This window comes from Periplaneta americana, chromosome 8 (genome assembly GCF_040183065.1).
Source record: "Periplaneta americana isolate PAMFEO1 chromosome 8, P.americana_PAMFEO1_priV1, whole genome shotgun sequence".
Classification (NCBI taxonomy): Eukaryota; Metazoa; Arthropoda; class Insecta; order Blattodea; family Blattidae; genus Periplaneta; species Periplaneta americana.
Genome location: NC_091124.1, coordinates 173,507,265 through 173,579,353, shown reverse-complemented (window position 1 = coordinate 173,579,353; position 72,089 = coordinate 173,507,265). Strand labels below are relative to the sequence as shown.

At 36.1% G+C, this 72,089-nt stretch overlaps 1 protein-coding gene across 1 annotated transcript; it reads right to left on the bottom strand.

Moving 5' to 3' along the window:
- Positions 1 to 17,926: 17,926 nt before the first annotated feature.
- On the bottom strand, positions 17,927 to 53,459 carry LOC138705245 (serine-rich adhesin for platelets-like). The gene is made up of 5 exons (XM_069834065.1): positions 53,343 to 53,459; positions 45,239 to 45,279; positions 40,600 to 40,768; positions 36,808 to 37,002; positions 17,927 to 25,429 (listed from the first exon to the last, which is right to left on the bottom strand). Exons 1-5 carry the CDS (start codon positions 53,442 to 53,444, stop codon positions 22,991 to 22,993), a joined length of 2,946 nt encoding a protein of 981 aa, XP_069690166.1. The 5' UTR covers positions 53,445 to 53,459; the 3' UTR covers positions 17,927 to 22,990.
- Positions 53,460 to 72,089: the final 18,630 nt, after the last annotated feature.

Below are 72,089 nucleotides of genomic sequence, written 5' to 3'. Positions count from 1 at the left end.
TGGAACACTGTTTAATATAAACAGCAAATTAGTGGACATAGAGTCACTCGAGAACAAAGGACTGTCTCTTAGAGACTGCAATGATGTTAGGTTTTTTCGTTTTGCTCCTATCACGTCATGCGACATAGAGCGCAGTTTTTTACAGTACAAACTCTGTTTGGCAGATAAGCGAAAAATATTTACGTTTGAGACACTGAAAATGTATCTTGTAGAACATTGCAATTCGGTACTGTAACTGCACTTCCTAAAGACGACCAATAGGATAAATGAAAAAATTAAAATTGTTACATGCTTATTTCCACCATTAACACTGTATATAATTAAACACAAATGCTTATAAAAGACAGGAGAATAAATGCTTTTCACATTCTTTTGACATTGTCATTGTGTAATGTATATTTACTTTCAGAATGTACATATCCACTGTCTTTCCCTTCTCTTTCACATATTGCATTTCTCCACTCCTGTCTATCTTGCGTCTCGTTTTCAAAATTTATCCACCGATTATAACCTAGACACACGATCACAACACTCCTCAATATTATCCATTCCCTCCCGCCGAACATCCTCATATTCATCTTCTTTCACTGTGGCTGTTCCTCGACTTTGGAATTCCCTACCGAGTAATGTCAGGGACTGTCAGACATCAAATCAATTTAAGAATAGACTAACGAGATATTTTTCTAACAATTATTGTCAACAATAATAGCTGTTTCAGGTTTCTCAATGTTTAATGGTTATATATATATATATATATATATATATATATATATATATATATATATCACAGATAAATATCTAAATTATCTCATTATTATTATTATTATTATTACTATTATTATTATAACTATTTCTTACCAGTGTTTATTATTGTCACACTAACATTAGTTATCCAATTTTCATTATTTACTTTCATGTTGTTTTATGATCTAGATATTAATGTAATAACTATGTAAGTAATTGTATTCAATTAGAATTAGAGTCTGGCTGGGCGGAAGAGAAGGCCTACTGGCCTTAGCTCTGCCAGATTAAATAAATGAATATATTATTATTATTATTATTATTATTATTATTATTATTATTATTATTATTATTATATGTGTGTTTCCCCATACTACCGTACTCTATTCTAAATAGCAACGTTGCTACCTCAACACATCTCTACCTTTCACTACCTGCAGCGAGTCAACAACCTATAGTACATGCACAGTAAACTTATTGTATCGGGTCGCAAGTCTCGAAGCCTAGTGATTACTAATGGCAGGATTCGAGATTTTATAGCCACTGTTGTGAACCATTCTGGTTCTGTTCGAGTGCGTATTTGCGCTTTAAAAGTGCAGTAGTATTAACTTAGAATATTCTAGAATCACCTGGAATAGCAGTTCGAAATTAAAAAGTACGAAAGGAAGAATCGCGGATCGAATCGTCGCAGGCAGTCAGTCATACAACACAATCACTCTAGAAACTGCCTCTGAGAGATCCGCATATTAGAAATTAACTTCTTACTGTTTCGTTTTACTCAAACACATCGTATAAATCATTATGTCAATAAGTCCGCTCGTCTAAGTCTTTTTAATAGTTTAGCTCATACCTGCACAAACAGCGCTCAACGAGCGCGCGCGCTCCTTCGGAGCGGGAGAGCGGTGTTTACCGCTCGCCGAAACGGAGAGAAGATACGTCAGAATGACATAGACTTGCTGCAGGTAGAGGAGAGGGAAACGACCACTCAGTTATCTAGTGGAATGCAGTGTGTAGGCCTATTCTCAGTAACTGTTTCACGTTGCTTACCTACTGCTACAGTACAGTATGGAGGAATCTAAAAGACGGAACATAACATTTAACATTTAACGATTTACAGCTCGAACTTATTGATCTTCAATGTGACCTAAAGGCTAAAGATCGTTTGAGTAATACTACTAGCCTGGTTGATTTTTACAAGACTAAACATTAGCAATAATATCCACGACTACACAGGCTGGCTGTGAAAATGATTGCTATGTTTGGCTCAACATTTATATTTGTAAGCAATTGTTTTCTATAATCAACTTTAATAAAGGCAGACATCGAACATCTGTAACTGATGTTTCATTACGATCAGTAGGCTACTGTTCCTTTCAGCTGCAACAGCATAAAACCTCGTTTTGATGTACTGATAAATAAAAATATAACAAAATGATATTGTATATTTAAGTAGCTAGAATTTATATTATTTCTGTAAAATAAATATTTCTTTATTAATTAATAATAGTTCAAGATAGTTTTGCAAACACTGAACTGGAATTCATTTCATAAACACTCTTACTAGTACTTTATTTCCTTTTGTGTATATTTTGTACGAGATCACCCCTTCTTCCAGTCCACCCTTATACAGAGAGCAGCTAATATCTGCATTCCGCTCATGAGCTGTGAGCCGGCTCGGAGAGCGCAAACCATGTGCAGGCCTGGTTTAGCTGTTTTCAAACGTTATTAAAACTAAAATACGTGCGCTGCGAGTTAGAGAAATCCAAAGATTACAAGTATTATGTGCCTCATCTTAGTTGTGTTGTCATGCCTAAAACAATAAAATTTATGAAATGTTTGAATCTGACACCCTGTAGCCTATGTAGCCTACATTAAAGCACTGTATTCCCTGAACAGACTAATCCACTATGTTAATTTCCAAGCGAGTCACGTTACGTGATGTCTGTGGGGCGGAAACAACAATAAAGATCTGACATGTGGATGTATTTTAGTTTTAAATATTGAACTATATTATTAATTTTACTCAATAGTTGGTTGTGCGGCTCCAAATTGTACCATTTCCCTGACGACAAAGAAGTAAGTGGTTCATAAATTCGAGACGCAAGGATTGGACGCCAACAGTATATAATTACCTTTGTAATATTAATATAATTAAATATATTTTATGATCAAATATTGCAACAAATGAAATGTGATTTCAGTATTTGCATTCAGTAGTCATGGGGAGATTCTAATCGCATTCATTGAAACATTTATGCAGGTTATAGCCTACTACTTCATATAGAGAGTTTAACTCATTGTTATCACTAAAGGGCGGAAAAATGTGCGTTAAGACTTAAGTTCAGTGTCAACGGACTATGCAGTTGTCATTCACTCACGTAAACAACGACAAGAGAATACAGTCTGGTAATGAGAACTTCATCACTCCATTCATTCGGTCTGTAAATACTGGAATGAAGTTGTAATATATGATGATTTAAAAACATACCTCAAATGTTACCTGCCACCGCCTGGATGATTAAAGATGCATTACACTAAACCACAATATACATCCGTAAATTATCGAAAGAGAAAGTTCGTCGTCCATCATTCAAACAGTTTTTCAACATCGAAAAGCTTCTTTCCGTGTCACAAGATGTTAGAGATGCAAATGAAAAAAGCGCCGTAATATCGTCGTTTTTTCTCCACTCAAAATGTTACACATAACTGTATAACCGGTATTTTTTTTGCAGAATTTGTGGAATTTTCCTTTCACCTCTAAAATTTGGATTATCAAGTTTCTTGAACGGGATATTTGCAGAAATCATTATATTACATAAATCCACATTAAATTCAGATCGTGTATGTTTTTCATTATTTGCTGTCGAAGACCTTTGTACATAAGTAATTGATTAACTAGCGGACTTACTCGTGTTAATTATGTAAGTCTGTGCGGCTTACAGCTGTTTCGGTGCTTCATCACACCATCCTCAGAGCCTACTAGATCTCGGCGTCATCTCGAACTTCTCTGCCTGCTGTGATGGGTGCGTTTGATTGTTGTCACACACAACAACAAATACTACACCCAAACACAAGGATTGCCAATGGGATCACCCATATCTAGCATACTAGCAGAGATATTTTTACACAACACAGAACAAACATACATAATCAACAATGAACACAACAAATATGCAGACAACATAATATACTGGCACAGATACGTAGACGACATACTCATACTATACAAAGGAAACAAAAGACATATACACAAACTACACTATACAAAGAAACAAAAGACAAATACACAAACTACATCAATACAAACAAATTACACCCAAAACTTCAATACACACTGGAACTTGAAAACGATAACTCCATAAATTTCCTAGACATCACCATAACAAAACTTGACAACAAACACACCTTCAAAATATACAGAAAACCAACCACCACCACCACACACATACACAACACATCTAACCACCCTACACAACACAAACATGCTGCATTCAGGACAATGGTACACAGATTACTCAACATACCCATGAGCCAACAACACTACAATGAAGAAGTGAACACAATCAAATACATAGCACAAGAAAATGGTTACAACCCAAACATAATAGACAACATCATAAGGAAGACAAAACAAAAACTCAACAAACACAAAAACACACAAAACACAACACAAACACAAGAACACAAGAAATACATCACACTAACATATGAAAACAAAAGCACACAAAAGATCGCATCTTCATTCAGAAAGCAGATATACAACATAGCATACAGAACAGAAAACACACTACAAAGACATCTCAACACACAAAAAACACAAATAAATAAATACGACCACACAGGTGTATACAAACTCACATGTTATAGTTGCAACAGTTTCTACATTGGACAGACAGGCAGATCATTCCAAACACGCTACAACGAACACATTAAAGCAATAACCAGAGGACACAATACATCTACATATGCCGGTCACATAACCAATGCTAACCACACATACAATAACATAAATGCGGACATGGAAATCCTACAAATACAACCCAAGAACCAAACCTCAACACAATAGAACAATATGAAATATACAGACACACTAAAACACATCCAGATCAAATTCTCAACACAGATCAATTTCAGTACACACACACTATTTGACTCCACTTTTCAACACCTTTCAACAATCAAAACGCACCCTCACAACAGGCAGCGAAGTTCGAGATGACGCCGAGATCTAGTAGGCTCGGAGGATGGTGTGATGAAGCACCGAAACAGCTGTAAGCCGCACAGACTTACATAATTAACACGAGTAAGTCCGCTAGTTAATCTATTACTTATATTCAAGTGTTAAAAGTAGTGTACGCAAGATTCAAAATGGAGCTTTGTACATTTTCGATATGTTTGTTGCTGTTACAATGCCACTCTATGTAATATTTCCTCGTATTTTAATTAACACTACCGCCTGCAACTACCGCCTGCCACACAAAGGAATAAACAATATTGTAAACACCTGGCTTTCTTTCCCATACGACTAGAAGTTGACACTGAAGGTCATTTGTTGGTCCTACTTGTACTGCCGCCCTCTCGTAGTGCATTTATTTTATTGCGTTTGTACATGTGACGTCATCCATACTTCAGACCAAGCTAACCTGTATCGCGTGGTAACGCACATTTTTCCGCCCTCTAGTTATCACTGATAACTAGACTTCGTGGAATTGCCACAAGAATCGCAAGGTTTACTGTGCACGCGGTATAGACTGTATGAGAAGGGGGCGTGGAACGAATTGAGTATGCCTCTGATGTAAACACTGAGCAGTATACTGTGGTTACAATAAAACCTGTATCCTGCATTGAAGAAATGTCATGAATGATCATTGAAGTAGGAAATGTCTAAACATGTAAATACACAATTATTTTATAGTGAGATATATTAATTCTTAAAATTTAATGTAAGATACTCACATCATCCTTGAATATGTGCATTGCAGTGAAGAGTTACGTACATTTTCAGCGATTGCAAAGTAACCTCCTCCGACGGTCACTTAAACAGTTTTTATTTTGGGAAAAATGTATGTTCAACATCACACAATGTAATGCGTACATATTTGAAGAACGGAAAGTCACTACTTCAGATGTCTTGTCGTGACCCGATAGTACATCATTTATAATACGAAGTTGTGAATAGGCACAATTTTTAGCAATAATGTTTCTCAACTTACATTTCATTTTTTCTGAAATTAGTGAATTGTTATTTTGGATAACGGTTTGTGATACTTCATCCACTATATTAAGGGCTTCTGAGAGTTGTAGTTTAGGCGATTCTAACAGGATGATGCTTTTGGACACGATTTTAAAATTAGAATCAATGAACAGAATATCTTCCAATAGCTGTTCAGAAGCCAATGATTTTACAGCAGCAACAGCGGAACTATCTGTGCTATCCAATTACCTCCATTATTTTGCCGTAATGTTCTGCATAATAATTAACAGTATCCAACCACGTTCCCCAACGTCAAGACTGGCTGCGGGGGTAAGGATATTCCAGGGGCAATTATTTGGAACAGCAACACTCTCGTTGTAGTATGTTTGATTGAATTCTTGTCTGCACTGAACATATATTAATCTTTGACTATTCCAACCACAGTAATGCAAAAACAAATGCTTACATAATTATACATTAGCTGTAGCTGCTCTATCTATTTGGACCGGTCACAACTCTTAACATGAACTGCTTATACTACGAGACCGGGCGGTCGCTCACCTCCTCTATACTACCGTACATCGGCAACCTGATTGCACGCTGCGCGTGGCAATTCAACGAAGTCTACTGATAACCTAGTGGTCAAAATGCTGGTGTTCAAGTCGAAAGTTCCAGGGTTTGAGTCTCCACGTGCAGATCATTTCTTTAACTGTAATTGCTTTCTACCTTTAAATTAATTGGTCAATTTTCATTGAAACATTAATTGACACAATATTTACTTTACTTAATAGCCTATTTTGTAATAAATTAATTTTTATGGAAACCTTAATTCACATACGGGTTACTTTACTTTATATTTTTAATTAGTTAAACATCCATGGCGCTACAACCCGTGAAGGGCCAAGACCGACCAGCCGGCTGGTGGCCTCACGTCCACATGCCGAAGCAGAGATGGACGTTCATCCAACCAGAATGGAGGTATCGTGTGGTTAGCACGATGATCCCCCCAGCCGTTATAGCGAAACCGGATTTTCGCTACCTATTGTAGCTCCCCAAGTGCATCACGATGCTGGGTGAGCACCGGTCCCATACACTGGTCGAAAATTCATGAGAAAATTTCTTCCCCCATGAGGATTCGAACCATCGCGCATTCCGTAACGCGAGTCCTAGGCAGGATGCCTTAGACCACGACGCTACGGCGCGGGACATTTTTAATTAGTTACTGAATTAATTAATTTTCGTCTAAATATTAACACACATAGGGTCTACTTTACTTTATATTTTAAAATTAATTACTTAATTAATTGTCACTGAAATTAATGCACATAGGATTTACTTTATTTTATAAGTACAGGGACATCATTTTATTTTTACTAAAATTTCTTACATTAATCTGACTATACCTTTGGATTAACGGTTGGGAAGCGGAAACACCGTTTGCTACCCCCTTCCACGACTGAAGTTCGATGATACTGACTTAAAATATAAACAAATCACTTTACTAGTTATAGGACAGAAGAAAAGTAGTTCATCCATTTACGTAAACTAGGAAATATAGCGATTTTGAGTTTGATAATTTTCATTAGGTCTTTGTTTAATCAAAATGCAGTAATGTATTTACTCACGAACTGAGCTATCCATTCGGACGTATTCATTATGCAGTGCATATTATACTGTCTACAGCACATTAGCGTACAATATAGATAATGAAGTTAAATTGAAAAATAACCATAATATGGATATTTAAACTTACTTACTTACTTACTTACTTACTTACTTACTTACTTACTTACTTACTTACTTACTGGCTTTTAAGGAACCCGGAGGTTCATTGCCGCCCTCACATAAGCCCACCATTGGTCCCTATCCTGAGCAAAATTAATCCATTCTCTATCATCATATCCCACCTCCCTTAAATCCATTTTAATATTATCTTCCCATCTACGTCTCGGCCTCCCTAAAGGTCTTTTTCCCTCCGGCCACCCAACTAACACTCTATATGCATTTCTGGATTCGCCCATACGTGCTACATGCCCTGCCCATCTCAAACGTCTGGATTTAATGTTCCTAATTATGTCAGGTGAAGAATACAATGCGTGCAGTTCTGTGTTGTGTAACTTTCTCCATTCTCCTGTAACTTCATCCCTCTTAGCCCCAAATATTTTCCTAAGCACCTTATTCTCAAACACCCTTAACCTATGTTCCTCTCTCAAAGTGAGAGTCCAAGTTTCACAACCATACAGAACAACCGGTAATATAACTGTTTTATAAATTCTAACTTTCAGATTTTTCGACAGCAGACTGGATGATAAAAGTTTCTCAACCGAATAATAACAGGCATTTCCCATATTTATTCTGTGTTTAATTCCCTCCCGAGTATCATTTATATTTGTTACTGTTGCTCCCAGATATTTGAACTTCTCCACCTCTTCAAAGGATAAATCTCCACTTTTTATATTTCCATTTCGTACAATATTCTGGTCACGAGACATAATCATATACTTTGTCTTTTCGGGATTTACTTCCAAACCTATCTCTTTACTTGCTTCTAGTAAAATTCTCGTGTTTTCCCTAATCGTTGGATATTTAAACACTTTTTTTTTTAAATGGTGGCCGTTCATTTCGATACAGGCTTCAGTTCTTATATATATATATATATATATATATATATATTATCGCACTATAGACTACTGTGCCAAATTCCAATTACCAGTTTAGTCCTTCGTACTAGTAATTCATGTTGAAATAATTCTGTACCTACTCTATAAAAGAGTACCTTATGTACTGTAAATTCAATCTTCACTTCTGCCCGATCCGAAAAGGTAAAATAAATTACTCAGACATGCTATCTACTCTCCGTCCAAGTGGGTTTGTAGCAGGGTCTTAGAAAGAGGGAAAATCACGTGACAGTTAATTACTTAACGAGACCCTTTTATTTAAGTTATTTTAAACAGTCGTATAATATTACGTAGATGTCCAATTCCTAACAGAAATTAATGTTTTCAGAAAAGACCTGAGACAGCCCAGCCACTAGTCTTTACAGAGAGGCGAGCAGAAGCGGGTGGGCGAAACCGTGATGCGACGTTGGCAAACGGACGACAGTACCTGTGCGAAAATATGATTAAATATTGAAAGCTCTTTCGTCACTGAAAAACACCAACATATTTCTGGAACGTACTATACTCACCAACTCAGTACTGTTTACTAGGCGACTTTGACTGCATACGCGGCCTTGGTTCTGTGTGTAGTACGGTTGGAAGTTTACTAGTAGAAGGGGTGGGAGTGAAATATATTCAAAAACTCAGGTACAATAAAAATCGAAGTAAAAATAAAATGATGTCCCTGTATTTTTAATATTCCTTCAAACTTTAATTCTTGCACATGGATTTACTCTACCATTGTATTTGCTTATATCACGGGAAACTATAGTGAAAGCTTACTCCCAACTTCAAACATGCATACCTATGTACATAATCTTGTCCTTGAACACGATCTCATGTTAAAATTATTATGTTAACTCGACTGTGGGATTAGAAATGTCGGGTTTTTCTGCTTGTATAATACAGTGCTCTAGTCTACATACAAACATCACGGGTTGCTGAAGTAAATTTTTGAGTTGGCGTAAAATTTCGAGCGTATTCACTTTATCATAATACAAATTCATACAATCTGCACGTGTACAGAGTGGTAGTGGTAGAACTCTGCAGACTGAAGGGGTAATAGAGTACATTGAAATAAATAAAAACCCTATTATGCCTTTTGTAATTAACAGGGCTAGGATTTTGATGAAATTGCATCTTTTTTATAGTAACCCAGAAACATTGCTGCTCCAGTATTTATGTGTTATGTGATAAACTGAGTGTTTTAAGACATATTTGTTAGGGCATTTTTTTGCATTTTTTGCCTGTTTCAACTCATAAGAGCATCTTTTGTTTTATTCGGTCATTTTTTAGGCATTTTCATTTAATTTTGGCCATAAATCCCCTTTATTAATGTAAAATAATATCTATTTCCTTTGATATCTACATATTTTGTCCATTAATACCCATTATTATGTATAATATTTTAATCGTTTTTCTACACAAATATTATTGCCATTTTAACGTAGTACACCCCATGTAATGGATCAGTCCAACCACCCCTTCAATATAGACTCCTCTATACCTATATATTATTTTAATGTACCGAAGTACATATGATATTTCCATGCAGATATTCTGCGTCATCATACGATGAAAGAGTAATGGAACGGAGAAAAATTCTCTCCGGCGCCGGGATTTGAACCCGGGTTTTCAGCTCTACGTGCTGATGCTTTATCCACTAAGCCACACCGGATACAACTCCGACGCCGGTTAGAATCGTCTCAGAGTTGTATCCTGTGTGGCTTAGTGGATAAAGCATCAGCACGTAGAGCTGAAAACCCGGTTTCAAATCCCGGCGCCGGAGAGAATTTTTCTCCGTTCCATTACTCTTTCATCGTATGATGACGCAGAATATCTGCATGGAAATATCATATGTACTTCGGTACATTAAAATAATATATATGATATGCGTAAATCACGAAGTGATTTAAGACGGCGCTTATTCCGTCGGATCCCGGCCAACTAGTCACTCATATCGAGTGCACCTCAGCACATGTGTGGACTTCGGTCCTGCGTTCATAGACATCTATGACGTAATGCAGAGGGCGGCCACCAGAGGGAACCCAAGAGTTGGAGCTTAATCTGAGACGATTCTAACCGGCGTCGGAGTTGTATCCGGTGTGGCTTAGTGGATAAAGCATCAGCACGTAGAGCTGAAAACCCGGGTTCAAATCCCGGCGCCGGAGAGAATTTTTCTCCGTTCCATTACTCTTTCATCCTCTATACCTGCTAATTCCGGATAAGAGTGGCCTTGTGATAGACTACATGGAAACTAAAAGTAAAGAATCCATGGCGCTACAGCTCATGGAGGGCCAAAACCGATCAGCTGACTGCTGACCTCACGTCCACATTCCGAAACAGAGGTGAACGATCATCAGGTAAAATAATTAAAGTGTACTACTTATAAAAAATTATGTAAAATTTAATTTAATTACTAGTCTAAATAGTAGTACAAAACCTCTTTTCCTACTAAGCCAGTTATGTAAGATCAATTTTTAGGACATTTTAAGGGCTTTTTGAAAGATTTTTAGGTCATAAATGCATTGTTTTTGGGACATTTTTTTCATCAAAATCCTAGCCCTAGTAATTAAGTACATGGCTAATTAAAAAATCAGGCAGAAACTCTGCGAAGTTTGCCAACAGTTCATCGCCGGCTCACTCACGAATGCACATACGCACTCGATCTGTGTAGTAGCATTCAGTCCCTTAGTCACTGCAGTAGGATTCTTAATGGCACGAAAGTATTCATACTATAAATGTTCATCTTTTTATTTAATTTCCAAGAAAACCGTCCATTTTATTAAGAAACTGTAAAGGGATAAATCATTCCTTATCACTTTCTCTAACGATATTATGAGTAAAAATCAGAATAGTACGGGCAGTACTTATCGAGTAAACTAGTGTTAACATTTAGGAAAGAAAAATGTATTTTCTGAAATGAAAAAGGTATTCATTTGGGATTAATATGGTAGACTATTACTAGAATGTTTTGTTGTACTCTATCCAAGGAATAAGCTGATAAAATCTTTACAGTTGTATTACTTAATTAAGCTGTCATGGTGGTCTAGTGGCTAGACCGCTGGACTTAAAACCCTGTGAACCCCGGGTTCGATCCCCGGCCTACCCCCGATTCATAACTTGTGTGGAGCAAGCCCCTGGTCCAGGTAACACAGGGGTTTTCTCTGGAAGATCTTGCCTCGCTACCAAAGAACAAATCCGCGAGGCAAACAAAAAGCGAGGCTGCCGCACGTGGATACGCAATGTAATGATATATAAGTCAGTCTTTTAATTCGATGAAGGTACTGTGCTGCACATTCCTAACAGATTGGCCGTTTCCTCTAAAAATAAACTATGATTTAATTTGAGAATCTGTTTATAGTGACTGTGAAATGCGCCATGGACATAACAGCAGTGATCATTGTATCAAATGCTAAAAATTAAGTCATACTTAGTTATCTTATTCGTAAACATATTTGACTAAATCATCTATTAGTAGCCTAATCCTGAAAGTGTATCCTACATATCATACGTTACAATTAGATAGTGGATGCGGGATGACTTATCTTTGAATGTAGCTGCACATTTACTATATGTTACATTTTTTTCATTCAGACCATTGGCTCAACAGGTTTTAAACGTAAACAGACGACGTCAACATGCTACTGTATCTCCGTACAGTCAGAAGGAAAAGAAAAATAACGTACTGTAGTAGTGTAGCACACATAACTTCAGTCCTCGTCATCATTGATGCAATTACCAGCGTTGCAGTAAACGACGATATATTCTCGTAATTGTCGAAGCTGAATCGTCTTCGCCTATCGCTTAAACAGTTTTTGTATCGAGAGAATTTCTGAAGAAAAACTCTAAAATGGGGATCACTCAATTTCTTTAGAGGAATATTTGTACTGAGCATCATGTTGCACGTGTCGTTTAGACCCGCACAACTAAATGATGATGATGATGATGATGATGATGATGATGATGATGATGATGATGATGATGATTCCTCAGATTTCATTTCAACGCATTTCCTGTGCGATGTACTGTTGCAATGTTTCTCTATAGCCTGAGTTGTCCTGGTTTTTATTTCAATTTTACATACATTAGACACGATATTGTCTTCGTTAATACATAAAATGTCACTCTCATACTTCTTAATTGCATTTCGTATCTCTAAGCGAATTGAACGTTTTGACTTCGACATTATGAATGGATCAGCACTACACTATTCAACGCGTACTAAATACTTGAGCAGGATAACACAACTGCACACATTGCGTTGCAATGTTACTATGAACGGACCGGGGTTCCTTCGTTATGTACGCTGCTGTACTCGCCAGGTACACAAAAGACGGACGGCGCGGCACGTGCCATATACTCGGATACGAAACAACTTCACTTTTCCTTAAGTCATCCCGCATCCACTGTCTAGTTATAATTATTGTTAAACAGATTAGTTACTTCTTATCAAAGCTGTAGTAAGGTAAGATATACTATTCTACCTTATTACAGTTTTGATAAGAAATAACTATTCAGTTCTTCACATCTATTTATAATAAGAATGACAACAAAATAATAGTGGCTAACTCTTCTAAAAAATGCAATTCTATTGTGAACACATAATTTCTAGGTATAACATGCTGTTGCCTCTTTATAAGGCAAGGGTTCTTAATGACATGGTACTTAATCATTCACTGTTAACTTGAAAAAAATATACATTATGCAATCTATATCTAGTATAAATCACTGATAAACAGATGGAAGTTGGCTATCATTTTTCAGCCGACTAGAAGCCTCGCATTAGGTCTAATTGACATTTCACTCCAGAATTTTCGAGAAGTGCAGTATACAGGTATTTCAAGAAGATTGCAAAAATTTTCGTGGGGTTGAAGGGAGGACATTTGGAGCCGTTCGAGATAGGAAATGCATGTCCAACGAAGCATGTTGGTGCACTCCCGCCGTGTGTACCGTTCCATGTTTGTGGGATGAGCTCACTGTGCACTGTCAACAAATAGACTACAATACAACTCGGGCTGTTTGGTATCAGGGGTGTTAGCAAAGTGGAATGGTGACAAGAGAAGAGCGTGGCACAGTCATGAGCACAGAATATCAGCCTCGAAACAAACGCAGGGATCGCTGTGAACTTCTGTTGTGCATAAAATACTCTACAGTGTTTGTTTGTGTTATAAACCAATTTTTACAATTTGAAACATATTTAAAGTGAAATGTAAACAACCACGATTTTGCGCTCTTCTCTTTTCACCGTTCCGCTGCTTAGGCTATTGGCCTGTATACCCAAATACTCTATAATGATAATACCGGAAAGTTCACGGAAAAAGTGGCGAATGGCTCGCCAGTGCTATCTAGCGGCAGGGATTGTAGGCGGCGAGAATGACGTGACGAATAGCGCGTTGAACTGTGATAAGAGCTTTGTTCTTCAACAAACACATGATGTCGTAAGGATTATTCTCATTATAGTTGTAGCCTACACAATGTCAGTTAAACGTGGAAATGTTTGTTCTATGTTTTGTAAAAACTATGCCTAGCAAAATATGCTAGATCTTTCTTCAGATTTCCAAACGATAGAGATAGGGAGTAGTCATGTAAACACCAGTAGAATATTACTTTTCTGTTACAAGATGATGATGATGATGATGAAGACGACGACGATTATTATTATTATTATTATTATTATTATTATTATTATTATTATTATTACATTAATATTGCTTCTACTACCGGTACTACAATTATTTGCTTTTATCTTTTAGGTTTGCCATGCTCATATAGGTAATTATACATCGACAGACGTTAGTTAATGAGGTTTAATAGGGCGCGTCAGGTACTATCGCTATTTGCGTCCTTATCTAAACTTCTTTAAAAAACAAAACACAAACAATATCATAAGCAAAATGCGAGCACTAACTAAAAACGCTGTCAACAGTTCTAGACGAAACGTTTAAAATTAGAGGGATAGAATATAAATATGTACAAAAATCACAAAATATATTCGGACTTCAATAACCATAATTCGAAGCATTAGGAGTAAGTAAAAATAGAGTGTAATAAATTGCAAAAGTATACTGAAGTTTCAAATCAGTCGTAGGACTGTTAATTTTTAATAAGCTACTCTGTTTTTAATAACAGACTGAAGATAATAGTCATTCATTCACTGAATTTAACAGCTCCTTCTTCCGAAAATATGAGTCAAAATCAAAGCACAATGAAAGAATCGCGAAGGTCCCAAATAAACATATTAGATCTCACGATGAAAGAGTAATGGAACGGAGAAAAATTCTCTCCGGCGCCGGGATTTGAACCCGGGTTTTCAGCTCTACGTGCTGACGCTTTATCCACTGAGCCACACCGGATTCCACCCCGGCGTCGGAAGAATCGTCTCAGTTTTAAGTTCCAACTCTTGGGTTCCCTCTAGTGGCCGCCCCCTGCACTACGTCATAGATATCTATGAACCTAGGACCGAAGTCCACACATGTGCTGAGGTGCACTCGTAATGAGTGACTAGTTGGCCGGGATCCGACGGAATAAGCGCCGTCTTAAATCACGAAGTGATTTACGCATATCATATATATTATTATAATGTACCGAAGTACATATGATATTTCCATGCAGATATTCTGCGTCATCATACAATGAAAGAGAGAATTTTTCTCCGTTCCATTACTCTTTCATCGTATGATGACGCAGAATATCTGCATGGAAATATCATATGTACTTCGGTACATTATAATAATATATATATTAGATCTTGCATCGAGGAAGCTGCGGGTTTTCTGATATTAGACAGAAACGACAGACCATACTCCTCCATCGCGTAATGAGATACCCAGTGCATTAGGAATGACATATTCTCTGTGTTAACTGAAACAGTTACTAAACTGCACAAATCTACTTTACATTGTCTATATAAAAAAGAATTTGTGCGACATCGTGCGTATTTGCTTGGTTTCCGTACAGAACCAATACGCGGTAAGTGTGAAATACCACATTCAGTATTCCCAATGTAACACACATAACAATTTCCCTCTTCTTACCGCTTAAGCGCGACATTCATTTTACTGCTTTAGGCTTTTAACATATTATTTTTAGAGACGTTTAACATAGTAATAATTATAAATTGGAAACTTACCACTGCAATTTCACCTAAATTGCAATGTTAATTATTGTTTTTAAATATTTGCAAAAATTAAGTAAAGTCTACTACTCCACGAAACTTATTGCATTCCTGATACAAGTAACATTAAGGAAGCCGTGAAAAAATCAACGAGATTCCAGATGCCGATGTTATTACTGCAATATGTTATATAAATAATATTGTTAAAATATTAAAATGAAAAATAAATCATTACATAACCTTACCGTTTGTTTTAAGTTCGCATTTATAGACTGGGGGAAAAAAAGACAGACGTATATCACGGCCTGCTGGAGTATAGTAAACACAGAAAATATTTTATAGCAACAATGTTGAAGGAAGATATTTTGGTTTTCCGAAGTTGCCGTCATTAAACAGAAACCAAGATGGAGATTTCATTGCAAATAATTAGAAATTCGTCTTTCAGGTATGTAATAAACGATCTTCGCACAAAATAATGTACGATACACGAGCGGTATGTTTGTTTTCATGTTCTCGGAAATTAAAAAAGCTCAACTACGTTTCGCTTTTTCAATCTTTTCCTCGAACATGAAAACGTCAACATACCGCTCTTGTAACGCATATTACTATTCTTTATAGCCTAGTTTATCCGTATTAAAAATTGAAAGTATTTACTTTTTTAATCCGAATAGTGTGTCTTGGGATGCGTAACATAAAAATGTCAATTGTTGATTTTGTGAAGAAAGTAGACTCGTGTTTTTTCATAATAAATGACTCAGATAGTTATTTGGACAAATAATTTGCCTAGTCCTATATTTTAGAGGCATTATTAATATTTCACTAAATTAAGATCATTTTTTTACGATTCAAGAAATCCTAAAAGATAAAAACTGGCTCAAGCGGAAATGACAGCTCTAAACACAGCAAGTCCAAATGCCGATTTAATTAAAATTGTTCAAGATGATGAATTCATTAGTCACAAGTGTGCTTAAAAAGAAGGAAATGGGGAAACGATATTCCAGTTACGATAAATTTTTGCCTCAACATTCCATTAATGTTCACCTCAAGACGAAAGATTTCTAAGAAGAAAATTATGTTTACCAACAGATTTCTAAAAAATTGACATCATGAATTTGGTATAGGCTCGGTATAAATCGCACAATTCTACAATTAATTATTAAAAATAAAATCCGATATTGTACCATTGAATGAAAAGGTTGTAACTATTATTGTTGAAGATAAAATATCTTTGAAGGAAAATATAACTTATAATCCTAAAACAGACACTTTGAGGGATTCGTTGAATTATGTGTAGACAGGCTAATCAACAAACTTCAACTGACGTAAAAATTTCAGAAGTGCCATTTGCAAACCAAGCAATGATTTTCATTATTCGAGGAATGTGCAAATTTTTAAAACAATAAGTTATTTTCTATCAAAAGATACAGGTCTGCTGAGATTGTAAAATCACATCTGTTCGATGTAAAAGATAAAATACAAGATACAGGCTTCATCCCTAAACCAGCGACTGTGCCAGTAATTTCTTATTAATTTAAAATGTTGTGAACCTTGTGACTCTAAATCAAACTATTGATTTGCATTTTTTTATTGACATCAAATGAACACCTCTCCGTTTTTCCTCACGTAACCTAGCACGCCGCAAGGAGTGTATAAATAATCCAAGCCGCTAGATAGCAGCACAGTCACTTTTCGCCGCCGTTTGCAATGCTAAACCGGCAAGCTTTCCAGTATTATTGTTATAGAGTATTTGGTATACATTCTCACGGAAACGGCCGATCTGAGCTAGCCGATCAGTCTTCGGCTGTGAAGAAGGAGCCGGGAAATGATGCGCATGCTGTCGAGAATTTATAACCGATCGGTTGATACGTTTGCTCGGTTGGTCACGAGCGTTCAAGGTTGTTGCACACAATTACGTCACCTTTTAATGCCTGATAGCCAGAACAGCCTATCTAAGAAGGTTACCATTTGTTTGTATTTTAGATAGCACGAAAAGCAGGAAGTATTTAAATATTTAAATAATGAAATATAATTTTTAAATAACAATTTAATTGAAATAATGATTTACATTATCAACAATGTTATTCAGCATCCTTCTTGTCAAACTCATTAGCCTACATCAGTAATGAAAATGTTTAATGTAGCTTAATAAATATGTGATTGCATAAAAGGATCAGAGATTTTGTGATGGGTCTCAAATTTCTTCAAAAGAAGGCATAATATATTTCAGTCACAGTATTTAATAAAAATAAACCAAATCTACATGTTCACTTTGCTTAAAATTTTTACAATAGGCTTAGTGTATATTAAGAGATGCTTTATCTCTGACAATGATTGACGCTGGAGCTACTTATGGTAAGGTGGATGCAGACTCCATTATTACATAATCAACATCCATATCACGAAATGTCAGGGACGGAGCAAACAAAAATCGTGCTGAAGTTATCCCAAAATTAAAAGAATCAATGGAAAAATCGCCATTTGGTTTTAAAATTACTCATTTTTGTTCATTTTAATCTAGAATTTCATCCTTAATGTAGTTACTTTTGTCCTATGACATTACGAATACAACTGTTACAAAATGCTGTATTATAACTATTCGGTTCAACTAGGGGATAAATACGAAGATATTTGTTTTATCTTTTAATGCTGCTTATACTTTATATTTATATTCTTGTAGACAACATAGTTTGCTAAAACTTTATTTTACTTTATGCATTTATTAATTTATTATTTAAATATTTTGTTGTAGTTGTTTATTCAATTTGGTAGCCTGTACACCTTCCAGGTTCACTAATCAGGTGATAGGGCATCAGGCTGTTTAATATTTTCCATAGCGCAAACTGTAAACACATCTATCGAAGAGAATTTTCAGTCTATGATACCCTTACGACGGTCGGCCGTGATGCTTCATCTGGTATTTTGCTTTCTGCGGAGTCTGGACACGCGGCAGCCAACCTGTGCATACAGTACGGAGCGGCCGACCGACCGCACGTGTATATCATGACCATGGGTGAGCAACTCGTGCTCTCAAACTGTCAACCCACCTCAGTGCAGGTAGAACGGACTCTGTATGAGCTGTAGTGTCTGTATGCTGTTCTTACTAGACACAAGTTCGCTCGCGTCTGGAGTAAGTGGCGGCTCGTTTTAAGTGAAAAAGAATATAAACCGATCAGATCATTTCCCTTTAGTAATGAATAGAAAGAGAAATATTTTTATTAAGAAGCGAGGTAAAGCTAGTATTATGTTCTATTACACTTTCTTACGCATGATATTTTATGTTACAAATAAACATAGTGAAGGTTTTAGTAAAGAAATACTGTCTGGATCTCCTTTAGAACAGCTAAAGGTAAAAATAGGATATCAACAAGGTGAAATTGATACCAAATGTCGTTGTGCGTGCGAGTTACACAATTGCACGACATTATGATCGACTAGCTAACAGCATTTATAAATAAATTTTTGAAATGTGGCAGTATCATGTCGAACGTAGACAACTTCACTTTCCTTGACTATAAACTATCTTGAAGAGTGATAAGAAAATCTTCTTATGAAAATATAAAACCCTAAGATGCTTCATCTGGTATTTTGCTTTCTGCGGAGTCTGGACACGCGGCAGCCAACCTGTGCATACAGTACGGAGCGGCCGACCGACCGCACGTGTATATCATGACCATGGGTGAGCAAGTCGTGCTCTCAAACTGTCAACCCACCTCAGTGCAGGTAGAACGGACTCTGTATGAGCTGTAGTGTCTGTATGCTGTTCTTACTAGGCACAAGTTCGCTCGCGTCTGGAGTAAGTGGCGGCTCATTTTAAGTGAAAAAGAATATAAACCGATCAGATCATTTCCTTTTAGTAATGAATAGAAAGAGAAATATTTTTATTAAGAAGCGAGGTAAAGCTAGTATTATGTTCTATTACACGTTCTTACGCATGATATTTTATGTTACAAATAAACATAGTGAAGGTTTTAGTAAAGAATTTCTGTCTGGATCTCCTTTAGAACAGCTAAAGGTAAAAATAGGATATCAACAAGGTGAAACTGATATCAAATGTCGTTGTGCGTGCGAGTTACACAATTGTACGACATTATGATCGACTAGCTAACAGCATTTATAAATAAATTTTTGAAATGTGGCAGTATCATGTCGAACGTAGACAACTTCACTTTCCTTGACTATAAACTATCTTGAAGAGTGATAAGAAAATCTTCTTATGAAAATATAAGACCCTACTTCAAGACGTACAATAGAATTCACTGGTAAGTTTGGAGAAACAGTGACAATTGACAAGGAATCGAGATTTTTCTGAAATCTTTTTGGTTTACAGCTGATAGAAGATCCTTAAAGTTTATATCTTGAATTGCTAAATCTACAGAACGGCACGCCGCTCAGATTCCAGCGAAATCAGGAATCCAACTGTTTGTAATGCTGCTAAGTCAGAATTTCCAAATATTCTCTTTGTTTCCACATATATGTGCTTGAGGCAGAGTTTAATACAAGGAAGAAGAGTAAAAGCGCAGAAGTTTATTTCATTTCCCGTGACATTAGTTCCTTGAATTTGTGACTGTTCGCGAATACAGACTATTACCTTTCTGAGAACAGAGGAATACGCTTTAATGTATGTATTTATTCACACTGCAAATGGGTATATACTAGAGTTGGGTCGATTCGTGAACGAATCGTTCATTCGAACGACTAATAATAAAGAATCGTAAGAATCGATTCGTGGTATGAACGAATCTATTCGTTGTTTGATGTAACCTGTCAACGGACATTTCCGAACCGTGCCGAATGCTCCCGAGCGAGAGTGAAATCAAAATATGTACTGCATTTGTTAAGTATGGAAAATAATGAACACAAACCTGAAATTTGCAAAGTTAAATAGAGATGTAATGCAAAAAAAATGTACTTCATAATAAGGTTCAGTTGATAAATTATAATTTAGAAACATTATCTTGGGTAATTTTGTAGACTAATGGAGTTCATACTGAATGGTTCCAGCCAATGAGAAAGAGACAATCCAATGTCTCGCCTCTTATGCCATCTATGAGAGAGATGTAGAACGTTTTTGTTCTACGCGTGGTTTGCAAAGGAAAGTGTCTTGCGACGATTCAAAAGAATAGTTGGAATCGCAGACTGGGAAGAATCGTGAACTCGTTGACGATTCAAAAGAATAGTTGGAATCGCAGACTGAGAAGAACCGTGAACGAATCGTTAGAATCGATTCGTAATGTGTGATTGAATCGTTGGAATCGACTTCTGAAAAAGAATCGTGTTGCCCAACTCTAGTATATACCCGGTATAAAGACTTGTAAATTCTCTCTTTCTATGAAATAAGACATACAATAAAAAATATTAACAAATAGTGTAATAATAAATAAGTGTTGCAGCTATGTCTGTTGTATCTTGAAAAGCTTGCATTCAGTTTGTGTTTCCAGTACTAAACTAATTTACAGAGCTCAGAAATAATATAATTTTGTTATGTGTGTTTAGGTGCAGTCTGTCTAAAATTACTATAATTATTGTACCATGCACCATTCTGAACAAATCATGGAGTAGATATCATGACTACCTCATGAACCGCCAGAGTGCACAGTAGCAGAGAAGTGCTTTCCCAGCGAAACTACAGGGACATCATTTTATTTTTACTAACATTTTTAATATTAACCTGGCTATACCTTTGGATCCACGACTGGAGTTCGATGATACTGGCGTAATATACAAACAAATCACTTTACTAAGTATAGGAGGGAAGAAAAGTAGTTCATCCATTTACGTAAGCTAGGAAATATTGCGCTTTTGAGTTTGATCATTTTCATTAGGTTTTTGTTTAATCAAAATACAGTACAGTATTAACAATGAGTGTTTTTACTCACGAACTGAGCTGTCAACGTGGAGGTACTCATTATGTAGTGTATATTATACTGTCTACAGTACATTAGCGTACAATGTAGTACAATGAAGTTAAATTGAAAAGTAAATAGACTAAAATATGGATATTTAAACACATTTTTGAAAATGGTGGCCGTTCATTTCGATACAGGCTTCAGTTCTAATGTGGATATTGTACCTAATCCGAATTACCAGTTTCGTCCTTCGCAAATATTAACTTATGTTGAAATAACTCTGTACCGTACCTACTCTATAAAGAGTACCTTACGTACTGTAAATTCAATCTTCACTTCTGCCCCATCCGAAAAGATAAAATTATTCAGACATACTATCTACTGTCCATCCAACTGGTTATGTCGTAGGGTCGTAAAAAGGGAGGAAATCACGTGACAGTTGCTTAACGAGGCCCTTTTATTTACGTTAATTTAAACACTTGTATAATATTACGTAGACGTCCAATTCCTAATAGAAATTAATGTTCTCACAAAAGAGCTAAGACAGCCCAGCCACACGCTGGCGAATAAAAGCTGGTGGGGAAACCGGAATACGACGTAGGTAAATGGACGACAGTATCTGTACGAAAATGATTCAATATTGAAAGCTCTTTCGTCACTGGAAAATGCGAACATATTTTTGGAACGTACTGTTTACTATGACCGAAAGGCGGTCTTGGATCTGTGTGGAAGACGGTTGAACTTCATTAGTAGAAGGGGTGGGAGTGACGTATATTCAAAAACTCAGGTGCAATAAAAATTGAAGTAAAAATAAAATGATGTCCCTGTACAAACAACTTGTAACTGCTGCGGCTGGCTCCGTCTGTCTTTCTTTCTTTCAAGATTTTTTAGCACTTCGTGAGCACGAGTTGCCCATCCATGATCATGACTCTCGGTCGATCGTATGTATTGAAATGCACAGGTCTATTCCTATTGACCTGAAGAGGAACGAGCACGTAAACATACAACTCAGGTCAAGAGACAACCTACTGTTGACGCACGGAAAGCGCTATTGCCTACTACAATAACCCAAATGTACCTAATTCTCGCCTACAGTATTGCTTGCTTGTTGTTTTCTACATGGACACAGTTACCATGCACCAAAATGGCCTTCAATTTCAAGCAACTTGCCTACGTCCAGGAGTTAGACTTTTACAATGACGTAAGTAGCTCTGAAAGGAGGCTTCAGCGGATATGTATTCCGTATCTCAAATGGCTCCAAATGCCCTGCCTTATCACCTCACGAAGTTTTTTTTTTACAATCTTTTTGAAACACTCTGTATATGAGTATTGTACATCGACCAGGTTAACTTTACTTTAATGGCTTTCCTCACTGTAGAATGACTTAATGATGTACGTATGTAAGATGTCAATGGATTGTTTCTTGGCTGTGTGATCACTTGGCAGTTACGTCCACTACTGCTAGAGCACACGTATCAAGTTTATGGTTGCAGTACACGACATGGTGGTCGGATGAGATGTGTGGCAGCAAGGTGCTGCATGCCACAGTGTAACTCAGTGTGAGGTCTGTCGAGCAAGCGCCGAGTGTCAGGCTGTCAATGCACTGGATGCCTGGCTTGAAGCACTTTTGTATCCCCCAGTCAGAATCTGTTGTTAGGAGGACATCCACTGGAAGGTTTTCAGCTCCTTTTGGTGGCAATACCTCACCTACTTGTATTTCAAGCTGAGTGTCTGGTGATGACGCAGTGTCAGATGTTGAGTCGATGGCAGGAACCTGCAGATTGTTCTGCAGCTCAATGTTACTTCCAGTAGCGTCTTCTTTGTGAACATCTATACGTGTCAAAATTGGATGGGACGTCACTGCAGGAACATTTTCAGGTACTGGAACAACATTTTCTATGAAAATGGACTTAGAAGTCATTAAATTTGAAGAGGTATTTTCCTTGGACTCGACAATCATATTTTCTGTGGAAGTTGTTTCAGTAGTAATTGAAATTACTTCTGTGAAGGTACCTTTTGAAGAAAAAGTCACGTTTTCTATAGAAGAGTTTTCACTGACCTCTGAAGTTGTCATTGTAGGAATAGATTTTGAAGCAAGAATCGTATCTCCTTTAGTTATAGTTTCAGGAACAGCTAAAGCTGCGTCTGTGAAAACAGAAACAAGCGTCACATCTTCTGTGGAAGAGACATTATTCGAAGTAATAATTGTGTCGTCTTTAAATGGGAATTCATCGCTAGTTGAATTTATTGCAGAAACAGAGTTTGAAGTAAGAACTGTATCTTTTCGAGATGTTGTTTCTAAGGAGGCAGATTTTGAAGCGACAATTGTTTTATCTCTAGTTATGGCAGTTGAACTTTCTTCTGTGGGAAAAGATTTTGTGCTAAGAATTGCATCTTCCTCAGATGTGGCTTCAGATATAACTGAAGTTGTTTCTGAGTAATTAGAGTTTGAAGCAAGAACTGCATCTACTGTAGATGTAGTTCTAAAAGTAACTTCTATGGGGACAGATTTAGAAGCAAGAGTCACATCTTCTATAGAGGTTGTTAATGCAGTTGTTGAGGTATCATTTGCGAGAAAGGATTTGGTGACGAGCGTCACATCTTCAGTAGGGGCTCTTTGAGTAGTAAAAGATGAGATTTCAGTAGATGGAAATTTGGAGCCGAGAGTAATCTCTTTCCTAAGTGTCGTTTCAGCAATAGTTGAATTAGCTTGTGTACTATCGGTTTCAGGAAAAGCCGTAGAATATTCTATAGACGTTAGTTTCTGAGTGGTTGAAATATCTTCTGTAAGAACAGACCCAGACGCTTCTATCCAAGTGGTTTCAGGAACATTTGAAATTACTTCTTTGGAGATCAATTCAGAAGCAAGAGATGTATCCGCAGAAGTGATTTCGGATACAGATGAATTGGTCCCTATGGAAAGAGCTTCTGAGACAGAAGTTGCAGCTTGTGTATCGTTGACAGAGTATATGTTGTCTAAAACAGTATTGTCAGATGTGTCATTATCTGTAAGTGGTACTAGAGAATTTTCAATGTTAAACCAATTCTCTTCGGCAGCTGTTAGATCATCAGCTTCAGAAGCTTCTGTGGTTGTAGTGAAGTAGATAGTTTCATCGGCTGTAGAGTTAGGTTCGCAAGGAAGATCTTCATGTTGATCGTCATACACCTCAAAGACCTCCACCTTTTGAATGACAACGTCTGTGTATGCTGTTGTATTTGTAATCACGATATCACTTTCTTGTGCTTCTAGATCAACGATGACCAGCATGCAGCTATTCTTGTAGCAGTGGCCATGCAACCCAGAGCCTGTTCCGGTACACTTTATGGCGTAGTTTATGATATCAGGCTGGCCAGAGCAAGCAACCAAAGTCTCATTGTCGGCACAGAGTAGCCCACTGTAGTTCTGACAGGTCTTCACAATATTGTGATTCATATCAAGTGGTTCCATCTTGAGCGGGAGGCTTGAGTCATGGCTTGACAGGACGCAGGACGATGTTTCATTGTCGCAGTGGCCAGCAGCATTCTCACTCTCGTCACTGTGGATGAGTGAGGAGCAGGATATCATGACAAGGGGCTCGCCAGTACTCTCAGAACAGGCCATGATCGTTGACTGATCTGCGCACTGGATGCCACTTCTGGTGCAATTTATACTGGGCCATCCTACCTGAGAGCTATCAAGGTCCTCGTACACATCATAATCATCATCCCCGTCGTATACTCCATCGTTGTAGTCTCCCTCTTTGTCGGTGTTGGGCACGGATATCTGCAGCGTTGTCACATTGTTTTCGGATGGAAGCAGAAACGTGTGTGAAGATGACGTTTGAAGCGTTGTGCATATGTTCTGCCTTTCATCACATTGAAGTCCTGCAGTTTTCTGTGAACATCAATTGAAGAGTCATTGATTTAATGTGTCATAGATAGACAAGTAGTTTTATATCTAACATTCCTTCTAAATTCCTAATAAAATTTGGGGCAGTATAAAATTACAGAGAGGTGTGGACTTCTCAATAGAAAATTAATTCCTACCGGAACTACAGGCTACTACTGAAATACTGCCATATATTTTTCTATCTTAGAAATTTTATTATTAAACTAATTATTATACCATTCATATTGTAAATTTTAAACGTTTCTGGTAGCATAATACTTGAAATTCTTTATTCCCATTATACTAAAAAATGTTTATATTTATGTTACAATGTAACGTAGCATGTGTTCAAATGTTAACTGAATACAAGCTTCATATCAAAGTTCATTTTTTTACTTAAATAGTAAAATTTGTTGAAATAATAAGTGAAGTAATTAATTAATTAATTAACTAATAAATAAAATATAAACATGATTGCCCGGAGTTATGCAAAAACAGACTAGAGTAAAATATTTACTCTATGAAAGGGTGCGAATTGACGGGAGAGACGCCAGGGTTCGTCCCCCCCCTGGATAATATATTGTCCTCTGCTGAAAATGTATTAATTTGTCCCTGGTAATGATATTTATCCATTCCGACAGAACACAAAGAAAGAAATCAACAGGAGAATATCTGCAGCTGGAAAGCATTCTGGAGCCTGAAGTCCATATTACTCGAAAAATCCATCAACAGAAAATTTAGATTCGAAGTCCTCGAGTCATGCATATTCCCAGTACTCTTATACAGATGCCAGACGCGGTCGTTGGTAGATAAACTCAAACAATCCATTCAAGTATGTCAAAGGAAAATGCAGAGAAAGATACTGGGTATCTCACTCCAAGACAGGATCTCAAACGAAGAACTACGCAATCTCTCCAGCGACGCGGACGTCTTGAAAAGGGCAACAAAGCTAAAATGGAAGTGGGGAGGACCGTGGCAAGGCTAAATCCAGACAGATGGGCGTACGCAGCTACAACGTGGGACCCATAAACGGGGAAGAGAAAACAAGGGCGACCAAGGCGCAGAGGGCAGACATACTCGCAGCGAGAGCCGGAGAACAGTGGTCAAGAATAGCAAGAGACAGGAAAAAGTGGAAGGAACTAGAGTAACACTTAAGTGAAGTGAACATTGTACAATCTAAAGTGTAAATAGCTTGTAAGAGGAAAGTTAGTGTCAGTGATATATATCAGAGTGCCACAAGTCTTACTTGGAATGGCTCACCAAGTAAGTTACATCGAGCCACCCCTTTCTTAGGAGGCCTTTGCCCTACACGGGACAGTACCAGGCTATTCATTCATTCATTCATTCATTCATTCATTCATTCATTCATTCATTCATTCAATGACATTTATCACCTTCAGGTTCCTAATGTATGTATAGCTTCCGTACTTTATAAGTTATTAACGCAACACGTAACAACGATTTCACTTTCTTCTTTTAATAGGAGTTGAACGTGACAGAATACGATTCGGTCAACATTGTTAGTAACATTATTATTAATGGACAGTATTTTTTATGACAATTAAAAATGTAATCCTCCCCCCTTTGGAATTCAATTCGCATCATACCCTACGGTTCTTCCTGACTTGCTTTTCCTCTACTTTGTATTCTGGGACAACAGACCAACACATAGCTTGTTATTACAAAATTTCCACCATATTTATTATAATGGTAAATAATTCCCTGTTTGATATTGAAATTATTTTTTTCTATGCATAGAGACAGTTGAATTTGAAAAATATTGATACTATGACGTTTTTAGATATAAAAGTGTTTAATTGAGATTATAATTTAATGCCAAGTTTTAATTGGCTTATGTATTTAGTTGAGATTATAATATTATTAATGCCACTAAATACCTCCATACCTCTAGAAGTCATTTTTCAGGTGGGTCTGTTGTTGCCTCCGTTCAATTCTAATGTACAGCGCGGAACACATACCTTGACAGATTTTTTATGGTTTTGAAAATTTGTACTTTGTATGCAAATAATTACTCGAAAAGCTGTTGGCGAAATTTCTCTGTTGATTTTATTAGATTATTTGTCAATAGCTTCGTTATTATTTTTTAACTCATAGTTCATTCTACACCGTCGGTTTAAGTCCCTTTCTTCATCCCGGAAGGAAAATTCTGAATTCAACATTGATTGAACAATAATAATAATTGTTGATGAGATATAATGAATTAGGTTACATTTAAGGGATAAACTTCAGAACACGATTACTTTCCTTGCCCTCTGCCACCAAAATTCCAAACTTGTGCAGACAAAATAAATTATTGACATTCAAAAGTGTCTTTTCGTAAGCGTGAGGATATGTGTTCGACAAACTTTTTTTATAAGGTAGGCCTATTATTGGCAGTAGGGAAACTGTGTACTAAAGTTTCCTTCTTTTAATAAATCCTTCTAAAGTTTTAAACGACTTACAGATATTTTAGACTTGAAGGGCCATATTCATAGATATTTTTAGCGCGGGCTTCCGGTGGATGATCAGCGAACTAACGTTTTTCGCATTTATAAACCAGTGTTAGCGATATGATATGATATAAATCCTGTACAAGTAATCAGCCGATAGCCGGGGCTAGTTTAGCACGCTCGTAGCGCGGGCTAGCGAAATGTCTATGCATAGCACTCCAAAGGTCTACGCAACTTCGAAAAGGACAATAATGAAATGGGAGGGCACTAGGCCCAGGGGCGAATCTAGCTACTTGGCGCCTCTATGCAGAGAAAAATATTTCCACCCCTTATTTCGACATGAATGTACCACCAAGTAACCAATATTAACAATGTTGTAACTTAATAATAATAATAATAATAATAATAATAATAATAATAATAATAATAATAATAATAAATACATATATTTTCATTTTTATTATTATTATTATTATTATTATTATTATTATTATTATTATTATTATCTTTTGAGACGTTAACTCCATATAGATGAAATTAACGGGGATCATCAGTGTGGTTTTAGGCGTAATAGATCGACTATTGATCAGATTTGTTTGTATTCGACAGATATTGGAGGAAAAATGGGAGTATAAGGGTACAGTACATCAGTTATTCATAGATTTCAAAAAGGCATATGACTCGGTTAAAAGAGAAGTGTTATATAATATTCTTATTGAATTTGGTATTCTCAAGAAACTAGTTCGATTAATTAAAATGTGTCTTAGTGAAACCTACAGAAAAATCCGTATAGGCCAGCTTCTGTCTGATGCTTTTCCAATTCACTGCAGACTAAAGCAAGGAGATGCACTATCACCTTTACTTTTTAACTTCGCTCTAGAATATACCATTGGGAAAGTGCAGGATAACAGAGAGGGTTTGGAATTGAACGGGTTACATCAGCTACTTGTCTATGTGGTTGACGTGAATGTGTTAGGAGAAAATCCAGAAACGATTAGGGAAAACACGGAAATTTTACTTCAAGCAAGCAAAGCGATAGGTTTCGAAGTAAACCCCGAAAAGGCGAGGTATATGATTATGTCTCGTGATCAGAATATTGTACGAAATGGAAATATAAAAATTGGAGATTTATCCTTCGAAGAGGTGGAAAAATTCAAGTGTCTTGAAACAACAGTAACAAATATAAATGACACTCGGGTGGAAATTAAACGCAGAATAAATATGGGAAATGCGTGTTATTATTCGGTTGAGAAGTTTTTGTCATCCATTCTGCTCTCAAAAAAGCTGAAATTTAGAATTTATAGAACAGTTATATTATCGGTTGTTCTGTATGGCTGTGAAACTTGGACTCTCACTTTGAGACAGGAACATAGGTTAAGGGTGTTTGAGAATAAGGTTCTCAGGAAAATATTTGGGGCTAAGAGGGATGAAGTTACACAACGCAAAACTGCACGCTTTGTATTCTTCACCTGACATAATTAGGAACCTTAAATCCAGACGTTTGAGATGGGCAGGGCATGTAGCACGTCTGGGCGATTCCAGAAATGCATATAGAGTGTTAGTTGAGAGGCCGGATGGAAAAAGTCCTTTGGGGAGGCCGAGACGTAGATGGGAGGATAATATTAAAATGGATTTGAGGGAGGTGGGATATGATGATGGAGACTGGATTAATCTTGCACAGGACAGGGACCGATGGCGGGCTTATGTAAGGGTGGCAATGAACCTGCGGGTTCCTTAAAAGCCATTTGTAAGTCAGTAAGTAAGTAATAAAGACATGCATATTGAACTCAACAAAGTCAAGTCAGGCACTGAGTAGTAAACGGCGTGCTTTCTTTGTTGCAAATTCGTCGATCACATCTTCATACTCAGTTGCTATGTGTAATGTCAGAATTAATGGAGAGGACGGCAAGATGTTGACTCGATCTTGGCGACATGGATAATCGTAAATAATGCTTGAGTCTTTTGAGGAGAGGGAAAGAGCGCTTGACTGAACAATTATTTGTTGCAGTTATTGACAAGAATATCCGAAATTCAGTTTCTAAATTAGGAAACAGTTCTTGAATGTGGTTTTAAATTAACACACTATACAATGTACTTAAGGAGGACACTTTTATTTCGTTACTCTTAATATATGATACAAAATGAATAATCTCATCACACAAAAATTCTTCCAAGTCATCTTTGTAATGCTCTTGCTGTTTTCTGGCACATTTTAATAGTTCAGTATTGTCTCGTCGAGACAGATTACTTAGGAACTCAAATTTGCTGTAAAACTCTTCCAGTGGTTTTTCCCTTTTCTCCAATTCAGATAATATCAATCTGTCTATAATAGCCAGAAATGTATTTACCCGAAAATCTTCCTTTCCTTCAAAAGCAGTATTAAATTCGGCTGTTTCGTCCACTTTCAGTTTTCTCGATCTTTCCTTTTTGTGGCTGTTTTGTGCATATATTTTGTCTTGCTCTTTTTATGTTCATACATAGCACGATTCTCTCGAACGTATTCAAGTAATAGTAATATACGTTACAAGAGCGGTATGTTGACGTTTCTCGGAAATTAAAAAAGCTCAACTACGTTTCGCTTTTTCAATCTTTTCCTCGAACATGAAAACAAACATACCGCTCGTGTATCGTACATTATTTTGTGCGAAGATCGTTTATTACATACCTGAAAGACGAATTTCTAATTATTTGCAATGAAATCTCCATGTTGGTTTCTGTTTAATGACGGCAACTTCGGAAAACCAAAATATCTTTCTTCAACATTGTTGCTATAAAATGTTTTCTGTGTTTACTAAACTCCAGCAGGCCGTGATATACGTCTGTCTTTTTTTTTCCCCCAGTCTATAAATGCGAACTTAAAACAAACGGTAAGGTTATGTAATGATTTATTTTTCATTTTAATATTTTAACAATATTATTTATATAACATATTGCAGTAATAACATCGGCATCTGGAATCTTGTTGATTTTTTCACGGCTTCCTTAATGTTACTTGTATCAGGAATGCAATAAGTTTCGTGGAGTAGTAGACTTTACTTAATTTTTGCAAATATTTAAAAACAATAATTAACATTGCAATTTAGGTGAAATTGCAGTGGTAAGTTTCCAATTTATAATTATTACTATGTTAAACGTCTCTAAAAATATGTTAAAAGCCTAAAGCAGTAAAATGAATGTCGCGTTTAAGCGGTAAGAAGAGGTAAATTGTTATGTGTGTTACGTTGGGAATACTGAATGTGGTATTTCACACTTACCGCGTATTGGTTCTGTGCGGAAAACAAGCAAATACGCACGATCTCGCACAAAGAATCATACAAGTTTATTACAGTCCCAATACCGATATCTACACTTTGCAACAATTTATTTGTAACATTAAATCTTTTCAAGATCACTGACCAAAATGTTGTTAATATCCTTTTCATTGTGCGTTTAAGTTCATATACTCTTTTAAAGTGTTATGAATAAAATTAAAAAGTATATGTATAAGAAATTAACAGCAATAGCTTAAAAACTGCACCTTCAAATCTGTCGCCCTAGGCAGCTGCTAGTCTGCTTAGGCCTAAATCACTATGGCCTAAATACGCTCCTGGCACTAAGTACCTCACGTAACAAGGTCCCTCGGCTAACAGCTGTTCGACAGCGTCATCTAGAGACCTTGCGTACGTACCACAGTGCGTCACAGCGAGTCCGTGTGAACTTCGCGACATCTCTGAGCAGTGCAATGTACTATTGCGGTTTGGAATCGTATTGAATTGTAAATAATAAGTGTCACCAGAGGACGTAAGTGAATGGAAAGAAACCGGTTTGTAGCAGTACTATTGTAACACGCGTTCTTTTCATAGAGTCTGCACGTGTGCGACGAATGTTCCCGTTAAAATGTTTAAGTTGTTCATTCCTGCAGTTTGCCTTGTTGAGTTACTTTACTTCCGATTTGTGGAAGTGAGTACACAACTAAATTTTAAATACGTGCGTACATATTTACCTTTGTGTGCGGACCATACGTCCCTATTAAACGAGATTACCCTGTTTTGAGATGAGGTCACAATAATTACGCCAGTTCTTTTTATGAACATTTAAAATAAAGATAGAATTTCTGAAATACCAGTAGGCCTACGAGCCTGAAGAATTACAGATTATATTGAATCTTTAATGTAACCTTTGTTAGTACACAAGAAAATACCTCAAGAATGGAATAAAGGACTTATAGTGCCGGTATTTAAGAAAAAAGTAAGTATAGTCCCGTCGCTCTAATTTCCGGCAGCCAATCACGTTGCAGGTTGGCTACATTTAAACGTGTGCGTCTTTGATTCGCTGATGAAGATGTTAAGCATTTCCTAAGGCTGGATAAATACTTAATATATAATCGCCCGCCATTTTGGCTCTTTCATTGGCGTTCGCAGAAAGCACACGAGGACGCTATTTGCCGCTCAATTATTTGCTGAATTACAGTGCGTTTGATTTATTATCATAGGAGCTACGACATGATAATGTTTAACGGTGTGGCAAATAGATCCCTCGTCTGGTAGCTCGGCAACGAAAGAACAAAAATGGCGTAAGCAAAGAGGAGGAGTCACGCCGGAAATAACAGCGTCGCGACTTTTTTTTATAGAAATGAATGTCAAAATTATCGCGGAATTAGCGTTTTAAATACTGCATATGAAGTAGGCCTATATGCTAAAATAAAAGCAAGACGTTACAACGTAATGAACGGTATTATTATTGGAACAACAATGCGTCTTTAGAAAAGAACACTCTTGTTCAGATTGTGTTTTCATACTGAAATAGTTAATCGAAAAAAATAAGATAATTTAATTTACAGACATATTCTACTCTTTATAGGTTAGAAAAGGCCTTTGATCAAGTTCAAAGAAATAAACTACAGAATATAAGGGGAGATGGGGACAGAATCTCCTGAATATCCAAGCAATGTGGCTCAAAGTGTGTATAAATCGTACAGAAATAATTATTATTGACACAGGCAATGCCAAAGATAAAAAATCTCTAGTTATAATTCAGAGAGTCCAGCAGAGATGCCCATTGTCGCCGGCAATATTCATCAATATTAAGAAGTAATTGGGCACTGTTTTTGCCGTTTTAGAACCTCGTGGTCCCACCTCTTGTAGCTATAACAGCAGCCACCCTGTCAGGCATGCTCTCCACTACTTTGTGTAGGATATCCACTGGAATGCGTCGCCATTCCTCTTGCAGCATAACAATCAGTTGGACAATGGAAGTTGACCCCATCTTCCGAGACCTCAATCGCCGGTCCAATTCGGCCCAAAGGTGCTCAATGGGATTGAGATCTGGACTCTGTGCAGGCCAGTCCAACCGGTGAACATTATTGTCTGCATACCACTGCATAGTAGTAGCCGAAACATGCGGCCATGAGAAATTCAGGATATGCTGGGGGTGTGTTCTTGTATGTTTGTAAATTTAATACTGTTCTAGAGTGTCAAGTTTCTGGTTTTTGGCTAGATGTATAATATTTTTATGTTAGTGTCTATGTTGCTGTAATTGTGATTTGAGTTTGTAATGTGTTCTGCGTAGGTTGAATTGTTGTGTAGTTTGGTTATGGCTGTAATATGTTTCTTGTTACGTGTCAGTCTGTCCAATGTAGCAGTCATATATATATATATATATATATATATATATATATATATATATAACTTTTTATATAATACTGTAATATTTTAAATGCTTTAAGAAGCCTGTTGCAAATATTCTTAGAAATTATCGAAATTGTTTACTTATAAAACAAATGTATTCGAAGTGAAGCAAATAATTACAAATTAGAAAAGAATGTAATTTGCATTACTTTAATTTTGTCAGTTTCTTAAACATATTAATATCCTTATCAAGACTTGGCCTCTTGTTCTTCAATCCCACAAACAGTTATCAAACATGGCGTGACGTGGGATCATCACGACACTGAGCCTTCGCTTGAGACAACATAGGACAACTTATTGACAACTGGCAAACATCAATGCCTCAGTTGAAATTTATACACGTGATTGTGAATTGCTCGTAATATTAAAGTTTAATTTTATCCTAACTAAAATGTAAACTTGAAGCTCCATCTTCTATAAGTTGTGTATTAATCGCTGGTACACATGCCAGTTACACAACTACAGATACAAACAACTCGTTTTTCTAGGAAAATTTGTATACCGGTAAAAGTTTTATGTACACATACATCTACGCGAAAAAGGCTGTTGACACAGTATGTCAGTTGTTTAGCGTAAATTAAGAAGGTACATACAACTGCAGTATTAAAATGTGTAACTTATTCATTTCAGATATTAAATTAATTCTTGAAAATTCTGAAACCTAAAATGTAATTTTAAGTTGATAATACATAGATGCCCACTTCTATCCCATATGGCAAGAGTTTCAAAATGCCTTATTAGTGTTTTTATGTATTCAAAAAGTCAGCTACAATACCTTCCAGAAGCATTTGCGAACTGCTGGCAAGAGATGTATTAACTTACTTTCCAAGAATTCATATTTTGCTTCGTTTCTAGATATTGTGTGCGTAATGTTTACTAAATATTTTAGAGACTTTCTTCAGAAGTAGGCCTACATGTGTCAATTTATAAGTACCATAGGTCTATATTCATTTTATGTACCGGTATGCTATACTTTTTATGTAGTTAAAAACTTAACTTCTCTTAATCAATTTTACTGTAAATTCTGCATAACAAGTAATACAATTTGTTTACTACCACAATATACATGAAAACATGAAAATTTTCAAATATTTTATTTAGAAATAGATACTGAGTTGTGGTATCAAAGATTTGAACAAGTACTACAAGTTTCGGGAAGTGTACGACAAATTCACGGAGATTGACGATGGCCTGAAATGTTTAAAATGCCAAGATTTGTTATAAAGGAGCATCATTTTATTTGTACTAACATTTCTAATATTAACCTGGCTGTACCTTTGAATTAACGATTGAGAACCGGAAACACCGTTTGCTACCCCCTTCCACGACTGGAGTTCGATGATACTGGCGTAAAATACGAACAGATCACTTTACTAGGTATAGGAGGGCAGAAAAATAGTTCATCAATTTATGTAAACTAGGAAATATCGCGATTTTGAGTTTGATAATTTTCATTAGGTTTTTCTTTAATCAAAATACAGTACAGTATTAACAATGAGCTATTCATTCGGACGTACTCCATTATGCAGTGTATATTATACTGTCTACAGCACATTAGCGTACGATATAGAGAATGAAATTAAATTGAAAAATAATCATAATATGGATATTTAAACACATTTTTGAAAATAGTGGCCGTTCATTTCGATACAGGCTTCAGTTCTTTTGTGCATATTATCGCACTATAGACTAATGTACCTATCTAATTTCAATAACCAGTTTCGTCCTTCGTATTAGTAACTCATGTTGAAATAATTCTATACCTGTTCTATAAAAGAGTACCTTACGTACTGTAAATTCAATCTTCACTTCTGCCCGATCCGAAAAGATAAAATTACTCAGACATGCTGTCTACTGTCCGTCCAAGTGGTTTTGTCGCAGGGTCGTAGAAACGGGGGAAATCACGTGACAGTTAATTACTTAACGAGGCCCTTTTATTTAAGTTATTTTAAACAGTTGTATAATATTACGTAGACGTCCAATTCCTAACAGAAATTAATGATTTGAGAAAAGAGCTAAGACAGCCCAGCCACTAGTCTTTACAGAGGGGCGAGCAGAAGTGGGTGCGGGAAACCGGGATGCGACGTAGGCAAACGGACGACAATACCTCTGCAAAAATAGGCTATGATTCAATATTGAAAGCTCTTTCATCACTGGAAAACGCGAACATATTTCTGGATCGTACTACTCGTATATTCACTAACTTTGACTGCATACGCGGCCTTGGTTCTGTGTGGATGATGGTTGGAGTTTACTAGTAGAAGGGGTGGGAGTGAAGTGCATTCAAAAACTCAGGTACAATAAAAATTGAAGTAAAAATAAAATGATGTCCCTGTACAGACTCAATGTATAGTACACCGAATGCTAGATTATAACTAAAATTATTGCAGATACCAGTAACTAAAGAATTCTTTCAATGTAATAAAGACGAATGTCTGAACAGTAATAAAATAGACGTTACGAGTAATGTTTAAGAGTCAGTTTCTTTTGGTGTAGTTCATATGTACTCCATCAGAATGGACATTAGTATGCAATTTAGCTTTGCATTCATATGTGCCTTTCCATACTGGGTGTTCATTTCAAAGTGTGTCATGGCGTCACTGTTGTGAGTCAGCGATTTCAAGCGAGTTTCAGCTTTTATGTCAGAGAAGTTACCTATTGATCAAGGCGTTCAATCTGAACTTGAGAACGTCGTAGCAACAGATGGCGGTCTGTACGGCTTATGTGCTACCATAACCTCTTTCGAACTGTGTTTTGCTCGGGCAAGTCGTACGCAGGGTATTTCTTATAATCGGTTACGTACGGCAGCATTCCACAACACAAATCAATGCTCCGTGTCCATGTTGACCGTCGAAGTTAATGTCAACAAGTACTGTACGTGAGTAATCGCCTTAACCTTTCCCCATATCCCGACAATAAGAAAAAAACTCACCCCAGTATGTGTTTCCAAACAGTTCACATTCCTGCCACTATTGGAGTTAGCATACGTATCGGTAAGTACTGTTCGGAATGAACGCCGTACTTGCTAGGCAACTTCTCTGGCACATAGGTAATACGCCTCTGCGGAAGTGTAGGAAGACTGAATTGTCTAGGCTCATCGGCTAGCCACATGACGTCATACAGCGAGCCATGACACACTTTTAACTAAACACCCAGCAGTTTTAAAACCGTTTACTTGCAAGTACCTCCATAATCAGTTATTTTTTTATTTACAGCTTTTGTCATGTACGGAGTTCAAACCAAAGGAAATATGATTGTTTTTCGTTACCTGAGAAGAGCACTGGACAACGCCCACAAAAACCTTGTTTGGGGCGCAGACTACAAGCGTGCTGGTATCGGCACAGAAGGGAGCGTCAGCCGATCCGCAACTCAACTGTGAAGAATCTTCATTTGTCAGTTGTTCAGCCAAGATACCCCCGAGCAGTTCATTATCCTCTAGAGATGATGTACAGTTTGATGTAACCTGAGGGTAAGTACAGATTTTTATTATATTTATATCATAGCAAGTATTTCTAATATGTCGTTGATTTACTAAACTAATATTATTATTTATGTAAGTTCTTAATGTGATTTATTAAAATTATGCACGGTAGACCTATTTGTTCAAAGATGTAAGAGTAATTGATTCTTATATTGCACATTTGTTAAAAAATTCCAATTATAAATAAATAATTTCAACACCGCTCATTCCATTTTTTATGTTTGTTGGCCTATTCCCAACATCAAGTAAATTCTCTTGTCACTCACCTGCAGGGTGACTAATATGTCGGTATCATCAAGTTTTTAATTCAATAGTATTTTGAGAGTCTCTCTACTAGAAATTCTTAAAGTGTGTGAATTCCAGTCTTGATTTCCATTCTCAAGATTAAAAATTTTAAGTACTGTACATAATCGTTACTTCTTCTTAATTTCTTTCTAATTTAAATTGATTATTCTAACATCAAAATAAACGTAAAAATCTTATCTCTTCTGATTTCATTTACTTTTTTTGGTCAATTTAACGTTACTTTTAAGTTAACATAGTCGTAACCATTATCTTGTTAAAAACGAATTCTTTGCTTTTGAATGTTTTCTGTTTCAATGTTCTTGTATTATTTCGTATGTTCGAAACTTGGGCCGATTAATTTTATAATAATATGCTTTATATAATATATATATAAGCTCATAAAACGATTAATATATAAATCCCCTTCTATACAACTTAATCATCATAATATAAAATAACTATTAAAATGTGTCTCCGTGAAACTTACAGCAGAGTCCGTATAGGCCAGTCTCTATCTGATGCTTTTCCAATTCACTGCGGGCTAAAGCAGGGAGATGCACTATCACCTTTACTTTTTAACTTCGCTCTAGAATATGCCATTAGGAAAGTCCAGGATAACAGACAGGGTTTGGAATTGAACGGGTTACATCAGCTTCTTGTCTATGCAGATGGCGTGAATATGTTAGGAGAAAATCCACAAACAATTAGGGAAAACACGGAAATTTTATTTGAAGCAAGTAAAGCAATAGGTTTGGAAGTAAATCCCGAAAAGACAAAATATATGATTATGTCTCGTGACCAGAATTTTGTACGAAATGGAAATATAAAAATTAGAGATTTATACTTCGAAGAGATTAAAAAATTCAAATATCCTGGAGCAACAGTAAAAAATATAAATGACACTCGGGAGGTAATTAAACGCAGAATAAATATGGGAAATGCCTGTTATTATTCGGTTGGAAAGCTTTTGTCACCTAGTCTGCTGTAAAAAAATGTGAAAATTAGAATTTATAAAACAGTTATATTACCAGTTGTTCTTTATGGTTGTGAAACTTGGACTCTCACTTTGAGAGAGGATTAAGTGTGTTTGAGAATATGGTTCTTAGGAAAATATTTGGGGCTAAGAGGGATGAAGTTCCAGGAGAATGGAGAAAGTTACATAACGCAGAACTGCACGCATTGTATTCTCCACCTGACAGAATTAGGAATATTAAATCGTGATGTTTGAGATGGGCAGGGTATATAGCACGTATGGGCGAATCCAGAAATGCATATAGAGTATTAGTTGGAAGACCGGAGGGAAAAAGACCTTTGGGGAGGCCAAGACGTAGATGGGAGGATAATATTAAAATGGATTTGAGGGAGGTGGAATATGATGGTAGAGACTGGATTAATCTTGCACAGGATAGGGACCAATGGCGGGCTTATGTGAGGGCGGCAATAAACCAGCGGGTTCCTCGAAAGCCATTTGTAAGTAAGTAAGTAAGTAATATAAAAACAACTAAAAAAAATAAAAATGCAAACCAATATGACTCATATTATCAAAAATTTACTGTATCTTTTTTTCTGTTGCAGTATTAAGACTTTTACAATTTTGCGTGATTTTCCTACATTCTTGAAATATTTTTGTTTTTGTTTTTGAGGAATGCTCTTTTATATATAAGTATGAAAATATAGGGGTGCCATTTGAAATTTTCAAAGTGGGTGTGGCTGGGGGTGGGGGTGAAATCTAAAATGCAATTAAGCCTGGTTTCAAACTTCCCCCTCAATATCTAAATTGCCATGTTTTTTTTTTGTTTAAATTAAATTCAATTTAAATAATTAGTTATTTAGACTGGGAAATTTTGAAATGAAAGCCTTGTATATGCAGTATTATTTGGAATTTTAATTTTGTATGAATTTAATAACACTTGATCCTACACATAGTTACCATTATGTTTTGTTCCAAATTTAATTATTGTAAAATGAAATCACCTTCATCATGGTACTTATTTCTTTCTGTCGGGGTAAATCTATGTTTCATAGTTTGAAGGCCGTTTTCAGGATGTAAAATTTATTGATAGGTACCAGAGTGCTGCATTGGAGTTAAATCGCTCGCTTGAACTCAGTCGAGTGTCGCACCCTCGAGTGAGATACGATCGGTCGTGATACGCTCGTAATAAATAGAAGCACAGTACAAGGTTATCTCACCGACATGTCTTATCTTGTATGGAAGGCGACAGATAAGATACACATATGTTTTGCTCACACGGTAAAAATAAGGCTTTATTTTCTGCGTTTAAGACAGACGTTTAATGGAACAGTCAATGGAACGTACCAAAACAGGAACATGAAGTTATAAATAAAATAGTATGAAAAACTTCGATATACAGTTATTATTGCTAATTAATAATTATTCAATATTTGATTTACCACATATATAATATTATAGGTCCATACATAGTGTTCCGCCTATATACTGCGACAATGTAGAAACATTTTACAAAATATTATTGATATAGCAGTAGATTAATAGCAACATTACTACAGAGATAACGTCACAGAAAATATAATAAAACGAATAATCATGCTGCACAACTGTTACAGACGCAAAGATTGATACACTAATTATTATTAGAGAATATTATTATTATTATTATTATTATTATTATTATTATTATTATTATTATTACTAGAAAACTTGATACAGTTCTTGCATTATCGTGATTGTGTTCTCCGTTTATAATAATTACATTTACATCCAATAACATCTATCAGATGTGACAAAAACAAAATCACTCCTGTGTGAAAAAAAAAAAACATTCACCTACAACATTTATATTACATTTTAAAGCAAGTTTTATAGTTGTACTATGGAGAGGTTCGTTAAACACTGCAAAGTTTTGAAATGATAAACATGTATGATGTTACTACACAGTTCATCACTGTAACAAGAACGAATGTCTAACGCTCGGCTTATACCGTTCGAGGATTTATCGCTCGTGACAATTGTACCCATCATGCATGTGCGCTACCTATCGGATTATGCTATGAACTACTTGGCGCTCGAGCGAAAACGTCCGATGCAGACCTCTGGTAAGTACCTAGTACAAGTTAATTATAACTATCCATAAATTACATCATGAACCACCACTGACTACTACTTCTACTATTATCATCACCATCATGTTGTATTTTACACGTTCTTTATGTCATATAATCTATGAATATGAAATAAATGCGTTCTTTATTGCCTTGTACCAGACTTAGACATACAGCATTGGTAATTCTATTAATACAAAAGTGGAGACTTACAGTGCAACGTTGTACTTTTGAAGTATATGCACTGCCAGGTGGGCACAAAAACAGTCGACCTGTTATATTTCTATCCACGTCCACGGTGCAGAGAGAAAATAAGCGGCAATGAGCAGGATGCGGCCAGATGCCTGGACCCCAGCACACAGCCTTAATGGGACTCATCAACCTGTTAAGAAAGATCGAAAACAAGAATGTAATCAATCAGTTCCAGCAGAATTCTGATAACATGAAGTCTACTGTAGGAAAAATGAGAAATAAACATCAGTAAAAGTTCAATACAATGATAGATTTTAATTTTTTATACTTTTTAAAATTGCAGCTGCATTTCCAATATTTTAATCACTACATTTTACATATGGGCTATTCCATCTCAAATCGACCGAAATATAGAGAAAATTGACCTTGCAATTTTTAAATACAATGAAACTTTTTCTGTCCGTAGACAACTATGATACAATGCTTTGTGCAAAGTTCGAGGCATCAGAACTTCATAGTGTTTAAATTAAAAATATTTAAATTTATCGTATTTTCATAAAATTAGCAACTTTAAACTGTTGTGGCTCCGAAATCCTTTCACCCAATGATCAAAATCATGGTTTATTTTCATGCTGAAAAGTTAAAATTTATATTGACATGTAAACAGTTTTTCTTACTTTTTATGGAAATGAAGAAATTTTGATTTTTCTTAATTAAGACACCTTTGCCCACGAAAAATATTTTTAAAATATATGGTTAGATTCCGCATTGAAAGTACAAATAAATACGTATTTTTTACTGGTGCAACGTTAATAAGAAAGTATTCAAAAATCAAATAAAGAAATTAAATAGGCCTAGTACGCGCGTGAGCTAACCAGCTGACTGTGAGGCGGGAGCTAGCCCAGGCAAGCAAGGCCAGAAGACATAAACACGTGATGTTTCGTCTAGTAGCGCATAGCTGGGCTAGCTTTATCACAGGTTTTCATAAACAAAGGAGTAAAATGACGCCCAAAGCTCGCTTATCTTCATCTGTCGGCCAGTGCTTGCTGTGTTGCGCCTTTCAAGTCTAGGCGTGTGAATATAATTTATTTAATACCCCAGAAACTTATTGCCGTGACACTAAGCAAACAATGCCGAATCCCTCTTAATAATGCAAGGTTTTTTCTCAATATTTTTTTACATATTTACAAATGGGCAAAAAGCCTAAAAGTAAGTAAAATCAGATTATCTGTCTCTCTGTATACAATAAAAATAAGGATTACTTCTTATCATAACCTACCAAATGTCAGCTTCAAAATGAGCTCTCGTTCAATGTTCTACAGTAAATGGTTCCAGAGTTCTGAGCGCTGAAAGAGGCTTGTTTTTCTAAAATACGCTAAATTTGTCGCTCAACAATACGAAAACCGTTTGACTTTCGATAGTATATTTTTCCAACTGCACTCTCCTCAGCACCTTGTATAAATAGGGGAAAAAATTAGAATATAAAAAAATGCGTGGTTTTTTACTGATCGATTTCATATGGAATAGCCCATATGTCTTCTAGACACATGTAATATTACTTTAGTACGAAATAAAAGAAGAAAAATACTGTTAAAATTGTGATTCAATTTTTTTTTCAGTTGGTTATTGTTAACAATGCTTATCAACTACTAGGTTATTTAGTGTCAACGGTATTGATGATAGCGAGATGGTGTTTGGCGAGGTGAGGCAGAGGATTATCTGTAGATTACCTGACATTAGTCTTACAATTGGGGAAAACCTCGGAAAAAATCCAACTAGGTAATCAGTAGGGCCGTGACATCGGTATATTTGTATTAGTCTGAGGGGAACATACGACGCTCCGGACAGAATGTAGTCGGTGTTTCAAGTACAGGCAGCGGAAGTGAATTTGACACACGCCTAAGCAAGCACGTTCCGTGTTTTGTATACGATTATTGCGTATTATAAAATCAAGACAATACAGTTGTTGTATAGTAAGGGTTAATATCGGAAAGGTCTAAAATGCTGGTGAGGTTGAGAATAAATGTTGGAAATCATACTTAAATTATTAGAAATGTGGTAAAACATAAGTCTGAAAAGATGTTTTTTTTTATACTTAGCATTTTGCGTTACAGTTTTAATGTCTCTGTATTCTTAAAGAGTTGCCTCATTATACATATAATTGTACCTCTACTCTTAATTTTATCACAGTTTTTTGTATAATTTCTCTTTATGGATGAACTTAGTTCATTGTAGTACTCACTTTTATTCTCAGTCATTTTGTATGGCAATCTATGTGTACATCATAAGAACTTCGAATTTCAAGTAGGGGAGGATAGGGCAAAGTGGAATGGATTTTGATATCATCTAATCCTGTCTTTGTGTTTAGTTGTATCACAAAGTTTTTATACACAAACTAAACGTTATACATCTATCAACATTTAAACACAAAAATAATCTTATAATGAATGAAGACAACAAAGTAATTAGAAAAATAAGAGGACCCTTTAATTTTCCACTTTACCCTCACCAAGAGGGCATAGTGGAAACTCGGAGAGGGCAAAGTGGAAATTACATAACACACTATATAATTGAAAATATTGTTTAAGATACGTAAAACATAAAATAATTGTCCATATTTAAAACATTTTGAAGCACTGCAGTTGTCACATAGGCTAACCTACATAGTCTGGAGATTAATATCAGCACAAAGTTAATGAGTCCAGTCTTTGCATTTACAACACATAATCTAGTCTTCCGATGGTGGGTCAGAATATTGCTCTCCACAGCCCAAACAGAAAACATCTTGCACCTAGGCGTGTGGTTTAGTGTACTGGCGGCATCGTCTTACCGGCCTTAATTTTCACTCCTTTGCCGCCAGGTTTCCTATCTGCTTCTCGCGGACTGCCTTCTTAAATGGAAGTGTCAGTATTTCAGTTTTCTGACAACGTCGTTTTCGGTTTGTTTCACCAATCTGAAGCAGTACGCCTAGGCTTACTTTGGGGAGTGGAGGAATATCTTCTGGTGTCACATGAGGCTGCGCATTCGATGTTCCACACTTTAGGCATCTATCTGTGTATTCTCCTGCTTCATTGGGAGACCTATCTTCGCAAAGAATAGCTTATCAATGTAACTACTAGGCTGTACTGGCATAATGGACAGAAGATGGAGCAAAATCATCTTCTGTGAATATGTTGCGTCCATATGGAAAAATTTCAGTCCTTGAGAATCCGCTAGTGATATTCGGAAGCACGAACGATTTCTCAAAGTCTTCACGGATCAGACCTGCCACATCATATTCACCGATGTGTCTTCCTGGATAGTTCTTCTGGAATTTGTCTACTGCAACTTCAAAATGCGTCTTGAATGGCTTGTGAACTGCAACATCGACAGGCTGCAGCTTGTGTGTTGTGTGTGAAGGAACCGACAAGATTATGATCCCAAATTTCTGAAGTGAATTCAAGAGCTTGCAATGACTGGTGAGAAGTATGATCGTCAAGAACCAACAACACTGGCTTTTCTTTGTTAGGTCTGACAATTTCTGCAACAGTTTCAACCAGTGCAAAAAATTATCTGCATTTGATCCAGCTAGACTCGGAGCACCAATTGAAGCAGGATTGCTGGGTAACTTTCGGCGTTGGACCTCAGACTCATTTCGCTATCATTAATTCACATATCAATGATATCATCATTATTGATACCATATCCCGGGTTCAGTTCATGGTGCAGTGTGCTGTACTTGTACAATACGGCCGTTCGGCAACCCAATCATTCACAGAATGGGAGTGGTGAGCACAATAAGCCTCAGGCTGCAGTGTAAGCCTTCGGGTCCCTCCTCCGTAGAACAGGAAAAAAACGTAAACTATTAGCCAAATGCATTAACTATCTTGCAATTGCATATTAGGAGGAAATCCAGACTCTATGAGTGAATTCCAAACTACATGGGCAAAGTGGAAAGTTCACTCTTTCAGTTTCCACTTTGCCCTCCACGTGAGTTGCAGGTTAGATGTGGTTGTATCTTGCCAAATGAATTTTTAGAAAAAAAAATTAGTCATCACAACTTCTTCCCAACACTTGTAACTGTGCTTTAAACATTAATAATAAAATCAGATGTTATATATATGGCGATGCCTACAGATTACTTACCATAAACAAATAATTTCTTGCAGCTCGTTTCATTCTAATCACAATTCCACCATGTACAGCGATACTAGCGCTGTGCGGCTAAGTAGAAACATACATACTACCATAAGCTTTGAATATTATACTGAATAGTGCTGCTCTCTGTTGTTGTAAGAGCATAACAACGATTTTCCATTTTGCCCTCCCCTTCCACTTTGCCCTCGGCTCCCCTACGAGTATGCAGGACACAGAACTTACTGTACCCTACTTTCCAGCAGTCAAAACAAACTTCATAACATTGTTTAAAAGTCATTGTAAAGTTTGATATCATGATATCGTATTATTAAATTGTCTTCTATTTCGAAAACCGGCAGTGATATCAATATAAGTTCATCTAAATTTTCATACTCTGAGAAACACGTTGAATCAAGTAAGGGTACCTCTGGTTTCTCTTATGTAGGCCTGCTTGTTTTGTATCAAATAGGTTTGTAAATAAGTGACACTGAACTTCTTGGTTTCTATCATAAACACAAAATGTAGTAACTTTAGTATTACTTACCATAGACTCTTTTGAATTGCAGCCCCATCTGTTGTGAGTACCTGAAAGCATGCCAATTTTTTATTATTTCTTAAACATCCATATCGAAAGCTATATGAGAGAAGTAGGCTTAAGATCTTGGGGTCTTGTTATATGCTGTCTCGAAAATCACTTTCCAAATGGTCGGGCAAGTGTATTTGTCTCTTGCATCTTTATTGAGATTTCAGTCATGTGTCTTAGATATTTTAGCTCACAAGTAATAATTTTCAGTAGGGCTCGATGGATTTGGCTGAAAGTGTTAATGTAGACTGATTTAAGGTTCCTGAAAACGATGGTGAAGGTCTCTCGTTTTGGAATTCCATATTTGTGAAAATACAGCAATTTTAAACATCTGGATTGCATGTCGTTCTTGCGAGCAGCTTGCTCATAACCTACTTGCAGAGAGCACTAAAGACGAGGAAACTGATTTCTTCTATCCGTGTTAGAAGTCTAGAAGTGCAATATATTCACATAAGACGAAATGGATCATATTTAGTGTAAACTCACCTGTTATCTTACTAAGGTTGGATAAAAAGTAATGGCAACAGTTCGATATTTCTGACGTGGCTTTATTCACAGAGGTACAACATTTACGTACCTTCTATATAGTCGCCCCCCTTATTTATTACCTTTTGCCAAATGTTTGGAAGGCGTCGTACACGAACAGCGCGTCCATCTTTGTTGATGTTCCGTATTGACCGCCCTATAGCACGGATAAATTCATCTCTGGTATCGTACCGGGTCCCTCGCAGTGGTTCTTTCACTTTGGTGAAAAGATCGTAATCGCATGGATCATATCGGGTGAGTACGGTGGATGTTCCAGAATCTCCCATTGCCAGCGGCGCAAGAGGTCCTTGACAGCAGCAGCGGTGTGACTCCTTGCATTATCATGAAGAATGATGGGATTCTGTACCACCAAGTGTCGTTTTCTCCTGAGGGTTGGACGAAGGTGGTGCTGCAGGAACCTGCAGCAGTAGTCCGCGTTTGCCGTCTGCCTTGGAGGTACAGCGTGGTACATTATTACCCCATCAATGTCATACGCCACAATGAACATCACCTTCACAGCACTTTGTGTAGGGCGCACTTTCTTCGGACGAGAAGAACCTGGATGCTTCCATTCATTTGATTGACGTTTCAAGTTTGGTTGGTTCGTATGAGCGAGCCCAGGTTTCGTCCATAGCGACGATTCGTCCAAGAAAGTCATCAATCATCATTTTTCCTTTGGTATCGGTCCAACAAGGCCTGTGCGACTGCATAGCGGTGCCATTGTTAAACCTCGGGAATTTCATGGGGTATCCAACGTCCTGTAATTTTGCGGTAACCCAGAATGTCTTGCAGAATGTGGAGCACAGTTTTGTGACATACTCCGACTTCCGCTGCTAACTCACGCGCAATCCATCGGCGATCAACATCCAACAGGGAAGCAAGGAGTTGAACTGTGTTGTCCTCCACGCGGGGTCGTCCTGTACGGAGGTTGTCCTGAACGGCATCCCTGCCTTCCCGGAACGCTTTAACCCATCGTGCCACTGTGCGATATGGCAACGCTGCATCGGCACATGCTTCACGCAGTCCCTGAAAACATTCTTGTGCACTACGACCTCGTGTCACTTCAATTTTGATCCAGGAACGTTGCTCTAGTTTTGTAAACGTGGTCTTAGGGCGCTCGCACTATCCCTATGAAAGTCAACGTTCTACACACTGCAGTAGATTGACAGAGTACTGTCGCCGCTGGCTGCACTAACTCATCTAACAGTCCTTGTTCATGTCCACACAGCTGGCATCTCTCGAATGCACCATCGTCACGTGACAGCAGTGTTGCCGTAACTTTTTATCCAACCTATGTATTCACACATGATAATACGAGTTTACCAAGAAATGTTCAGGACACTGCAGCTTTTCACAATACAGACATCTTATAATGGCTGCTTCTTCACACTCATCGACACAACAGACACTGTTTTCGACACGCAACATAGATAATACAAGTTAGTCCTTCGACGACTGGACGACTATTTCAGGTATAAATGTATTATGGAACATTCGGATACCAACCTTTACGACAGAGTTTTTATATTAAAGTTACATTCAGTTGTTTACCATCAGTTCTGCTCTCCTCTTCTACAAGACATGTTAATATATTCCTGGCAAAAATGTGAATACAGTGCAGGAAGAAAAGTAAACAACTTAAAAATGTATTTCAAACACTGTTGCGTGTGGGAAATAGTATCTGTTGTGTCAATGAGTATGAAGAAGCAGCCGTTATAAGATGCCTTATTGTGGAAAGATGATTTGTCCTGAACATTTCTTGGTGAACCCGCATTATCATGTGTGAACATAACAGGTGAGTTTACCCTAAATATTATCCATTTCGTCTTAAATACAAATGTGAATTATTCCACTTCGAGATTTCTAACAGGGACGAAAGAAAGTAGAGCCTCTAGTGCTCTCTGCAAGTTAGGCCATTGCAAGAGGATATGGAGAAAATTATTTTTTTTAATTTCCTAGATGCACCCCCTTCTATGTTGTTTCACTTGATAAAATATGAGTGTATACCAAGTTTTAGGTAATTTTGTCATGTCTTGACCCCCGCCCAACATGATTGGCTAACAAGACATTCTTTACTTATAGTAAAATAATGAGAAAATGTAATATTAAAGGTTTCTCTTTTAATGCAGTTCATTATACAATACTATAAATCCAAATATATAGTACACTGAAACCTGTCTAAAGCGGCCATCTGAAGTTACCTTGTAAAATGGCCGTTTTATCAGGTGGCCGCTTGATTAAGGTTGCGGTTTTTATGAATCGGCATGAAAATCCTGAATTGCATTGACTTTTTAGTACTGTGCGCATACAACAATCATGCATATTAATGTCAGTCTCTTCCATTCTTGCAACTAGCCTTTTCAAAACTCGCTTACGGTACCTCAGTTTAAATTAATGGATAATACCTTGATCAAGGGACTGACGTGTGATGTCCGCTCTAACCACCCATTACTAGCAAAAAATTGCTTACATTGAGTTCTTTGGTAATTTCAAGAGCTTTCTCTTGAATTATAGGCCCGCTTACTGGCAATTTCTTCTCCCTCGCACACTTGAACCATTCGTAAACGAAATCATTCACATTACCAAACACAGATTCTCTCTTCCTTTTTTGGCCACCACGCATATTTTTCTCTCATTCTTTTAATATTTCATCTTTATTCTTAATTATACCGTTTATTTGTGTCCTTCCACATTTGAATATTTCTGCAATTTTTCTCGCACATGTTCCCTTCTCACTTTCTTCAATCATTTTTCGTCTCGCCTCTAAACTTAACACCACTCTAGATTTATTGTTAGATATGATTTCTCTCTCAAACTAACTTCACAATTCCTTTGAATCAACTGAATGAAAAGAAGAAAAATTCGTAAAAGCTGGCCCAAATAGAGAAAGATAGAAAGAGGAGAAAAAAATAAAAACATTCGAATGGTTAACTACTGACCTAAAACATACTGTGACATTTTCGATAGAAAAAGTCCGTGTTTCAATCCTTTAAAACGAGTAAGAATTTATAGCTTTGCAGGGTCGGAGTGGAAAGTGACAAAAGAGTCATAAAACAGTAACCAACTAACCCCAAGATATGGAGGGTGTACTGTTGTACACTTAGCTATTGTCCTCGTGACATTGCTTCCTGCCCTCTAACCTTAAAAAAATAGGTCAGACAGTATCCGTGAAAAAAATTTTTGTTGGAAAGTGACTGTTATAATCAGGTTCCAATCCAAATAGATCCCGGCCGCTGGCCGGCGCAAGAGGTGGCCGCTAAATAAAGAGAGAATTTGAATTGATCTTATGGAAAATCCATTTGGTTCCAGAGAAAATTGGCCTTTTGGTCAGGTGGCCGTTTAAATGAAGTGACCGCAAAGGCAGGTTTCACTGTAATTAACAAATACTGTAATTAAAGCTTGCCCTCAGCTATATAATAATCACTATATTTACTGAATTTAAGGTTTGTTGGAGGCTGCAGTTAACATCTTTAATGTCTCTTTTTTATAGTTGGGAATTTGTTTGCGATGATATTCAACCACTTGCATTAAGTATTGTTTTTTAGTTTCGTTGAGAAGCCTTGAATCACCTTCACTGCCCGTGTAGATCATTCACCACTTTGACATGCCGTACGTATGCCTCAGCTTCTTGATAATTGGGATCAAGATGCCATTGGCTAACGGATTTTCCAACCCATTGGACCTCAACACCGATGCTGTGAAACAAGAACCAGGATTTAGAGTCAATAAGAGATGAGAGTTTCGTACTGTGGTTCAGGATTGGAAATGTTGGAATGCCCCTCTCAAATTCTTTTGGTTTCAGAAATCGAAATAATGTCAGAGCAATTTGCTGCCGTTCCGAATCAGTAACTCTGTTTGAAAATGGGAGAACACTGCACACTCTTTGGTTAAATACCACAAGTATCTTTCCATGGCTTGTATGGCTGCATTAGCAACTTGAAGATCGTGCTTGCAGTATTTGATGAAGTCATGCCACAGCTTCAGACTGCATTTAACATTGGATGAAGAGAGCCATTTTTCAACATAGAATATGCCTAATGCATTGAATTTGCATAGTGCTTCTAATTTATCGATAATGATCTTGTCATATCCTGCTTGAGCACTGAAAGAAAACATCTTTGTTGGATACAAAATGGACGGCATCCATCGCGCATGGTGAGCTGCTCCAGGTTTTAGCCAGTGTATTCCTCGTTCAGGTGTTTCTCCCAGAATTAACATCAGCTCAGCACACTTCCGATAATCAGCACGAGGTAATGTTATTTCTATTTGGGGTGGAAAGTATTCTCTGCAGTGATTGAATTGTGTTTTTCATTATGAGTTTGTGACCTGTTCTTGATTTGTATGGTCTTAAAATTTTCTTCTGTATTGATACTTTGCAAATAGAGTCCCTGAATTGAATAAAATTGTCATTTGCAGGACCTGATGTTTCGCCAAACAATGTCTTGTGAACTGAACACAAGATTCTCTCAAAAACGTGATGTCGACATGCAAACATAAACAATTTTTTGTCCAGTAATTTTTCGAGCTGTACACATGCTCTGATTTTCCATCCTGAGTTTGAAGCTGGAGTGTCAAAAAACAAGACAGTTCCCAAAATTCTTCTATCTTCAAAATAACATATTTAATAACATCATCTCTCTTATCTTTCTACATTGGTCCATTATTAAGAAAAACAAAGAAACAAAGCACATCCACATTGGAAGGCAGTTGAGATCCTTCTTTCGGTGTCAAATCTTGTAGTAAATTTCGTATGAGCCACGTTTTTTGGACCCTTTCCATCATCTTTTCTAAGTACTGGGCGGTTTGGTGTGAACAAAAGGGGACAGATCATTGCTTCAGGTGATTGCTTTTCCATATCTTCACTCGGTTCACTCAGTGTTAGTTATAACTTGTAAAGGAGAAAGGAAATCAGTTTTTACCTTATAGCAGAAGTTATTATTGAGGTGGGCGGGGGTCAAAATATGACCTAAACACCTGAAAATTTGTACACAAGTATGTTTCAATAATTGTAATAACATGGCGGGGGTGCACTTAGAAAATTTAAGAAAAAAATTTTTTGCAATGCCCTACTGCCATCAGTTAGGGCCTTTCTTTAGCACTAGGATACGAAACTAATTAATTGTCTTGTGTACCAATGAATTCAGAATCATTGATTGTATAACCATGGAAATTTTTATTCTACTCTGAACACTAAAAATCTAGAAATATTGAACTAAACTTCTGTACTGAAATTTTCAATACCACAGGCATCACTTCCTACTCCTCTTAACATCATCTTCCAGAAAGAGACATCCCGGTACTTTTTTACAAAGGCAGAATCAGCCATAGCACCATAGAGCGGTAGGAAGTATTAGGGACGCCAATAAATTGTAAAAATCCAGTAACTCGAATTGAGAATCTAACCTACTTCCTCTGCTTTAAAAGGTAGTGCTTAACATCTATGCCATTGCATACCTATTGATTATGATAGGCCTACATGGCAATATTATTATTATTATTATTATTATTATTATTATTATTATTATTATTATTATTATTATTATATTTATTATTACTATAGTGATTAATTTAATGTAAAATAATATGTCTTGCATTATTAAGAATAATAATAATAATAATAATAATAATAATAATAATAATAATAATAATAATGGCTTTATTTAACCTGGCAGAGTCAAGGCCGTAAGGCCTTCTCTTACACTCAACCAGGATTAAAACTTGCTTACATAGTTGAACATACAACTGGATCGGAATTAAGTAATTACATACTGATACAATTTAGGTACATAATGAGATCAAAAGAGGTAGTTACATAAAATTTACCTCATTAAATAAAAATAAACACAGTGTAAGACATATTAATGTTGTTAGAATCAAATACGAATCACATAAAAACAGAAGCCGATAATTCGATAAAAAATGTACACAGTAAAAATAAAAATAAACACATTAGTGTACATATTAGTATTAGATTACAAGTAAGTAAGCAGGATTTACATAATTAAACCAGAAACCGACAATTGAATAAAATGTACACAATAAAAAATAGATTAATAATAAAAAACAGTGGGATACATACTGGCGTTAAGTGATGAATACATATGATTTACATGATTACACAATAAAAATAAGAAACAAAAAATAAATAAATACAGTGCAACACATTGCATTAAATATTTGCAACGCGTTAGGTCTGGCAACTCATCATAAGATATTCTTCTTATTATGTTGAATTATTAATATGTTCATTAATTAAACAATGATATGTAAACAAAATTGTTCTACTGTACATTCCGCAATCCACTTTCTCATTATATAAAAATAAGAAACCAAGAATTAAAAGCAACAAAAATGTAGCTATGTAAAACTTCATGGTTATACAGGGACATCATTTTATTTTAACTTCAATTTTTATTGTACCTGAGTTTCTTAATGTACTTCACTCCCACCCCTTCTACTAATGAAGTTCAACCGTCCTCCTTCACACAGATCCAAGACCGCATATACAGTCATAGTAGCCTTACGGTCATAGTAAACAGTACGTTCCAAAAATGTGTTCTCGTTTTCCAGTGACGAAAGAGCTTTCAATATTGAATCATTTTCGCACAGGTAACCTACTTTGCCTACGTCACATCCTGGTTTCTCCCGCCAGCTTCTATTCGCCTCTCTATAAAAGCTAGTGGCTGGCTGTCTCAGCTTTTTTCTGAAAACATTAATTTCTGTTAGGAATTTGGACGTCTACGTAATATTATACAACTGTTTAAAATAACTTAAAAAGGCCTCGTTAAGTAATTAACTTTCACTTGATCTCCCCCCTTTCTACGACCCTGCGACATAACCAATTGGACGGACAGTAGGTAGCATGTCAGAGTAATTTTATCTTTTCGGATCGGACAGAAGTGAAGATTGAATTTACAGTACCTAAGGTACTCTTTTATAGAGCAGGTACAGAATTATTTCAACATGAGTTACTAGTACGAAGGACGAAACTGGTAATTGGAATTAGGTACAATCGATTATATTGCGATAATATGCACATTAGAACCGAAGTCTGTATCGAAATGAACGGCCACCATTTTCAAAAATGTGTTTAAATATCTATATTATGATTATTTTTCAATTTAACTTCATTCTGTATAGTGTACGCTAATGTGCTGTAGACAGTATGATATACACTGCATAATGAATACGTCCGCATGGAAAGCTCAGTTCGTGAGTAAAAACACTCATTGTTAATACTGTACTGTATTTTGATTAAACAAAAACCTAATGAAAATTATCAAACTCAAAATCGCGATATTTCCTAGTTTACGTAAATGGATGAACTACTTTTCTTCCCTCCTATACCTAGTAAAGTGATTTGTTTGTATATTACGCCAGTATCATCGAACTCCAGTCGTGGAAGGGGGTTGCAAACGGTGTTTCCGGTTCTTAATTGTTGATCCAAAGTTATAGGCTAGCTAGGCTAATATTAGAAATGTTAGTAAAAATATAATGATGTCCCTGTAGAAGTAGGACTGTATTCTTATAAAATTCTTACCAAGAAGGCAGGCCCCAGCAGCATGAAGTGTAGCATGTTGAGGCTTAGCTGATACTGAGGTCTAGTAGAGTTTGCTTTTAACTGTCTCCTCATTAGCACCATTACGGAATACAAACATTTGTAAGCTTCCACTCATTAAAAGGACTTCCATTACACTTTATTCTCACCTATTTCCCGGAATACTTGCAACTCATCTCGGGTCTCAGAGTTTATAAGAAATATTAACTACAAACAAATGAGGTCATGCATTTAATTTGTATAGAAATATGCATTTCGTGCATATATGGTTATACTAATTATTTACTTAAAACTTTTATTTTAAATGTCAGCACTTTCCTGCTATTTGGCTCTATCAGCATCTATGCGACTCCCCTTTCCCTAACACCTTTCAGTTGGGTTATGTTGCTCCAATTCCAACTTACCTATCAACGTTAATAAATTATTATCTAATTCATAGCCCCTCCAATGTACAGCAGTGGCAAAAAAAACCGGACCGACCCTTGTAGATGATTTCAGAGCCTTGTTCACTCCAGAGCATGATAGACTGGTAACTAAGACTTTCGTGGTTCGAATCCTGCCAGGAAAGGAAATTTTTTTTGTTCCTTATTCAAATTTATTCCCAATACTTTTCGATTGCAGCGATATTTTACTACTTAATTAACTTATTATTCCCATAACATGAATTTTACCAGCAATCGAAAAGTATTGGGAATAAATTTGAATAATGAATAAAAAAACGTTTCCTTCCCAAGTAGGATTCGAACCACGAAAGTCTTAGTTACCAGTCTTACTACTTAATTAACGTATTATTCCCATAACATGAATTTTACCAGCAATCGAAAAGTATTTGGAATAAATTTGAATAATGAATAAAAAAACGTTTCCTTCCCAAGCAGGATTCGAACCACGAAAGTCTTAGTTACCAGTCTTACTACTTAATTAACTTATTATTCCCATAACATGAATTTTACCAGCAATCGAAAAGTATTTGGAATAAATTTGAATAATGAATACAAAAACGTTTCCTTCCCAAGCAGGATTCGAACCACGAAAGTCTTAGTTACCAGTCTTACTACTTAATTAACTTATTATTCCCATAACATGAATTTTACCAGCAATCGAAAAGTATTGGGAATAAATTTGAATAAGGAACAAAAAAAAAGTTTCCTTCCCAGGCAGGATTTGAACCACGAAAGTCTTAGTTACCAGTCTATCGTGCTCTGGAGTGAATAAGGCTCTAAAATCAGCTACAAGGGTCGGACCGGTTTCCCCCCCCCCACTACTGTATACTATTTTCTTTAACTCTAAATGCTTAATACACAGTCTTTCATAAGTCCGTGAAACATTTTAGAAATCCACCACAAACTATGCAACGAATACCAAATGTTATACTGAAACAGAGGCAAGTTCGTAAAGTTTTTTCACATCTTCACAGATGCTCAATCTTTGCACCTCTGCTGATATGACAGGCATCTATGTGATAACTGATAACTCATAATAATCCCACATGCGTGCCAGCGTATCACAGTCGACTAGAGCCACAGCAGAGGTGATACAGTTGAAGCTGAGGAGCTGAGGCTCAAAGACACTATATTTCACAAACCCAAACAAGAAGAAGTCACGGGGTTAAATCCGGGGACCGAGGTGGCCACGTCATTAACATGTCATCTTCTTGTTCTGTGCATCCTACCCTTTATGGCAAATTTTGATTGAGATACCCTCGCAGTTGTTTGTGGTAGTGAACCAGACAACCGACTTGTTTAAAGATGCAATCATTACCCTTGTCTTAATTCAGCCGTGGCATCAGCCGGTTTTCCAATATGTCTATGTAAATCTGGAATTTCTCATACGATTTCTTGATCTGTTGAAAACAGATGCTGCCTTCTGGAATTCTACTCGAAATCATCGCTGTACAGTTATAATGAACGAGGCTCATGAGTAGAAATTGCAAAACACAAAGTGACTGCTTATGTTTACTGAACGCCATATTTGCTACTATTGTTTCCTAGCAGCAAACTACTGCAACCATAAGAGCGGGATTTTCCTTAAAAAAAAAACCGGAGAGTTTCTGTCTTCTGGCGTAAGAATTACCATCATCCGTTGCGTAGTTTATTTGTGGTGAATTTCTAAACTGTTTCACGGACTTATGAAAGATGGTGTAGGGGAGAAGTGGGTACAGTAAGACAGGGAGAACAGTGAGACTTTTTATTAGATGGTAAATTTTGATGTTGAGATGCTAGTAACAGTGGAGTTGTATATTGCATGAGTAAAGTAACAGTATTTTCATACCGGTACTCGATTTTATTTTATTTATAAAGGTGAGTGATGAAAAAATAATTCGTAATTTTTCACTCTAGAAGTAAAATTTTGGCTTGTGTTTAATGAAGGTTATATTGGATATACAAATGAGATATAAATATGAATGTTTTGTTTGTATTTGAGATTATGTTTGGCAAAGTTTCGTCTTTCTTGTTTTAATTTTGAAGTGATGGCGTCATTTTTAAATGAACTATGCGTAAAGGGAACAATGAGATATGCCATTGAAGGGTACACTGAGACGTCTCACTGTTCCTATGTACCAATGATTTGCAAAAACAAACTGTAATTATATTACATTTACCAGTAACTAACATTAAAAATTAATATAATAGTAACTAATTTAGGAACTATAGCTTAAAATAATGGATACATTACATTTTAATGGTTTCATAAATAAAAAAATATTCACAAAATTTAAGAAAATGTTAAAAAATAATAAAGAATTACATTAAATTCTTATAATTATAAGCTTTGTTGTCACCAAAAATTCATTTCATTTTTTCGCAAAAGTTTGAAATGTCATAGAAAATTCACTTTTCCAAATGTTCCAGATGTTTCAATGGTTTCGAAGTCAGACATCAAAATGATTCTAAGTAAGCCTACAGAACATGTCAAGGTAAAGAGACAGCAAGTTTTTGTTTTCTTTTGAAATAAATGTAAATCATTTCAATGTCTGTTAATAGACACTGTGGTGTCTCACTGTACCCTCCTGATTGGGAACAGTGAGACATTTGCATTTTTTTGACAAACACGTATTGTATATTATGTCCTTTATCTATTAACATTTTTGTTTATGTATTATTATACTCCATGTTTTAATGTATATTTCTATTGCACTTGATTTTAAAAATAGTTGAATTATCACTTGCATACATATGTCTTAATATTTTGAGTCTCACTGTACCCACTACTCCCCTATTTTCCTGTTTTTTTTTTTATGATTGTCATTCAGTGCAGACACATACTGGTACCGGCACTGTAGATATATTTTTGTATTACTAAGTAGATTATTATTTTTGTACTTAGTGTCTTTATTCCTTTTCATCTTTATTTACAGCCTTTTTATGCACCACAGTCAGTCATCGCGAGAAGGAAATGTAGATTAGAAAGCCTATACAAATGTTATCACTGATTTCATATTAAGATTTTATTTGTACATAAAGAGAAATGAAGAGAAAGCGGAAGCTCATACGTAAGAGGAAAGTTCCAAATGATTAGCGTCATTAGTAGCTCCAGTTGCTACATGAACACTATTTATTTCATAATGAAATTTATGGTGTCCGCTCTGGCACAGCTTCAACGCTTACGGGTTCGAATTCCGCCAGGAACATGGATGTTAATCCATAGTTTAAAGGCTACGTGGAAACCTGGTATGATACTGTCTTGTGCCATAGACGTCCCATTATTTGTCTGTCTAATGTGGGTGGTTCAAAATACCTGAAAGAAAGCCCAACAACCTTGACAAACTAAAATATTAAGATAGAAAAAGATTCTCAGTCTTGATATCCTTACTAATGTGGAACAAAATCTTTCATAATTGTATTGTTTTTATACAAAAACTTATCACTTAGGACTACTTACATTACCTAATTAGCCTTTAACTAATTACTTCATAGGTATAGGCAGAATCATTCGACAAGGAAAGCCCTGTTAAAGCTATTACTTACTTATTGGCTTTTAAGGAACCCGGAGGTTCATTGCCGCCCTCACATAAGCCCGCCATTGGTCCCTATCCTGAGCAAGATTAATCCAGTCTCTACCATCATATCACACCTCCTTCAAATCCAATTTAATATTATCTTCCTATCTACGTCTCGGCCTACCCAAAGGTCTTTTTCCCTCCGCCCTCCCAATTAACACTCTATATGCATTTCTGGATTCGCTCATACGTGCTATATGTCCTGCCCATCTCAAACGTCTGGATTTTATGTTTCTAATTATGTCAGGTGAAAAATACAATGTGTGCAGTTCTGTGTTGTGTAACTTTCTCCATTCTCCTGTAACTTCATCCCTCTTAGCCCCAAATATTTTCCTAAGAACCTTATTCTCGAACATCCTTAATCTCTGTTCCTCTCTCAAAGTGAGAGTCCAAGTTTCACAACCATACAGAACAACCGGTAATATAACTGTTTTATAAATTCTAACTTTCAGATTTTTTGACAGCAGACTAGATGACAAAAGCTTCTCAACCGAATAATAACAGGCATTTCCCATATTTATTCTGCGTTTAATTTCCTCCCGAGTGTCATTTATATTTGTTACTGTTGCTCCAAGATATCTGAAATTTTCCACCTCTTCGAGGATAAATCTCCAATTGTTATAGTTCCATTTCGTACAATATTCTGGTCACGAGACATAATCATATACGTAGTCTTTCCGGGATTTACTTCCAACCCTATCGCTTTACTTGCTTCGAGTAGAATTTCCGCGTTTTCCCTAATCGTTTGTGGATTTTCTCCTAACATATTCACGTCATTCGCTTAGACAAGAAGCTGATGTAACCCTGTTAAAGCTATCAATTAAAGTAAAATTGACATTGTCACTCCGAAGTAAATTGCTTGCTTGCTTGCTTGCTTGCTTGCTTGCTTGCTTGCTTGCTTGCTTGCTTGCTTGCTTGCTTGCTTGCTTGGCTTTGCCTTGCCTTTGCCTTGCCTTTGCCTTGCCTTGCCTTGGTTGCTTGCTTTCTTGCTTGCTTGCTTGCTTGCTTGCCCTGGTAGAGATAAGGCCATCAGGCCTTCTCTTCCTCTCTACCAGGGAATTACAACTACAATATTAAGAATACAATTACAATTATAATTACAATTAATATTAAATTTACAAATACAATAAAAATCAAAGTACTAAAAGATGAACTGATTAATAAAAGCTAGACAGTTTAATGTAAAAGTTAAGATGAGAGAAGCATTTCTTTTATTGATTAAGTAAAACTTAAACCTACTCTACGCAGTAAGAAATTGCTTAATAAGTTTGCTTTTGAACGCTACTAAATTCCGACAGTCTCTGATGTCACTGGGTAGGGTATTCCACAAGCACAAGAGCGAGATTGTGTATGATGATGAATACGATGATGTCTTATGTGTTGGTATGGCTAGTATGCGGCTATTTTGCGTGCGTGTGAAGAGATTATGATATGATGACAGGTAACTGAAACGGTAGGCAAGGTAGGTAGGTGTAGAGGTGTGAAGGGCTTGGAAAAGGAGAACAAGAGAATGAAAATTTCTACGTTCGTTAAGCCGTAGCCAGTTTAGAGTTTGGAAGGATGGGGTAATGTGGTCAGCGCGACGGACATCGCAGACGAAGCGAACACAAGAATTATGAACACGTTGTAATTTTTGCGACTGGTTGACATTGAGGTCAGTCAGTAGAAAATCACAATAATCGAAGTGGGGCATTACTAGTGTTTCCACTAGTATTTTCTTGAGTGATAGCGGAAGGAATTTTCGAACGCTGTTTAAGGAATGTAGTATGGAAAGCACTTTTTTGGTAATATGGGTTACTTGGTTATTCCAGTTTAAATGCGTATCAAAGTAAACTCCAAGGTTTTTAACACAGGAAGCAAAAGGGATTATTGTGTCGTTTAACTTTACTGGAAGTACAGGAGTTATGTTGCATAATAGACGTTGATGTCCCACTAGGATTGCTTGTGATTTTCTTGCATTGAGAGTCAAACCAAAAAAAAAAAAAACTGAAAACCTGAAATCTTCCAAATATGCATTATGCGTGAATTTACTCCCAAAAAAGGCCAAAACATGCAAACATGCACGGGAAAAGTACGATTATTTGGGATCGATATCAGTCCTAAAACGAATATTTGCAAAGTTTGAAAATTGTAACCAGCTTATATAGAAACACGCACGTGCATGGATATCCGAGCTGACATAATAACCAGGGGTGTATTTCAGGTCTGGCGGACTCTGGCGGCATCAAGGTACTTTTCTGATTTTCATATTATAAAAACCGGACGTGTTCGGTTTTGACCGAAAACCCATAATTCAAATGAAGGGGTTTTTTTTTTTTATAAAAACAGCCCTTGTCAAAAAAGTTGATTTTTCAGGAGACGTAAAAAACTTTCTACAGTCTACATACACTGCTGTATAAACGAGATATTTAGGAGAATGATTCTACAGGTTACGTGACATAATGTAACATGAAATTCGCATTAATTAACGCTTAAATATGACTATTATAAATTAATGAAGATGGGCATGTGTGACAAGGGTCGTTTTTGGCTGAAAATTTAAAAATATAGATTAAGATATTCTTCATGCTGAAAAAATTAATTTATTATAAAATTCAAATATTACATCACTACGGTAATAAATATAGGTAATATTTTATTTAATGTATTTTTTTAACAAAATAAACATTAATTTATTACGAAATTCAAATATTACACCGCTATAGCAATAAATATTGGTAATATTTTATTTTATGTATTTATGAACAAAACAAACATTAATTTATTACAAAACTCAAATATCACAGCACTACAGTAATAAACATTGGTAATATTTTATTTTACGTATTTATGAACAAAACAAACATTCGATGAAAGAGTAATGGAACAGAGAAAAATTCTCTCCGGCACCGGGATTTGAACCCGGGTTTTCAGCTCTACGTGCTGATGCGTTATCCACTAAGCCACACCGGATACCCATCCCGGTGTCGGATAGAATCTTCTCAGTTTAAGTTCCAACATTGTCAAATTTGACAGAATTAATTCACTGTAATATTACAACAGCTAACTTTTCACTCTTGTTTCAAAACGAGTAATAGGCCTATCCAGTACCATTAAATATTAGAATCTATAATTGTGTTCCCTACTGCTGTTATATGAATTATCAATGTCTATATCACCATTAATGTTAGCCCTTGTTCTTGTCCAAGAGTTTCAAAACATTGACGACTGCTTGGTCTTAGCAAACCATAAAGTTTTCTCAAATCCTTTATTTTAGAACTAGCCGTACCCGTGCGCTCCGCTGCACCCGTTAGAAATAAATATAAAGTAATTACATAATTAAAATAGGACATTTGATCAAGGGAACATTCGTGTTTGATAGAAGGATAAATCGTTTATTATGTTAGGGTCATTCCACGAGATGAGGGACATAAAGACAAAATTTTATATTTAATCGAAGAAACTGTTCTTTTGCATTAAAAAATTCTCCAATTCATTGACTTTATACAGCATAGTATAATTTTAATTTTGGCGGCATAATTTCTTTGTTCCCAACAAGCAAAGTCGACATGGCTGTTACAGAGGGATTCTGGTGAGATTACATCATTTGATTTTAGGACATAGCTATCAGAATATTAAATTCCATGAAGTTAGTGCTATATTACCTTTGAAAGTAATTGTTTCAGTGCCTGTATGTAGTAACAATGAGTGGAAATATAATCTATTAAAGTAGTTATCCACTGTTAAAAGAAATACTTAGGTTATGTAACGTTTGTTACAAAAATATTAATTTTATTTCATAATTAGAAAACTGTTTTTTATTTTAAAATGAAACTTTGTATTATCTTACTTCCTCATGTAAGCTACATAAATACTAGACGTTCTGATTTTTAAAATAATAATTTTATATAAATTCTGTGTAACAAACGTTACATTAAATAATAACAAAAGTTACATAACAATGTGGTAACGTTTTTTACACAAAAAATAATAAGATAATCAGATTTAATACATGAAATTATTGATTAATGGCCTATGTTTGGTAGGCCTATATTTAAAATAAGACGTGTTTTAATACGTTTTCATGTTTGATGGGCCATATATGCATTTCAGTATGAAAAAAGCTCCAAAATCTGCTGCTGAGAGAATGCGTGAGTACAGAGCTAGAATGGACACAGAAAAAACTCAAGAGAGACTAGAAAAGTGTCGTAATATTATGAGGAAACTTAGGAAAAAGCCAAAATCAAAATCAGAAAAATCTGCAGAAAGAGAAGCCACTAGGAAGCGAGTACAAGAATATCGTAGAAGACAAAAAGCAAGAGTTTTAAGTTCATGTATTTTGAAAGACGGTTCTTCAGGAAGTCCTCCTTATAAGAGTGCAAATTCTTTTGGAAAGGCTATAAAAAGAGCACAAAGAAACCTTCCAAGGAGCCCTCGAAAACAAACAGCCGTATTAAGAAAGCTTGCCGAATCATTTAATCTATTAGTACAGCCAGCAAAACATTCCACATCTTCTACATTGTCTATTACTGCAGATACTATGAAAATGGTGAAGGATTTTTATGAATGTGACGATGTTTCCCGCCAACTCCCTGGAAAACAAGATTTTATTATAATACGTGAGGATGGAAAGAAAGAATATATGCAAAAAAGACTGCTTGTATATCATTTGCGTGAAGTATACACACTTTTTCAAGAGCAGAATCCAAATGTAAAGATTGGTCTATCAAAATTTTGTGAAATGCGACCGAAACATGTCAGGTTGGTCTCTGATAAGGATCAGATAATGTGCTGCTGCCCTTACTGTGAAAATACGCAGTTAATGATTTCAGCAGCGCCCTGGAAAACAAGTGAAAAACCAAAAACCATACAGGAGCTTCTGAAAGAAACAGTTTGTCAAACTGAAAATAAGAACTGTATGAAAAGAAGTTGCCAAGAATGTGGAGATATTGAATCCACGCTGATTACAAAAATTGATGATGACTGTGATGAGGTTCACACCAAGCAATGGGAAGGTGGACATCTGGTTCAAAAAGATATGTCTATAAATGAATTCTTCACTTATTTCAAGAATCAGCTAACGCAACTATCCAATCATATATACAATAAAAGAAGACAATGGAAGGAACAGCAGAATCAAAAATCATCACTACAACCAGGACAGCTGATTCTCCTAACAGATTTTGCTGAGAACTATGTAGCAAAATTTCAGAATGAAGTTATGGCAGCACACTAGACACACACATCAGCTGAAACATCAACGACAATCTATACTGCAGTTTGCTATTTCCGAAAATCTTCTACTGATGATGTCACAACAATATGTTTAGCAGTCATTAGTGATACACAGAGTCATGGCACTGCTGAAGTTGCTGCTTTCAATGAAATCCTACTAAACTATCTGTCTCCATTAAAGCAGTCTTCTATAACTTCAGTTTATCTGTGGACTGATGGTGCTGCACAACATTTTAAAAACCGGAAGGCAATATCATACTTATGCACATTATCCAAAATTCTAGGATGTAATGTTGAGTGGAACTATAACGAGTCTTACCATGGTAAGGGCCCACACGATGGTGTTGGAGCTACCCTTAAACGCAGTGTATGGAAGCGAGTTTTACAAGGAAATGCTACCGTGCAAAATGCTGAGCAATTTTATGACATCACAAAATCTAACATTTACAACATACATTGTTTTTATGTCCCTGCTGGTAAAATTGACTCAATTGCTGCAAAATATGTAGAAGAATGGAAAAGTGCATTGCCAGTGGTAGGAATCCAACAAGCCCGATGTGTGAAAATTGCTGCACCAAACACAGTTGGGCTCTTCTCAAATACTGGAGATGTTGAACCATTTAAGAAACATAAAATAAAAGAAACGCAGGAAGAAACAAGCAGTCCTACAAAATCTACTCATTCCATTGATCATGCCATGAATTCAAAATTTTCAGAACTATCAGTTGGTGATTACGTATTGGTTCATTACCCACAAACTGGACAATATTATGTTGGATATATAATCCTTCTCAATTATGTGAGTAATATGTGTAGTGTACAATTCATGAGAAGAAGAGAAGGAAAGAACACTTACTTTGTGTACCCTACAAATGACGATATAGATGAAATATCCCCAGACCTAGTTTTAAGCACATTGCCTAAACCTAAGGAAGTTAGGGGAAAATTTATTTTCAACACAAATTTTACTGTGCTAGTTGAGTAAGAATGTTATTGTACTCTCAAAAATTACCTTTTTTTTTAAATTATCACTAGGATGTTCTTTACAAACTGTTCAATTCTGACTCTGTAACGTTTGTTACACTGTTGTAACGTTTGTTACTCTAAGTTTTTAATTATTTTCAAGTAACATATATCTGTAGAATTAAAAACGTTTATGTCATTTAGTTCTGTAATCTTCCTAGATTCAAGCTGTATTTTTTTTATCTGACATAAAATATTGTAAGAACAGAGAATCACAACAGTCTTTCACAACTTGAGAATCCATGTCCTTTGATGTAACGTTTGTTACATTTTTTCAAATTGTAAACCCAAGAACATGCACCTTCACAATATTATATTTTTGGTACTATATAATCTTCACACTATCCTCTATTACCAGGTATGTTCCAAAGCATTGCTCTTGTCTACAGTTGACTGCAGAAAAATGTCAAATGTTCAAATCCATGTAAGAATGTAACGTTTGTTACAATGGAATGACCCGTTACTTAATTTAAATTGAATTAAAAAATTAAAATGCTATCATTTTGATCCAGAGACACTCATTTGGTCATAAAAATTAGTTTAGGAAATACAGGAAACGAATACACAGAATAGCCTATCAAGTTGTTTGTGCATAAGAAGCTATTTTAATCTTACCTGTCCTCAATTCACTCAGAAGTTACTGTAATAACATTATAGCATTATGTCCATATAGAGAAACTACACTTTCCAATGGTGAAATAATAATTAATTATACAAATCGGTTAATTTAGCTTTCGATATTACTTCATACAAACACAGAAACATTCTATGTAGGCTATCTTTCATAGCTTTCGATTGTTGCTGTCCAAGGCCCCTTATAGACGAAGTCATTTGTTTTTTAATTCATTATACGGCCTTAGATGGAAGTTATTTTAATTTTAAAACTCATTTATCTCATTAAATATCAGTCCTATCAAAATTTTTCAAGGAATAAAACGTATCGCAAATTATTTTTAAAGAAACTTTTGTTCTGTAACATTTTTCACAAAAATCAATAATAAGCGAGATATTTCGATTTATTTAATTCAGGCCCCCTTATAACCCCCCTTTTAAATAATGTGTTTTGAATGCCATATAGCCTAAAATGTAAGTTACAACAAACTTAATTTATATTCCAATTTTCATCGAAATCCGTTCATCCATTATCGCGTGAAAAGGTAACAAACATACAGACAGACAGACAGACATACAAACAGAAATTTCAAAAAAGCGATTTTCGGTTTCAGGGTGGTTAATTATATATGTTAGGACCAATTATTTTTGGGGAATCGAAAATTACCAGAAAAATTTCGGCTACTGATTTATTATTAGTATAGATAATTTATTTTTGCAAGTGCATTATGCATTTGACGGAAAGAGAGCCCTTGAGAAATTGCTGACCTATTACGTATATTAATAAAATTATGAGGGTTTTAGGTAGATAAGATTTCTGGGGAGATATCTCTGATGGAGTAATGTGACTGCCGAGGTTTAAAAGAACTAATATGATTCGTGATAAGTAGCTCAATTTCGTCTGGTACAAACTTAGGTCGGTTTTGATTTTTTTTTTATTCAATGCAGTGGCACTTGACTAGAGTCATTGGCCGTACAATGGCGATAGAAACTAAAATGAAAGAAAACGAAATAAAGTGAACAATGTGTAAATGAAACTATGAAGGAGAGGATGTCAGCACTGCTGCATTCTTTCTCTGGCCTCCCAGTACCTATCCACAAAGCTGGCAGATGAAAGTGCTGGACAAGTCTTAATTTGGTTTGAGTCCATATTGTCTGAACATCCATAGAGCATGCAGTGGGGCTGGATAATACACCCAGGCGGTGGACCGCAACAGCTTCTCTTCTGGGCCATTCGGGGAGAGTGGAGTTTAGTGCGTCCTTCCAGTGTTTATCTTTAGTTTGGTCCTCCAAATTCTTATGGAAACGTTGTCTCACTCGACTTCTTATATTTGTAGATGCTCTATGGAACGGCAGCATGTTAGAATATGAAAAGGGGATAGTTGTTCCTTTCTTTGCCAGAAAGTCTGCTGCTTCATTCCCGGCAATACCGCTGTGGGGTACAATGATAGACTCACCTCCTCGTGGTGTACCCTGGAAACGTTTATAACAAACGGCTAAGGCCCGATTGTATAAACCATTTAATCTTAGATCAGAGGTTAAATTGATCCTTGTTTCAGCTGAACTTGGAATTTTGTGTTGTATAAAGTCTAATCTGAGATTAATTTGTCTCAAACTAAAGTCAACTTTGACTGAAGAAATTTCTCCGATTAAGTTAGATGATCCAAGTTCAGTTATTTCTTTTCTGTTTGAAACATACGAGTGACAGATTGTGCAAATAAAATATCCATTATTATTAAAATTAATAGATATGTTAGGTACATTTATATATATTTCTTTCAATTTCTTGCCTTAATACACAAACATTCTTATATTTTATAAGGCTTTATCGTGTTCAGCAGTATCAAATAACATAACCTATAATTATATTATGTTTATAACAACCATTAATTATTAATGGATATGATAGGTACATTCATAAATGTTCAATTAACTGTATTACTAAAAGAAAATTGTCGTTTTATAAAGCTTTATTATGTTTAGCAGTATCAAACACCATAACATCATAACAACTTGGAGAACAGTCAACCTACTTATTGTCCGCCATTATTTACATTGCAAAAAAAAACAGTGTCTCCAACAGAGTGTAATACGGAAAGTCGCCAAAAAGTACTTGTAAAGTCGCTAGATTTCTCATTATCAACAAAGAAAGATTAAATTTTGTCACTATGGGGTGCTAAAAAGGTCACTAAATCCCTATTTAAGCAATATAAAAGTTAAAAGAAATTGTTGTTGAAAAAGAGTTAAAATCGCTATATTGGCAACACTGAACAAACCTGTATAACATGGTCCGCGCATCACGTATTTCACCTGTTTATGCGATGTTGCCAAATCCTTTTCACGTGAACTTAGATTGCATTTGAACCAAGGTAATTTGATCGCAGAAAAGTTTTATACAATACAAGAAGTGTCTGAACTCGGTTTACTTTTCGATCTTCGATCAAAGTTGATCTTTAGTCAGGGAGTTTTATATAATTGGGCCTAAGTAGTCTATCTCCTAAGCAGAAGAATCAATGGTTTTGATGTTTAGCTCTAGAATCTCTAGGTGAAATCTATGCATTCATCAATAATGCTAGTATAGTACGGAGACGCCCTCGTGTTATTTCATGGAAGCCCATGAAGACATCCACACATGTGGAGTAACGGTTAGCGCATCTGGCTGCGAAACCAGGTGGCCCGTATTCGATTCCCGGTCGGGGCAAGTTACTTGGTTGAGGTCTTTTCCGGGGTTTTCCCTCAACCCAATATGAGCAAATGCTGGGTAACTTTCGATGCTGGACCCCGGACTTATTTCACCGAAATGATCACCTTTATCTCATTCAGACGCTAAATAACCTAAGAAGTTGATAAAGCGTCGTAAAATAACCTATTTAAAAATCCATGAAGGCATTTCGACATACTGGAACTTCCCCCTGTATGCAAACGTTGTGATCTCTGCTGCTGAAGGGTTGATATTAAGCTTACGGGAACGTCTCTGTTTCATATCTTGTACAGTAATCATCCCCGATAAATAAGAATCTTGTAAATCTTTCCGTTCTAATGTGTAGAAATTATGAAATAATGTCTCTCGATCTTCCTCGTATACTGTCTCGAAGCAATGATATCTCTTGCATCTAGAAAAAAAAATGTTCCATCTTACTGATTATAATACAATGATATAATTATTAATAATAATATTTCATATCAATTATTTCATTATGCTTTACATTTTAATAATCAAGTAATAAACACTTGCTTGTTAAAGTTTATATTACATAAATTTACTGCTTACCTATAATAAACGACAATACTTTTTCTTTCCACATGCTTCTCAACACGGTTCGTGTGTTCTTCCTCCGTATTTTTAATCTTTTTATAATATTTTGCTTCTTCCCCATCTCCTTTATTTTCTACAGCGGAAAACTAGCATCCTGTTGTCTAGAAGCCATTATTCAATATTACAAACAAAAACACTACCAATTACAGGAAGTAATAAACACATCCGGAAAACTGCATTGTTGTGTATTTGAAAGTAATACTGCATTGAAGTATTCTAAATAATCAATTAGAATGTAGCCAAAATTCGAATGAAAATAACCCATGTCAATTGACATGGGCAATTTTAGTCGAAACCACGAATGACATGGGTTATTTTTATAGAACCACCGTATCTTTGACAAGCCCTCACGCTTGACATGGGCTGATCTTCATGTAAATGATATATCCAGGCGGCAGAAGATGCCTACAGAAGTATAACATCGAAATCTCATTTTCGAAAAAAAGTGACAAGGGCTGTTTTTATAAAAAAAAAACCCTCCAATGCAATTTTGTATGAGATTTACCCAAGTTTGAATCAAAATCAATGCAGATATCGACAGAATCCAGTAAAATTATAACGACATCATAAACTCATTTTCATAAAATTGTCCGGACTTGTCTGGTTTTGGACGCAAGCTCCTCAGAAATTAAAACACCCGCTCTGTTCGTTTTTTAAACTTATCCTCGATTTTGTAAAAAGCATTTCCTAACCTTGTACCATAATACACTATTTAACTATGTGGAAAGCAATAACAAATTCATTGCACTGTACAAAATGCTTGCACTGCTAGTAGAATCTTCATATGTCCATGAAGAGCTACTTTCTTGAAGGGCCTTCACAGCTGAACCATACATTTCAGTGAAAACGTTTACTGAATCGTGTCGTATCCATTGAGTTCGGGAAGACTGCTTCAGTTTTTTAATTATTGTCACGGAATATATTCAGCACAGCCTAATGTTTAGGTGTGTCAAAAAATCATTCATTGTTGCTAAATGTTATGTTTTATTTAACGACGCTCGCAACTGCTGAGGTTATATCAGCGTCACCGGATGTGCCGGAATTTTGTCCCGCAGGAGTTCTTTTACATGCCAGTAAATCTACTGACATGAGCCTGTCGCATTTAAGCACACTTAAATGCCATCGACCTGGCCCGGGATCGAACCCGCAACCTTGAGCATAGAAGGCCAGCGCTATACCAACTCGCCAACCAGGTCGACTTCATTGTTGCATTTTACAGTTTATAATATTGAAGAAAAATTAAGTGCTAACCATGTTCTGGGGGGGACAGGTCCCGTTGCCCCAGCATTCCCTGCGCCTCTGGTAGAAATCTATGCTGGTAAGAAAAATGTTCTCAATTAATAATCCCAGGAGCTATTACACCTCAACAGTTATGCTGAATTATATTCATGAAAAAGTAGGCCTAATCGTTTAGTTAGACTATGTCTATGTAGTGCCTGCATTATTTTTATTCGTTTGTTAAAGTATTTGATTATGTCTCGTGGCCAGAACATAGTACGAAATGGAAATATATCCTTTGAAGAGACGGAAAAATCCAAATATCTTGGAGTAACAGTAACAAATATAAATGATATTCGGGAGGAAATTAAACGCAGAATAAATATGGGAAATGCCTGTTATTATTCGGTTGAGAAGTTTTTATCATCCAGTCTGCTGTCAAAAAATCTAAAAGTTATAATAATTTATAAAACAGTTATATTACCGGTTGTTCTGTATGGTTGTGAAACTTGGACTCTCACTTTGAGGAAGGAACAGAGACTGAGGGTATTCAGTTCTGTGTTGTGTAACTTTCTCCATTCTCCTGTAACTTCATCCCGCTTAGCCCCAAATATTTTCCTAAGCACCTTATTCTCAAACATCCTTAACCTATGTTCCTCTCTCAGAGTGAGAGTCCAAGTTTCACAACCATACAGAAGAACCGGTAATATAACTGTTTTATAAATTCTAACTTTCAGATTTTTGGACAGCAGACTGGATGATAAGAGCTTCTCAACCGAATAATAACAGGCATTTCCCATATTTATTCTGTGTTTAATTTCCTCCCGAGTGTCATTTATATTTGTTACTGTTGCTCCAAGATATTTGAATTTTTCCACCTCTTCAAAGGATAAATCTCCAATTTTTATATTTCCATTTCGTACAATATTCTGGTCACGAGACATAATCATATACTTTGTCTTTTCGGGATTTACTTCCAAACCGATCACTTTACTTGCTTCAAGTAAAATTTCCGTGTTTTCCCTAATCGTCTGTGTATTTTCTCCTAACATATTTACGTCATCCGCATAGACAAGCAGCTGATGTAACCCGTTCAATTCCAAACCCTGCCTGTTATCCTGAACTTTCCTAATGGCATATTCTAGAGCGAAGTTAAAAAGTAAAGGTGATAGTGCATCTCCCTGCTTTAGCCCGCAGTGAATTGGAAAAGCATCAGATAGAAACTGACCTATACGGACTCTGCTGTATGTTTCACTGAGACACATTTTAATTAATCGAACTAGTTTCTTGGGAATACCAATTTCAATAAGAATATCATATAATACTTCCCTCTTAACCGAGTCATATGCCTTTTTGAAATCTATGAATAACTGATGTACTGTACCCCTATACTCCCATTTTTTCTCCATTATCTGTCGAATACAAAAAATCTGATCAATAGTCGATCTATTACGCCGAAACCCGCACTGATGATCCCCAATAATTTCATCTACATATGGAGTTAATCTTCTCAAAAGAATATTGGACGTCAACAAAAGTGATATTCCTCGAAAGTTATCACAGTTGGTTTTGTCCCCCTTTTTAAAAATAGGTACATAATTATGTCATCTGACATAATTAGGAACATTAAATCCAGTTAAACCTCCTACTCGCTATGCACACTCATTCCCAGCGAGAAAACTTTTATGGTAGTCGTGTGATAGAAATGGATGTTTATTGGTTTACTGTGCAACTGAGAGTGTTTATATACTCATTCTATCAGACAGGTACGAAGAAGGCTTGCAGAAAGTTTTCCAGGCGTCAAAGTTCCTAGTTATCATATAGTGTTAATCTTGTTAGAAAATTGAAAGAGATGGCATGGGATTCGTAGAATCTCTATAATTACGTGGAACGTTTGGTGATTGTGTAATTGCTGTGCTGCAGTTGAGCCGGTACTGCCCGGTACGCCGTACCGTCTAAAATAAAACTCGCTGTTACCGTACCGAAAAATATATATAAACTCGAAAATATATTAATTGAGGCATTGACATGGGAAAGGTCGTAACTGCCAAAAATTCGAATTTTTAGGTTTTCACTGAGAAGGTAGTATATGGCCATGCCAATGGCACAGAGAAGGTAGTATCACAGTCTACTATATACAGTCGCGAAGCTTGAGGTGTTTTTTTTGCAAAAAAATCGTGATAAAGCGCTCCAAGCGGTTAGCAACTAGAAACAATAGACTGTCCATGGTCGACTTTGGACTGTGTCGTATTTCTATCGAGTGCTAGCTCGTTGCGTATTTCACATTGATGCTTGTGAAATGTTCATTATTGGTTGTAATGAAAATGTTAATGGCTAAAATATAATTGGAATAATAATATGGGACAAGTGCTATAAATTTTAGCAACAGTAAGAGAAAGAGGCCAGAGTTATCCTTTTTCTGATTTCCGAAAGATTCAGAAAGGGTCCTGGGTTTCCACAAGAATGCTGTGCAGAAACAAAACTCTTAATTTTGAAGTTCTTTGTGACTGTTAGAATACATTATATCCTTAAATTTCGCAATGAAATGTTTCAGTCTAACCGAAAGGACATTAGATACCGGTTAAAGTTTTGTCACTTAGGCTGCTAAATTTCCAGAGAAATAAAGGTTAGGTCTACTTTTTTTTTCAGAGGATATATTTTTAATTGTAGCTATTAATTTTGTTATTATTTTTATGTGTTATTTTACTAAAGACGTAGAAAAATTAAGTTTGTTTTAATGAAATTTATTGATCACGTTTTATTTTCAATTCTGGTGGGATTATTATTGCTTAGGCCTACTTTTTTCTTCAAAGGATATGTTTTTAATTATAGCTGTTAATTTTGTTGTTATTTTTATTTGTTGCTTTACTAGAGACGTAGAAAAAGTCTGTTACAATAAAATTTATTGATCACGTTTTAATTCCAATTCTGGTGTGATTATTATTGCTTAACCTCATCCCACTTTGTTAACTACGTAAGCCTACACTACAAGTACCGGTACACGTAAGTTACTCCATTAATTCATATTTCCATTATTATTGTTGTAAAGGGAAATGCAAATTAATATTTATTGGTTTCATAGTTAATTATCGCTATAATCTTGAATGAGTGAAGCTATTATAGTAAATTTCAGTTCGTTTTGCACAAACAAAAATTATATTAACTTATTTCTTGCAGGTATCTTCGAGTTTATGGTGGAATTTAATATACTTCATTAAAATAATAAATTAACTTTATGCATTTAATATTTCAATAATGGAAGGAACGTGTTAATTTTTCCAAAAGAACACCACAACGGAAGTGTAACATATTTTGTCGGCTGCTAGGAGAGAGATCTGCGATGATG

Excerpts from the sequence above, each read along its gene's own strand:
- LOC138705245 (XM_069834065.1), bottom strand. The coding sequence starts at position 53,444 with ATGGTGCTAATGAGGAGACAGTTAAAAGCAAACTCTACTAGACCTCAG. Across the intron at positions 40,769-45,238 it reads GCAATTCAAAAGAGTCTATG|GTTGATGAGTCCCATTAAGG; the intron begins GTAAGTAATACT and ends CTTTCTTAACAG. Across the intron at positions 25,430-36,807 it reads TTGTCCAGTGCTCTTCTCAG|AAAACTGCAGGACTTCAATG; the intron begins GTAACGAAAAAC and ends TGATGTTCACAG.